This window comes from Convolutriloba macropyga, chromosome 2 (assembly GCF_964194025.1).
Source record: "Convolutriloba macropyga chromosome 2, txConMacr16.3, whole genome shotgun sequence".
Classification (NCBI taxonomy): domain Eukaryota; kingdom Metazoa; phylum Xenacoelomorpha; order Acoela; family Convolutidae; genus Convolutriloba; species Convolutriloba macropyga.
The window spans coordinates 61,103,684-61,175,772 of record NC_134469.1 but is presented as its reverse complement, the minus strand read 5'-3'; the positions used below and the strand labels follow the sequence as shown (position 1 = coordinate 61,175,772).

Genomic DNA, 72,089 nt, shown 5'->3' with positions numbered 1-72,089 from the left:
TTTTTAAAAGTGAAAAAGACCATAAGTTTTCAAACAATAAACTAGATAAATTAATTTGGAGCTAACTAGAAAGCCATTTGGAGCTATCACTGGTGAGTTTTGATTCGAAATGAGTTTTTAAATTACACTTATTTTTTCTAGTGTCATATAAATAGTTATTTTATTAGTTCAAAAATCAAAAATAAATGCTGCGTTTTTTTGATAATCAACGAATAAAGTGTGCAAAAACGGCAGTTTTGATTACAGAGCACTCGCAACGGAAGTTGAAGGAAAAATAGTCTCCTTTTTGAGTCTGCTGATATTGTGTTAGTGATGTTTGGGTGTACACTTCCTGCAAATTTAATCAAAGTAAACGAAAGAAACATATTTCGTGCTGCTTTTGATGCTGTTGATTATTAAGTTCGTGCTTATTCTTCTGTAATTTTTTGAAAAATGAAATATTGGCGGACGTTCTGGAAATGGCCATTGAGCGCCTAAGTCTCGCTTATGTTGATGAATATCAAATCTCAATTGAGCATCTCCAACAAAGGGAGCCAAGAAAAAGTTTATGTGCATCGATGTTTTGACTTTGCTATGCTATAAAGTTCTTAATTTCTAGTTGAATTTTAGTTCTTGAGAAACAGGAAATGTCGCTGAGAACGAGGTGTTTAAACAAGGTGTATATTTTTGAACGCTTTTGAATGAATTATTGTGTTAAGTACAGAAAAATTATTGCGCAGTTCAATATTGCTTTGCATGCATTAAATATGATTTTTTATTGTTCCGTCACGAAAATTTTGTTTTTCTCCAGTTCGGTATCACTAATCAAGTAATTACATAGAACGCCTGGAGGAAAAATGAAACCCAAATAAACATTACTACTTCGATTATTAAGCTGACTTGTGAGTTTTCCAATTGCTGTTTGCGAAATGTTCTAACTCAGTGCACTGTTTTGATCTCATTGTAAAAGAAGATAGAATTTACGTAAATCTCAAGTCTTCATTTTTTTCTGTTTGCTTATAAATTTCATTTAAACTGTCAGATGTTCTTACACCTTCTACCGATGTGCCTTCTGAAAGTGCCGAGGTGAAAATATCTATTTTTCAGTTACACCGATCTCTTGCGCAGGAAATGAACCGTTACTTAAAAGAATTTTGGGGCTGAGATTTCTATCAAATTTCTTAATTGGAGCTGAATTGCTCAATAATTAATAGCTTTCGTGCTGTTTTTGATGAAAAAGTCTGTCTGAACTTTGCGAAATATTTTGCCAGACAAAAAATTAATTAAAAATAGCCGACAACATTTTTTGTCTTTAAAATAAAATCAACAAGAGTTTCTTGAAAAATTTAAACAAATTGTAGCAAAATTGGCAAAATTTTATTCAAAAATTCCAAAAATGTGAATAAAATCAACGGAATTTACTCTATTTTCTCAAAAGCTTAAACCTCGATAACTCCCTGCAAAAAACGAAAATAAAAAAAATCGATTCTAAATCCATATTCTACACTGGACAAGCTTTCTAATGATACCAGTCTCGACTCTCTACGATGAATATATCGAAAAAGTATATCTAAAATTGTCTGAACATAAAAAACTCTTTTGAGTATATAGTTCCTCCCCCCTCAAGAGGGGTCGAAACCATTAAGAGAAAAATATACACAACATGGTCAATAACAACATGGTCATGAACATGGTGAACACGCGCTGAAAATATACACAACATGGTCAATATGATTAACGTATAGTTAGCAAACTAATATACGGTTACATGACAATATACCCAATGCCATTCTACGCAATGCCAAAATACGCACTTCATTATACCCAATATGCCAATATACCCAATTGTAATGATAACAATCATCACTTTGATGCTAACTTTGATAAAGAACGCTCATTTTATGTTCAAATGCGAATTGGTAAAGCCTAATTGTTCTTATAAAGAAACAAGCAAGACGACTGACGTCAAATTTTTGCACGTTTGCACAGAAAAGCTTAAAAGAGAACAAACAATATTGACAATTGAAAAGCCGCTTTTAGGACAAACCGCCCGTTAGGTCAAACATTCTTTTAGGTCAAACCGCCTTTTAAGTCAAATCGCCTCTTAGGTCAAAGCGCTTTTTGTGTTCCATTTTTTAAACGTAGCACATGAAAGATAGCTCAAAATATCACTGTAATCATCAAATGACGTTCAAAGCGGAATTGACGCAACGAAAAACACGACAGTGGTTCGAATTCCGGTGATTAAAAAGGTTTCGGGAAAATATTAAGTTAAGTTAAAACGATCGGAAAGAAAAAGCTGGGAAAAAGTAGTTGAATTTTCTTTTACGGAGCCAAAGCGCCTTGTTGGTTTTCAGGATTCCAGATTTTCTTGTGTTCCAAAAATCCGCTTTCTCTCGTCAGGTGTTCGTTTCATAAATGCACAATTCTTTAAACTTGGCGAGCACTTCAAATGTCTCTCTGTAATTGGCGGCTGCTGTAAGTTCTCGGATGCTTTTTGGTGGTTTAGTGTCCGATTTATAGCAGATCTGGTTGGTAAAGACAGCTGCGTAGCAGCATCGCACCCGATTGGTAAAAAAACTGCTGGCATTTATCATATTTACTGGATTTTGTTCCGTTCTCGCGGTCTCCTTGATTTGACCAAGAATCTGTTTCGCTTGTACCTGTCCGGGTACAAATTCGTGATTGTGGTCGTTTTTCTTTGATAGTAATTGTCTTCCCGTGGTAATGGCCGTAACTTTACATTTATAGGAGCTCCATATTGAGCATTTCCAATTCGTAGTAGTCTTTGTTTCTAACTTCTTTTGAAACTCATGTCCATCAAGGATTAAAGTTAATCGGTTCTGCTGGGACGTACCTCAAGTAATTTCGCTCATGTTTAGCGTCTTTTTTGGCCAAGTTTAAAGAATAGAATGACGCGTCAAGTTATTTCGAACATTTCAATATCAGTGATATTTTTGCGTCTTGTTTACTTAAATTGAGTCTAATTAGTTAATTTATACTTAATGGTAGACTGGTACCTTAATTGTGGGATTTTACGTTAATTTCAAGATTACAACACTAAATTATAAATAGTGTAGTTTGGCATTGGGTAAAATGGAATTGGGTATTATGGCATTGGGCAATTTGGCATTGGTTTTTTTGGAATTGGGTATTATGGCATTGAGTATTATGCTATTGGGTATATTGTCCTGACACCTAATATATATACACCTCATGATACCTAAATATATATACACCTCCACCAATAGTTGTTTTTGCCACATTTTACCCGTATCTGCCTGGCGCGCAGAACAGGGCACTACTCTCCTTTCTAAGCTGCCTGCGTCAGTTTTGTAAAATGTTGGGAAGCCGCTGTCTAAAAAATGAACATGAACTTCATGGTGTGAACCACTTCTTCAATTGCGTTCAAAATTTACTGATAGGAATGATCATTAGAGAAAAATTATTGGGCTCGATATCATCATTATCACACAACCGTAGACCAAATACTATTCTACCTTCCTTTCCCTTTCTCGAGTATGACGATTTCCTCGATGTTACCATACCTGAGAGAATGGTCACCGCAGAACAAGCAATTAATAAATGGGCAGTCTAATTATTTTTCTGTATTTTTTTTTAAAAATTAAGTATTGACGGACGTTCTGAAAATGGCCATTGAGCGCCTAAGTCTCGCTTATGTTGATGAATATCAAATCTCAATTGAGCTTCTCCAACAAAGGGAGCCAAGAAAAAGTTTATGTACATCGATGTTTTGACTTTTGCTATGCTGTAAAGTTCTTAATTTCTAGTTGAATTTTAGTTCTTGAGAAACAGGAAAAGTCGCTGAGAACGAGGTGTTTAAACAAGGTGTATATTTTTGAACGCTTTTGAATGAATTATTGTGTTAAGTACAGAAAAATTATTGCGCAGATCAATTTTGCTTTGCATGCATTAAATATGAATTTTTATGGTTCCGTCACGAAAATTTTGTTTTTCGCCAGTTCGGTATCACTAATCAAGTAATTACATAGAACGCCTGGACGAAAAATGAAACCCAAATAAACATTACTACTTCGAATATTAAGCTGACTGGTGAGTTTTCCAATTGCTGTTTGCGAAATGTTCTAAACTCAGTGCACTGTTTTGATCTCATTGTAAAAGAAAATAGAGTTTACGTAAATCTAAAGTCTTCATTCTTTTCTGTTTTCTTATAAATTTCATGTAAACTGTCAGATGTTCTTACACCTTCTACCGATGTGCCTTCTGAAAGTGCCGAGTTGAAAATATCTATTTTTCAGTTCACCGATCTCTTGCGAGGGAAATCAACCGTTACTTAAAAGAATTTTGGGGCTGAGATTACTATCAAATTTCTTGATTGAAGTTGAATTGCTCAATAATTGATAGCTGAAGTGACCCTGTCTACGCTCCTTGCGTGTTTCCATATGTCTGAAGTTTGTATATTAAGCTATTCAACAAAAGCTTTAAAAAATTAAATTTTTCTGAAAAGAAAATGCAACAACTGTTTGAGATTACGATAGACGACTCTAAAATTGTCAGTGATCATGATTTCTCATAGAGCGCTTGCTTTTGAAGGATGTTTTTTCTCTGTACAAGCAATATGACCCATGCTTGATTGGACATAGAGGGGATGCTATCAACGCAAAATTCATTACACCGGTTGTCCCTTGCAATTTATTTTGGGAATGATCTAATATTAAAGATTTTTGGACAGTAAAACTCGAAAATTTGAAAATTTCATATATTTTGCTGGAAAAGGTTCACTTGTTTTCCTTCTCAAATAAGTAAACTTGCAAAATTAAAGCCTAAGTTTTTTTAATACTAAAAAGAAGTTAGTACTTTAAGCATTATTTATCAACTGCCCTCAAACGAAGAATGTAGTAATTATTGTAAACGTGTTAGTCTTTTTTATGCAAAATTCTATGCACGCCAGGATTTGTACCCAAAGAGAAAAATTTATCTGGGCTAAAGCCCCCGCTATTGCTATTAAATTAACTTCATGGGTGATAATGTAGAATTGAGTTTTACGGATTTTTTTATATATGGTTAGGCATTTGATTCTATCGTTAGAAAGCAAATTGGAGGTTAATATGCTAATACTATTATTGGTATCATACGTTTTTACGTCTACAAGAGGATTGTTGATTTTGTACAAGTTTTTACGACTCGAGGCGTATTGGATTTTACCAATAGTTTTTATTCTTTTGGTATTCTTACCTAAAATCGAAACAAAGAAAAGCACCGTGATTAACAAACTTGCGCTGAGTTAAGTGAGTTGCTTTTTACTTAAAAACGTTTTTTGAGAAAAAATAATGCATGTAATTGACCAATTTTAGCTTTTTGTATTTGAAATTTGGCGTTTGGTGAAATAATTGGTTGGCCCGTGGCCTTCTCTAGTGTCCCTTTTGGTGTCAAAAGTCTATATCTCTGCTTTATTACATCTTCCATTCTCCCTTAATTCTTTTGAGTTAACACACGGACTTTTGCGTGATCACTCCATATTGAATTTATTTTTTGGGCAGGGCATTGGATCAATAATTTTCTTGTGTTAACTTGTGTTCATATTTTAATGAATTTCGCCCTAATTTAAACCAATTTTATTTGATTATGCTGTTTGTTATGCTTGGATATTTGATAATACGGTGTTTTATTTTACCTCGCGAGGCAGGAATTTTTGGTTTTTGAGTTTTAATTTTTGGTTTTGTTGAGTTTTTTATGAGTTGTTTGCTTTCGGATTTCAAGTCTAAGTTTGTCCGTAAGTGTAATTTTTCAAATTATTGACCGTTTTCGCGATGAACAAAGTTTATGTCTTTTTCTTTTCCAATATAATCAATATATTCAAATTATTGTTCCGAAACACTTTTTTGCGCGAGGAACTGTATGCTCAACTGTGTTTCTTTTTGTTCAGTCAGTTTTCGCCGATGAATGTATTCATCGTAGAGAGGTGTGAAAGCTCGTACTGCGCAGATTGTTAAATTAAAGTTTTTTATTGTTTTTTTTTCAGGGCAGATTTTGAGGTTTAAAATTTGTGAATATTCGAATTGTATCCGTTTTTCAATTTCCTGGGGACGTTTTGCTAAATTTTCCGTCAAAATTGCTTAAATTTGTTGAAAGTTAGCGCGAGTGGTTTTGCCTATGAACACGGAGCAGGGTTGCTGAATTGTGTGAGCCCACATATTTTTCTCAATTTTCGCTAATATTTTCAAAACTGCTTTTTTTTGGCAAAATAGACATCAAATATTCTCTAACGCTTTTTCTCCCAAATTTTTTGAATTAAGAGCCTCTGAATTGCTGCTACGAAATTTCTAATAACTCAAAACAAGGCTAGTTTGTTTCCGTTTCTTATAGTGTTCTGTAAGAAAGTTTTGGGGGTTTTGCCAACTTAAAATCATTATGAGAAATGCATAATTAATTTTTGATATGAAATTTGTTGTCAAAATATCTATTTCGGTAACATTTGGAGAAATTACTTCTGCTTAATAATGAACGCTCAACAACATCAAAACTAGCTCTCATCTTATCGTGTCATTCGGGAATCAAATTTGTTTCTGATTTAAATGGGGCGACGTGTTTTTGAAAGTTGTTATAGGCTGTTTTCCATTTTTCTATATTAATTACATAGAATATATAATTACCAGAATGTTTTCGGTCTTTCAGAGGTCAATTTTTGACACATCCGATTTGCTTGAATTTGATGCCAAATGATCTTATGATTTCAGAGAAAAGCTCATGCTTTTTATGGCTGGGAACATTGTTTTCAGTTTTTGTGCAGTCTCGTGAGTTAGTATCACTAATTTGCGTCGAAATTGGTTTAAATTTTTAAATTTATTTTAAATTTTCAAATTTTCGTGCTGGAAAAAGTTCATAAGTAAACTAGCAAAATTAAAGCCTAAGTTTTTAATACTAAAAGGAAGTTGACCAATTTGTGAAAATACGAAAATGACTTTAAGCTAGCTTATTATGCTTATTATCATTATTATTAAATTTGGAGCAATCAAATGTAAACTTGTCTGTTGGTCGCAATAGGAAAAAAAGGTTTATAATTATTAACTGCCCTCTATCGAAGAATGTAGCAATTATTGTAAACGTGTTGGTCTTTTTTTTATGCAAAATACGTTGCACGCCATGATTTGAACCCAAAGAGAAAAATTTACCTAGGCTAAAGCCCCCGAATTACATTGCCTCGCGTGTCGTTCGAGAGCAATTCAGACATTAGTCGGTTTCTGTTTTGATTAACAATTGTGGATTTCAGATCATTCGAAAAACCACGTTGCTATTAAATTAAATTCATGGGTGATAATGTAGAAATTAGTTTTATGGATTTTTTTTATGGTTAAGCATTTGTTTCTATCGTTAGAAAGCAAATTGGAGGTTAATACTATTATTGGTATCAGACGTTTTTACGTCTACAAGAGGAGTGTTGATTTTCTACAGGTTCTTACGACTCGAAGAGTCGTTTTGGATTTTACCAATGGTGTTTGTTCTTGTGGCATTCTTACCTAAAAGCGAAAGATAGAAATGCGTCGTGATTAACGAATTCGCGATGAGTCGAGTGAATTGCTTTTTTACTTTGAAAAGGTTTTTGAACGAATAATGTGTATAATTGACCAATATTAGCTTTTTGTATTTGAAAATGGGCTATTTTGGTTTTTTGCTGAATTATTTATTGGCCCGTGGCTGAACATCCCTTTTGGACCTTTAGTAGTCTCTGAGTTTACGATTCATTGAATCTGCTGAGTAATCTTTCAAGCCTCTTTTTACATTCTCCGTTTTGAACTTGTTTGTTCTCGTTGCTCTTCTATTGGTATTGTCATCGTGGCATTGTCATCGGAGTTTACGATGCCCCGAGTCGCTAGCTAGTTCTTCTGGATGTTTTGTTGTCATTTTTGAAGCACGCTTAAATTTTTCGTTTGGGCCTCTGGCAAGCTCAAGTAGTGCACCTTTTGCAGATTGTAGTAGGTATTTAGGTTTAGTTTTTTGGAGACCAATAACGAAACCAATGTTCAATAATTTAAAAGTGGATAATCTAGTAGGTTGCTTGAGCATTTCAGCTCACTAGCAATCCACCACAACAAGGCTTAAAAGAGTTAGAATGCATTTAGTTGGCTTTCTACTTGACAACTAGATTAGCAAGTGTTTTAACATATGTGATTTAGTTGAAAGCTAAAGAGAAAATTGGATATTACAAAAGGTTCATTTCCTTAAGATTACCTGATATTAGGTTGCTCTCTTTTGCAGAGTTTATCCAAAACTTTTGCGCCTGAATACAGGATGTTTTGGCTCGGGACCCAAATTGCTGAGGCGAGATAATGTTACTTTTTTTGCAAATACGCATTTAGAGCGCGTCTTCTCGAAGAAACCCACTGATAGATCTAAGAAGACTAATGAGTCTGTAGTTACTGGGTTCTCAGCGATTGCCTGATTGTCTGAATTGGTATTACTCTTGTTCTTTTGAGAATTTTTGTGGAGGCTCCTTTTTCTAGACAGCTTTTGCATTTTTGTTTAGTTGGATTGGCAGAAACCTAGAGACAGTTTTAACACTTAATTGGTTATGCCATCATAACCTGAAGGTAATGTATATATTTTTCAGTTTTATGACGTTTATGACCTCCTGAAGTAAAAAGTTTTCAATCACCATTATTTTGTTTGTTCGCTGTGATCTGCTGACAAATTTAACGTGGACAAATTTTGCTGAAAGGTTTCTACCGAATGTTGAAATAATCTTGTTGAACTAAATTTGGTCAATCATTTGGTCGGTTGATGTATCCGTCCTACAAAAATGCCTGCTTGCATAAAATTTTTAGAACTTTTCTCGGCAAAAACAACTGTCGTTGTGCAATTCGAATAGTTTTTGTTAGAATATTCCCAGCTATGCGTGATTTCTATTTTCCTTATTTGGGGAACTGAGATAGGTTACCCTGGCAGTATCTCACTTTCATTTTGTTCTTACTTTTTGGTCAATCCAGTTTTTCTCAAATTCCGCTTTCTAGTTATTGGAGAAAAGCAGGTCAATGTTTGTTCGGGTCCCTAGCTGCAAAGCTTTTGTCGAAACAGATAGACGAAACAGATTTTTGAAAATGATAGTTTTTTTATTTTTCTGCTATAAAGCTGGTTTTCAATGGTTTTTAGTTGGTGTTTATTAGTAGATAGGGATCAGGAAGGTAAGTTTTTATGATTTGAACTTCGGATCCATTGCTTGAGAAAACGTGATCCATACTGTGGAAAAAGTTGCTGTTATTCGAGTTGGATCTGTACTTTGAACATTGAACCCAAAAGATTGCAAAAAATTGAATGTTTTCTGCCTAAACGTTCTTGTTGGATAAGTTAATGTTAATGTTAAATCAACGCCACGCATATTGAAGCCTTTGGGTTTTTTGACATCAGGCTTTCAATTTTTGCTCAATTTTATCTTGAAAAAGTATGTAATTCATCACTGGTGGTTGATAGACTACAGATAGTCTTGAGTTTTTCGTTGTTCACTATATCAACATCAAAGATCTCGATATGTGTATCGAGCTCTAGTATTTTGAGTTTTAGATCGTTGTGACTATGAATTGCACAACATCCGCCTCGTTTCTACTTGTACATATTATCTCATGATAATTTTTCAGCCTATACATTGAAAAACTGTTGCTCAGCCAGGTCTGACAAACAGATTGCGGCCTTTTCTACATCAAAATATCTATAAACGCCTCTAACTGGTCATGATAGCATCTTTTTGATTGTATTTTTAAAAACAATATTTTAAAGCCCTACTATAATAAGTTCTATTCATCAAAGAGTGCAAATGGAGAAATAAGTTTGATTCAACAAGATGGAGTTTTTTTGTCACAAAGGCCTTTCAGCGCTGCATGACAACTGCTTCCAATTCGTTGACTCAAATCATATATAAAGGACTCCTTAATAAAGTCCGAATTTTATTCGTTATAGTCAATCATTCCTTTCAATAGACCAATAAAGTAAACATCCTGAACCGGACTTCTGATAAACGCTCTGTTTTTGGCTCTTTGTTTTGACAGTTTTAGTAATAGCAACTTTTTCGGGGGCTTATTTGCATGTGCCTCATGATAGTTTGAAATGTTATTTCGGAACGGATTTTTCCAAATATTCTTTGGTAACTCATTTTTTTCTATCATGCTTTTGGCTGCTTATTCTTCAACGTCTTTTGTACTCACAATATTTCGGAGCTGGAATTGGTCATTGTTCATTTTCGAATATATTTGGGATTATGAGTTGAATCCTTGCTCCTTAACGTAATCGTATAACTTTTTCCACCCTACTTAGATATTCATCCATAAAAACCGGTGTTTGGTTCAATGGATTAAATAGAAATTGCAGCAGTTTTTTCATACGAAAATCCTACCCTTGAGATCAAATTTTATGAACTTAGCTATAATGCCCTCCAATCCATGGTATCTAACCAAGTCGTGATGCAAAATAGTATTACCTAACAACCGGTTTATAACGCAAAAAAAACGCGTTCAGTAACAACTTTAATTGGAGACAAGAGGTAAATTTCTGAATATATGAAATCTTCAGGATCTCTCAATTTTTGTTTGTGCTTCAAATGTTGCACTTCGGATTGTAATTTAAGTGTCTGAGTATGTAGCGTAGTCAGGTTCAACGGCCTTTATTTTGATATAAATTGATTATTTTGATGGTAAGGCAACAATATTTTCGTTAGACAGCCCGTGACTATTGGGAATACTTGTTCTTTTGAGGCATCTTAAATACTGGTGTATCTTAGGTATCTTACTTGCTCTCAGTGGGAAGTCTATGTTATTAATTAATCAGAGACAAATTCAGTGTCTTTTTGTTTTTGTTCATCCCGAAATAAAATCAGAAAGTTTCTGTTCAATGTCCGGTATGATTGGCTTGGCAATCAACTCCTTAATATCCAATGCTAAGTCCCCCGAAAATGGGAATGATATGTAGACAAATGCGGGGAAGTGCTTTCGGAATCAATGATTCCCCTTGAGTTGGAAGGGAAATATAGGACGAAACGTTTGTTTCAGAGACTGTTGATGAGTTCCTTGCTTAAAGGCTTTCAGAGCATCCGGATCTTTTTATTATCTTGGCGTGTTTAGTTTGATCGCTCCGTTATAAGCTAAAGCAGCTCTTTGATTTCGCGCGCTAGAGTACGATGTTTGGTTGTGTTGTTGCTGGCAAGCCCCTCATAACTGATGTGACTACTGTCTCGGATACACAGTGTCTATTCACACTTCCCTATCCCCCAGGCGAGGTGAAGCACCTTGTAATGTTTCTCACAAGTCCCCTGCCTAACCCTGGTGGAGTGGAACTGGGAGCTGCTATCTATTTGGGTTATTCGGCCCTTGGAAGTGCGGAAACACACTGGATGTACCTAGGTAGACACCAAATAGTAGCAAAAATCAATTTTGAGAACTTTTGTTTAGAACAAATTATTTGGAGTATTTTGGTCGGGTCCATTCTAAAATAGTCTGTGAAAGCGGTAGCTTCCCCAAAATTTATTGGTTTAGTTATCAGAAATTTTTAACTGTTCTCGAACAAGGTTTGAAGCGATTATTGTAGTCGTGTGTTTTTTACTGCAAAACTTTCGTTCGAGTGACTCTTTGCATTAGTTTTTGCGTATTGTTGAACTCAGTTTGTGGCAGTTCATTTATAAAACTGAAACTGGTTGCGTTTATTTGAAAATTGCACCCATGGAAGATTTCATAAGCTTCAACGAGATTGTTTGACGCCTCTTGGTGATTTTATTGCACCTTCTTTAGTGGATAATTGCTACTGTCAACCTCTTATTGACTCTTAACTATATGACGATTTAATTGAGCACTGCCTGTTGCTGGCGAGCAGTTCGAAAAACGTTGATTGGCTACTTTTACTTGTGATTAGAGGTAATTGATGAGATCAGAATTACGTGAGTTATCAAAAATATCAGTGAGCAACAAGTTTGTTGGAGCAACAGAAGTTTGTTGGTTTGTTTGGAGGTTTTGTTTCAAGACCATTTGTTTTCAAAAAGTATAGCAATTTTTTGTATTTTGCCCTCGTTTGTCTCAATTGTGGTTGCTTTGAATTTTTTACCTCCAATATCAAAGTAGAGAGCAAACGATGATTGAAAAAAATAGCTTTCTCGATTGTGATTTTTTGTCCACATGCAGCAATTTGACTTTGATTTTTGCTAACTGTTTGATGGGATTTTCTAAGTGATTTTTTTTCTAAATAATTTTTCCAATCCTTTTTTGTCCATTCTAGGGATAGTCTTTATTTAGCCAATAAAAATTCTTTCAATTGTGGCTAGAATTGTCCTGCTATTCTTTTTAATTCGTCAAGACTTTTGTGAGCTTATGACGTCACAATTTCTGCTTTGTGTTCATTGGATCTTGCATTTTCAATTGAATTGCGTGCCTGACGTCATTTTTCACTATATGGAACAAGTTTTTTGTTCATTTTGTGTCTGTTTCTTTTACTGCAGATCTTCTTGAAACAGCAGATCTGCGAGGCTATCGCGGCTATTTTCTGACAATCTCCGAGCTCTGTTATTGATTATTTCTGGAAATTTTTGGTTACTGTTCTCATGATGAGACTGAAAGTATTCGCATTCTGATGATGAGAGTGTTCTCTTCGTTTATTAGTTTTGTTTGACGGTTAGTCTATTTAAAAATGAGCTCGACAATTTCGGTCGATTTAGAAAAACTGTTTTTAGATCTCAATAGTCGTCGCTATTCTTTCCTAGTTTTCTAGTATTTCTTTTTTCTTCTGTCAAATTGTATTTTGATTGCTAGTTCATCACTGAAATTAGTTGGATTGTGTCATACGTTTTTTGTGACTTGGTGAGTTTTTAGAGGATTTTTTATCTAAGTGCCAGCTGTTTTTTTGTTTAGTTTTACTAAGTACTGTCAGTTAAAGTGGTTTCTGTCTTCGGTGGTTCGTCTCTTGAGTGCTATTGATGTGATACATGTTCTAATTGATTTTTGCCGCTTGTTATTTCTGCTGTCTGATCCCCAACTATTATTAATGACAGGTCTCCTTGGTGTGACATTTTAAAAGGTACCTTTCCTATGGACTCAGAAATTGGTCAGATCTCGTTGATTGCCAATGTGACGGTAATGAACCTAACTAATTGTTCGAGTTTATAGCTAGTGGTTTTCATGACCTCGACAATACTCAGTCGCCAAAATTTTTAGTCATTTTTGAGTTTTGCGAGTTTTTGTAATTTTTTTTGCCTTATTTTTGTAACTTCTACACCACTTGTTCCCAAAAAGTATTAGCAAGTTTTCGAGAAAATTTGTCGTGTTTTTGAAGTATTATTGACGAGTGGTTTGGTTGGTTGGAAATGAGGAGTAAATTGATATGAGAAGATTTCTGAATTCATTTCAATCGTTTTGAGACTTCTTTAAAACAAATATGAGTCGGTTTTTTAATCTAGCATTTTGTTGTAGCAAATTTTTCATTGACTGAGATACCGTTTATTTTCGGAGTCAATTTATGAGTCTTACTTTTATTTGTTGTTCGTTTATTCCTTTTTCGCTCATTATAACTGCTAAGGTTATTTTTGTATGCTGTGGTTAAGGCTTTTCGATGCAGTTATGTAGTTGTCTTACTTCGAATCCAGTTACGTTCAAAATTTTCTGATCTTTGCCAATTTCTTGTTTTTTGCCTCTTCGTTTGTAGTTTGTCTGACTTTAAGTATCACAAGGTTGTATTTTGAAATTGTTCTAACGATTCGTCGTGTCAAAATTTCTTGACGTGTTGTTTTTTGGCGATTCTTAAAACACTACGTCTTGTGAAAAAAAGTATTGTGTTTATAGTGTTCTTTTTGCGCATTTAGGGTCATGTGCTATGTTGACTGCCAGGTTCATGGTCAGGTCATTAGTTAATTCATTTTTTGATTTGTAATTCAGGACTTGTTCTGTTCGTCTTCGGACGCTATTTTCGTTTTAAACACAGTAAAGCTGAAAAAGTCAATGTTCTGAATGACCTCTTGCTCTCACAAAACGGCGTTTGCACGCGTGACGCCTTTTCTCGTTCTAGCAAGTGTTTTTGGGTAGTATGCTTGATTAGATTTTGATCATGACTTAACCTCTGTCAATAGATTGACTTATGCACTTTAGAATTTAAGTTCATTTCAAAATAGTGTTGCGTCAAAGGAATTGATGTGTGCAATATAGTTCCCTAATAAAGAGTCTTCTATGGAAGGAATTTTTACAAGTCATTAATTTATCGCTTAATGCTTTTTACATAGTTTTCAGTTCGTCCTGGATAACTTTATCAACTTAAATCTATCCGTTTCTATCTATTATGCGGCACACAAGTCTATTTACCAGCTCTTCTTGCAACCTGCAGGCAGAGTTTGCACGATTTGTTTTTGAAGTTATATATTAAATGAAATTTCATTGAGGTTTTTTTGAGGTTTCAGTTTTTTCCGGTAGTAAAGTTTTTGAGTTCATTTAATTTTTTTGTTCTGTTCAATAGAATATTACTGTGACCCTTTGGCTGCTTAATTTTTCTTCTATGACTTTTACCGCTCAGAAAATTTGGTTGTAGAGATAGATAGATTGTGCAGAGCCTGAAATTATAGCTGTCCGATAATATTTATCTGGAACATCTAAGCTTTAACAGTTTTTCCTTCATTTTCCGTTTCCTACTTTCTTATTAGAAATTACTCGTAAAATAACAGATTTTCAGATTATCTTTTCTTTTTCTCTATGCTGATTTCAATCTCAATAAAGGAATGGAGCGCCTCTTTTTCGGTAAATTGCTGTCTATAATAAAAATTTTTCACACTGTTGAAGAAACTAAGGATAATTAAAAAATCATCGCTTTGCAGAACTATGAAAAATTCGAAAATGTGCTCAATTTCATTCTTTTCTCTATTTACAGTCTCTTGCAATTTTGTTGATTTTGAGTTGTTGATGATGAGTTAATGAAGTTCTGAGGTCATGTGCAGAATAACAGTGCTATCTTCAAAACAGTCTTGCCTTCTTCTGAAAGCAAGAAGGCAAGCTGAAAGCAAGCTCTATTTTTTTAGTAGTAGATTTTTTACTGATAGAATTAGATGTAAGGGTTACTTAGTTTTTGTTTTATTGACGATTGGTTCCGTAGATTGGAAATGAGGAGTAAATGAATCTGATTAGTTGCTTGTGTTCATTGCAATAGTTGTTTTTTGTTGACTTTTGAAAAATTAAAAGTTATTTTTTGGTCTTTCATGTTTTGTTGTGGTTATTCAGCTTTGTCTCAAAACTAACAGTTCTCGTCTTGCTTCTTGTAAGGCGTAGATCTGGTCGATTTTTTGTTTCAACGTTTAGCTACCGTTTTCATGAAATACCGTTTGCTTTCGAATTGATTAAGTGCATTTATGAGTCTTACTTTTATTTGTAGTTATGTATCTTTTTCTGCCATTAGAACTGCTAAAAAGATAGCTTCCATTTTCTTTAGTCATTTTCTATGGTGTGGTTGAGATTTCTGGCATGCAGTTATGTCGTTATTTTACTTTGACACTGGTGACGATCAAAAATTATGATTTTTTCCAAATCTTTTGCCTTTTCTGCTTTGACTGTCTATTTAATTGCACTCGAATGAGAAGTATTTTTTGTAAACGTGTCTTTTTTATGCAAATTTTTTGCTCAACCGTTTTGCATTTTTCCTCTAGAATAATCTTGGACTTCTCAAGTGAATTTTTCACGCACTTCTTTATTTTTAGTGGTTTCAATTGCTAACTGAAATAAAGTTTATTGTTCAAACAAAAGCGATGTTAGAGAGCCGATTTTGAGGCCACTGATAGCGCAGTTGTTAATACCTTCATTGAAGTTTCAGGAGGTCGGGGTTCGAATTCAACCCTCGGCTAATGTTTCCGCACCCATAAAGAAAATTGTATCGAGGACAGCCCCTGAATTAATTTGCGCCGCCTGTAATGCGAGAGCAATTTTTCCAACATTAGTTGATTTATGTTTATTATAAGGTTGTTCTATTTTGTATTTGTTCTAAGAATGCGTAGTGTCACATTTTATAGTGTCAAAGAATATTTTAACTTGTAGTTTTTGTTCTTTTTGCGCATATAGGGTCATGTCATTAATCAATTCCATTGTTAGATTTGTAATTCACAACTAGTCTTGCTATGTTTTCTTATTCCTCGTCTGATGCTTTTTATGACAGTTACGAATCGAATTCGGTTGATAATTTTTTGAGGTTGTATTTAAAACAGGATTTAAATATCAGAGAATGTAGTGTAGAGAGAATTCAGAGTGGTTTCCCGTTCATATCGTTTTTTGAGAGAGTGAGAAAAGTATGTGTGAAATAATTTTCGCTAAGCGACTGAAAGTTTTTGACCAGGTGCGGCTTTTTTGCAATTTGTTTTGAAAATCTTTTTTCGGTCAAAGGTATTTTTATTGCAGTAATCTTTACTAACAATAAAGTTTTTGGAAGCTTTTTTGACTATCTGTAGCTAATATTACACCTTGAGTTTCAGTTTTCAGCTTTTTTTTAAACCATTTTGGCTTATTTTACGCTGTTCTAGCAGTTTGTGTATTCTTGATCATTTTTTTGCTGCATATGGGGAGTTTTGTGAATGAAATTATTTGTTCTAGCAGGTTAAGCGCTCTTTCAATTTGATTGATAATTGTTTCGAATCCTTTCTATTCAAGAAAATTGAGTAAATAAGAACAAGGTTTTAACCCTTTTTCTTAAAATGTATTCCTATTTCTTTGAATTTTACGCCTGTCGCTGTAACTTTTCTCTGTTAATTCTTGGATAAGCGGTATTCTATAGATGTTGCTACTATGAGGTTACACTTTAAGACTAGACATGTCGCTTTCGGTGAAATTAATTCTGACTTTTTTCATATTTTTGCTCATTGCGTTGTTTCTCAGCGGAGTATTGGACTAGCGATATATTGTGTAGAAGACATTATCAAACTATTACTGTGAATAATGGTTGGCAAGAAACTTGTAAGCTAAACCGAGTTCTTTTCACTTTCATGAATTATGGTTATTTCTAATTTTTTCAGGTATTTTTGTTCTTTGCCATTTTTATTTATCGTTTATTATTTATCCGCCGTTTATTGGGTTGGTTACTGATATACCTTAAGTTTTCTCAGAATAATGTTTGGAAGTTTTATTTAAGATCTTTTTAGAGAATGTTGTTAGAGAATTTTATGGAAAATATTATTTTTCTGTTTTGTCCATGATCATCTTCTTCCCTGTCTCTTCTTATTCTCTATTTGTTAATATTTTTATTGAGGTTTTATGTCAGGTTTTGTTGGAGACTACCTGTATTACAGATTTTTGGCCAATAGTTATTAGGAAGTTTGATCAGATATTATGCCAATTTTTGTCACATAGTTTTCTTATGTTATTTGTCCTCTTGTTGTTTCAAATTGCTTATTGTCATTTTGTAGAATGTGCATAGGTCAGTGAGGATGGTCAATTTTTTCTTAGAGTCTCCGGAATTCTTCTGGCTATGATATCTTATTTATACACAGCAAAGCTGAACAATTCAAACGGTCTGATTGACTTTTCTCTCCAAAAGGCGTTTGTACGAGTAACGTCATTTCTCATTCTAGCAAATATTATCGGGCAAATTGCCTGATTAAATTTTGATCATACGTGACTTACGCAGTCAATCGAATGACTTTTGCATTTTAAAACATCAGAACTTTAACTTTAATCTGTACTGAATGGTGACTACCTGAGGTCATGTGCAGAACAACAAGCCCAGTGCTATCTTCAAAATAGTGTTGCCTTCTTCTGAAAGCAATAGCTCTACAGCTTCCAATGCATCCGCGGCTCAATTTGGCACTCAACAGCAGTCTATTGCCACTGCCAATATGCAGGTACAACCAAAGAACCATAATCACAAAATTATCCCTCTTTTAATGATATTCATATGATTTTATGATTTAACATTTTCATCGCTTTGCCTTCCTATCTGAGTGGTTCTGATTTCTGGGAAGAAGTTAAGACGGATTTGTTTCTTGTTGAGAATTTGGCACTTAAATGAGTGTGGTTAATCTGATTCTTATTTATCAGACCATTTTTCCATTTGTGCAGGTCGGAGTGTCGATTGAGCCACAAAATGAGATTAATCAACGAAGCGCGGATGTGAACTCTTCAGTATCCACATTGGACTCTTTCTCACAGTTCTGCAGAGCTACTTTAGAAAACCTACAGAATTATGTGATGTCTTTTGCCGTAACACAAGCACAAATGACGCCCAACCCTAACGAGTCATTCATTCCTATGTCATCGTTTGTAAAGTGGGTCACCAATTTCGAGAGAAAGTTGCAGCAGAATCCAAATTTCTGGAAGAAATAGAAAACCAAGTCAATGCCTTATGAAACCTTCGCTTAACTATATCATGCTTAAACTTCATTTAAAATTGATCAGTAGACTGGACGCCATGTTATAGCCGAGCTATTATTAATATCAAATTTTTGAATGTGAAGTTGCAAATAGTGGAGTCTTTTTCACTGTTTTTTAGTTATTGAATTTCTACTGATAGATTGAACCGAAAATGTAAGCGTTACTCAATTTTTGCTGATATTATTCGCCTTGTCTTCGTTTTCAACGATACATATTTAAGGTCCGAGTATGTGAGATTGAATTTTGTTATTAGCATTTGAATTAACTATTATCCGTGATCGGAGATTTTGTAATTTCTGGGAAAACGGCGAAAAAACAGGAATTCTCTTAGTTCCGTGGTTATCGGAGCTAACTTCCACGGCTCAGAAGAAATTAAGTTTTGCGACATTGTTGTCCCTGCCGTCCCCAATCCACAATTACACCGTCAGCGTTCAATGCTAATTCGTTGCTCTCGAACTTAGTATGAAGCAATGATCGTAAGTTTCACGTCTTGAGTTACTTTTCGTCCTTGCCTTTTTTTACATTTCCTGAATATCTTACAATTTAAGTTAAGCCCCCCCCCCCCCCGGAGTGAAACAGGCTGCAATACAGTTCAGTCCCTAGACTACTTCGAGAGCAATTTGTCTGACATTGGTTGTTTCAGATGACAGCCTTTATGTATGTAATTACATTTAACTAAATAATTTATCAAATATTTATCGTTCATATGATATCAGATTCCGAATTCAATTTTGTTTAATTGTTTAGAATCCGGCCAGACTACGCTCATATATACAGAGTTCGTTACATATCGACTGACTCGCTATGTGGCTACTCAAAAAAGGAGAAATTGACTCGAGGAACAATCGAAATGTTTTGAGAAATACCGTGAAATCTTGTGAAAATTATCTCAATATGAAATTGAACGAAAGGACTATAAAAAGTTCAGGGCCGGTATGAAATGGATATCCAATTTCAATGACCTGCAATTTAGTGTTTTTATGATAAAAAATTAGAATGCTCTGAGCCAAAAGAACTGAGTACTCTGAACAATTACAATATATGCATCGAGAACCTCGCTAAATATTTGGCCCAGATACACAGCAAAGCAGAAGGAACTGTGTATGATAACGTCATTAAAAAATTCCCAAAATGAAACCTGTCAGTTCAAACGGTCAACTATGTCAGTGACCTAAATGAAATGCAGAACCCCAATCATTCGCGATAATGGCCGAAAGAAAAAAAATGAATCATATTGTCGAGGATTATACTAGGGAAAATGGACAGAACGTTTCACCGCAAAGATAACAGAAGTACTGAGCAACTTTGAGCTTACTTATCCACGATGCCTTCAACTCAAAATAATTTTTCGTTTGATACTTTGATGCTGTAGGCATAGCAATCTCCCTTAAGTACGGGGGTTGCTAATGCTCTTAAGTAGGAGTACTAGTCCGGTTTTGCAGCTTTATATTTTTTTATATTTGCAGAAGCCAGGTCGCTGAATACTCATTCATTTGGTTTATTTATTTTTCGAAAAATTTGAATGTGGGTCATTCTTACTGCAATATCTGCAGCTCAAAAGATTTGTGACTTATAAAATAATCAGGAAACCTAAAGTCTAATATTGGTCGACAATGGTGTCCTGCAGCTGGCTGCTCGTAAAATCCTTTTATGCGTTGGCTGACATCCAGCTTTGCGATATATACAACTATTGAAGATTGTTAGTTTGGGCTGATGCTATGATAGATGTTTCTTACGTTAAATTGAAACGATTTTCTATGCTTTTTGACTTTAATTCTTCTAATGCGGAGAACCTCAACGGAAAAGTTCCCAGCAACGTCAAAATCCTAAAATGTAAAATGCTGTTATCCTGTTAAATTTCAGACCAATAACACAAATTTAGATAACTTAGAGTTTTAAAACAGCAGGATGCATTACTTTGTCCTTATGCTTTACTGCAACATGGTTTAAAAACAGCTGTGATACATACTGCATCCTGATTGATGGAGTACAATAACGAATAGTGCAAAAATTTAGCAACAAAAGAGAGACCGACGTATAGCCGAATTTTCCACAGCGTTTCAAGTTCAATTAACCACTAAAATCTCGAATTTTAAATTACATTTGTAGTTCGTATTGCTTACCGCGGGATGTATGTCGTGATATGGTTACACTATGGAGACTGTCAAATCCAAAATCAGGATATTTGTACAGTTCCTCAAAAATTAAATTACAAATGTTAAAATCTGCAACCACTGAGCACTGCACTGTTCAAATCGATTTGAGACATATCACTGCAATATCAGAGACGTTTTCTGACTTTTTGGTAGAAATTGGTCAGCACCTCAAAACAATCAACTCTTGGAAAAATAATTTCTCAAGCTGAAGTCTGTTTGGTCACAGATAGAGTATATGAATTGTGATTTGGCTTGAAATCTTAACTGACGAAATACAAAACTACTATTTAACAATGTAAGAAAACTGAAGCGCAATTAACATAAAAAAACTGGATAGACAACAAAATTTAAAATTGAGCTTTAAAAAAGCGTTTGTATCAAAATAACGTACAAGACTAGAATCTAGAGAACAGAAAAAGTACAGCAAAATCAAGTTTAGAAGATAATAAAGTTTTATCAAACGCGAGAACCAACTCAAAGAATTTCTTTGCCATCAATAGGTATTTGAAAGGTGAAAAAGGAAAAGCAGGGGAGATTATGTTTTCAGGGCACAAAAATAAGATTTATTTACTGCTGTTGGGAGAACTCAAGCAGACAAATTCACAGCTTGGAGAAGTTGTAAAATGGAACATTTGAATGGAATTTTTTTGATAAGAACTAATGAAAGAGAGTTTTCTAACAATTGACACCTGGCAAAACAAGGACAGCACTGACTATGACGCACTTAGCATTTTTGTACATAAGAAAATAAAGTTTGCCAATGGTTACAGTACTAGTAATCAAAACGAACGCTATCTCAATGCATCTAGTGATTTAAACGCAGAACAAGTTCTTCGTTCGAGGGTAGACCCAGAAGGCTGACTGATCTGGAATTGCTTAATCGATATTCTTTGGTACTGCAACCAATTTTTTACGCGTATTTTGTCGTCTTTGCAGCAGTGAGTATGCTTCTGAGAACTCTGTATCTGCTAATTTAGTTAGATTCAACTGCTGCACTGCTTTCAGATTTCTGTTTTTTTAATTGAGTGCAGATTTTTCAAGAGTTATCTCCATTTTTTTCATTGTTCGACAAGCCTTTCCGTTGAAATTAGCTGCAAAGATAAGCACTCTGATCCCCACAACTCTTTTTGTCATTAAAGCTTTCGTTCAGTTTTACACGAGCTGAGAGCATAGGTGTCTGTTCGTTCATAAATCTTGTGAACTGATAGTTGTCAACTTTGTAACCCATTCCAGAACTGTTCAGGTTCTGTCGTCTACTAGACAACAGTTTTTTCAAGCAGATCACCAAACCCAGAGTTGATGTAAATACACACACTTACATACATAGACACACATACAATTACAGGCACACGAGCTGACTGACACACTTGCGCAAACATACAAGCAAACACTAAGTTCATAATGGCATCCACCCACACTCACACACACAAATACATACTCAAGCTCACATACAGATACACACACTGACTCAAATACTTGCACAGACTCCGTCAAATGTGCAGACTCACACAAGTTCTTGTTTCTTCGGTCTTCAAGCTCTTGGTCTACGTTTTGCATACCAAAACGATTTGCAACAATATTTCAATATCTGAGAGTCGCACTCATGGTTGTAAATCAAGCTCTATGTTTTCATTACAATTGGCGCCTTGGGCACACAAGAGCTGGTCATAAATTCGATTTCCCTCACTATAAATTTTATTGGAGGTGGAGGTCAATCACTTCTGACTTCTTCATTAAAATGAAAAGCAATCAGGAGATAAAGTTCTGAGTTACAAAATTGAAAGGGTTTGGCGAGGTAAAAGTATAGGGGAACTTGGTTCCTCAAAACTTCGGGCAACAAAAAATCAACAATTGAGATGAACAAGTAAACACAAATAAAATATAGCACAAGTTTTTATTCTGAGTGAGTTTCTTTCAATGAAGTTGTTTCATTGACCCTCGGGAGCACTTGACAATCGTGGGAATACACGTCTAAGAGTTACTGATGGTCTTTGGACTAGTGTTTTTGTTGTTGTTGTTGTTGTTGTTGTCTTCACTCATGAGGGGAACAGAAAGGCTCCACGAGTGAGAGAAATTTTACGACGTCATCAGAGTTTGATTGGAGGATGTCTGGTGTCTGTCTACCCCCAAAGGTCTGTTGTCTTTCTGAGGCCCATTTCGGACACTGAAACAGGAAGTGGTTCGTGTCCTCATCAGATCGGTGAGTCCGCTCTTCAGAACTTATGTTTCGTGTGCTGTAGCCAGGTTGCACGGTTTACTCTCAGCTGTTGAAACTTGACTTCAGATTCTCGGGATTGATAGGAGTTTACGAGCAATGGGTATCCTCCCCGTGATCCGGTGTACTGCCAGAAGTCCTTGCTGACTTTTTCTCGGTATCTGTGAAGCCTGTTGTCTTCTCTGGTCAAGTTGATATCCTCTGATACGTTTTGTCTTAACTGTACGGGCGCCATCCTTTTCTTTGCCGTGCTTCTCCAGTCTACTCTGAAATTTTGTTCTCTGCGCAATTTGAGTCTGGTTCTGGAAGATTTGGATGCTAATTTGCGTTGAGGATGCTTTCTGTCCCTGTTTAGACAGTGCTCGTAGAGCTTGTCTTCACATCTTGTTGTAATGTGGATAGTTGTGCTTCTGCTAACGTTTGCGGAGTTCTATCTCGAGGAAGTCCTGTTATTATTCTCTCTGCAGTATTGTTAGTTCTCTCTAAACTTTTGAACTGGGTTTCTCCGATGAACGGCCCCATCAGCTCCATTGCGGAGGCTCCCCCGGGACGGACGTACGTCTTGTATAACCTCCTTAGGTCAGCTGCTCGTAGTCCCCAGTTCTTTCCTGAAAGCGCCTTGATGATGTTGTTTCGGCTACTCAGCTTTTTCTTTGTTGCCTTAGCATGTTCCTTGAATCTCAGCATGGAATCTATTGTCACTCCTATGATGGTGATACTGGGTTTCCGCTCGTTGTAATGGATTGGCTCGCCCATCAAAAGAAGTCTCGGTTTCAATTTCCCATTACACGAGCTGAGAGCATAGGTGTCTGTTCGTTCATAAATCTTGTGAACTGATAGTTGTCAACTTTGTAACCCATTCCAGAACTGTTCAGGTTCTGTCGTCTACTAGACAACAGTTTTTTCAAGCAGATCACCAAACCCAGGCTTCTGTCTTCTCTAGGCTAAAAGTGACATAGTTCTGTTCTGCCCAATTATTACTAAGGCTTCTGTCTTCTGTAGGCTAAACGTGACATAGTTCTGTTCTGCCCAAGATCCAAGCGCGTCCAAGCCGCCGGATTTTTTGTGCTGCAGGCTCTGGTTTGGTGTCCGAGATGTGCAAGTTTCAAATCGGCCGCAACTTGGTCGACCAGCGCTTCAGGGTAGGCTGCTTTTATCGCTCGACGGGAGGCTGGCTGTAGCTATGCAGTATAGCAAGGGGGACAGACTGCTGCCTTGTAGGACTCCATTTGCGATTTTCCTGCTTTGACCAAACACATTGTTCCATTTCACGCACGCGGATCTGTCGCCAGCCAATTTCTGAGCCATCTCAGCAGCCTTCCTGTTATGCTGTGGTTCGCCGGGTCTAGTCCTTTGGACTAGTCCTCTGGCCGCCTGGATGTTGAAGCTCCTCGCTAGTCCGTCTGACACTCTGTGCCTTCACAGTCTTCCCAAGAGGCCAGATTCCCCGGGGTGTGAAGTCCTTGAGCACCCACACAATTTCACCTTCATCCAGCTCATCATATGATTTTTGCCACTACGTTCTTGTTCCGATCAGGGGCATGTCGCTTTAGCAGCCTGCACCAGTAGTGATCAAGTAGTATCCACTAACTTGAAGTCCTTAGTGGAAAACCGCTGGTTGATGTTCGCATGTGAAAAAGCGGACGTATTGCATCTGAGTGTCTGATCTCTTGTCCTTTGAGTCCTTGTCCTCTGTCCTTGACCTCTTGTCCTTTGAGTCTGGAAATCTGAACTCGGACGGATCGGCCATTGTTGGTCTTACGTCGTCTGTCTTCCATCGTCTACAAATATAAATCAGTTTTGACCCGGACTTGTCAGAAATTTTCGCAATCCAATCATCGTGAAAGCCTGTAGCAGGTGAGCCTTTACGTGTTTCATCTCCCGATGTTCAGAGTCATCGTGTGCCTTTTCAATTGGCATTGTTGTATTTTTGTTCTTGCTGTGAAGAATGAGATGCTTTGCACTGTAGGTTAGTGGTGACTTGTTGAGTTTTCCTCCGACCCTCAGGAGTCCGTCGGCTTCTAGAATGGGCGTGAAAGGCATCAGCTTGTCCTCTTTTTCAAAATTGCTTCCCTTCAACAGAGAAAATTGTTACTCAGAAAACTCCTTTTGGGACATGGTGATGAGGTAGTTTCTTGCCCTGGTCTCATCTAATGCTTGTTAGGAGTTCAATCTTGAAGCGCCTTCCTCCTGGAACACCATTTTTATAGAGTTGAATAGTCGACTACATGCTGACGATTTTCAACCTCAATGACAGTGTTCTGAAGTTGTGTTGTTTGTGTAACGCATGTGGGGATCAGTGTCCTCGGAGAAATTCTACAAATCTTTGTGTGCTCAGAAAATCTGACGGGGTGAGGCCTCGTGGTTAGCGAGGTTCATCTTTCCAGGGATAAGTCGCCACTTGTTCAGGCTTGAATTCTGGTCAATCTATTAGCAATTTACATCTTCTGTCTCTCCTTGGATTAGATCCATCCGGTTGCAGCAGTGCTCTCTCCAAAAATGCTTTGAAATGTTGTCATCTCGCTCTCTCAAAACCCAGATTGCTCTGCTTCAACTGTTTTGGCTTCCAATTCTAGTTTTGGAATGCTCGGCTGCTTGATCAATGCCACTTTCGTTTTGCTGATCACATATCGTGATGTGGGAGATCCATCGGCATTGGTTGTCGTCGCATACATAATGACAGAACCTGCTGTAATCGAGGCCTCAGTGAACTTATGAAGCTGATGGTTCCGTTGTCGGGAATCAAGCATTCAGGAATTTGGGTTGAAGGCATGCTGCCAAAGTCCTCCATCCAGTCTTGCAGTTCCTGTTGGTAGCATTCTGACACTGGTTATCTCAGTTTCTTCCGGCTTTGGTGATTTTCTGGAAAATGCTTAACCTTCTCCGGAGAACTCAGTTTCACTTCTAGGGGCAGATTAAAAATAATTTGGATCTTTTGTTACTGTGATGCTTTTGAATGAAAATTTAAGATGGTATGAAAACAAGGGCTTCTAAGTTATCAAATGTCTAAGTTGCCTCTATATAAAATCAAAAATTCCTGGTCTCAGTCGAAAAAGTTTTAAGGTCCTTGATCCTAGTTTACGCCTGAAATGTTAAAGCTCTTTGGTCCACTTTTGCATACCAAGACGACTTATCAGCAATGTTTTAATATCTGAGTCGCAATCATGGTAGCAATTCCAGCTCTACATACATTACACTTCGCGCTATGGGCGCACAAGTGCTGGTCAAAAACGGGAAGTCTCCTTATTTAAATATTGGAAGTGAAGGTCAATCGCTTCTGATTTAAATAAAATTTACATCAATCAGGAAATAAACGTTCTGAGTTACAAAATTGAAAGAGTTTGGGGGACGGAAAAGTATAAAGGAATTTAGTTCCTTTACAAGCCTGCAAATGCATACACACATATATTTGCATACACACAGGTTAAAATACATGCACACGGAGACGAAACTTTTTGCTCTGATTCAATAAGTTTGGCAAAAAGATGTCGTTTGGCGAAAATTGATTTGAGCAGTCACTTGACTCGGCTAGAAAACATTTTTTCATCGAAGGTTAGTTTTTTCCATACTTTTGAAAGTTGGTTGCAGGTTATAACAATAGCTGCTGATTGGACGTAATCGGTGCCAAAGAATAAAGTTACTCTGAAAAAGAAAGATATAATTTTTGCACAGAATAATTCTGAACGTAGGTTGATAATTTTCTGAATGGTGCTTCGGACTGGTGGAATTTTATCAGAATGTCAGTATAAAAGGCTTCCCAACTTGTAGATATTTTTGGGGAAACCATTAACAGGATAATTTTTCAGACGTCTCGAAGCCCAAACGTCGATCGGAGAATGATTTTAAATGGCAGTTAAGTTCACTTTCTCGAAAGGTAAGCCAGCTAACAAAGCTATCAAGTAATTACCGATAAATTTTGCCCAAATAATACAATGTTTCAACAAGCATCGAAAGTTTCTTAGATCTGAATTTTTTGATAAATGAATATAAAGCTCGGATGAAATTTTTAAGCCGTGGAGTAGTGGAATAAAGACCAAATGATGGAGTAAAAGTTTCGCATCTCCAGCCAAATGTTAGCATTTTTACGCAAACCGTCTGCTCTGTTTTAAAACCGTTGATCTGTTTTTCAGAAACGTTTTAAAGCCCAGGCATCTGTCAGGTGGCCCAATAAAATTCGCGCGTTTTTATATTTACATTCTCAAAGCAAAAAAATTAGGTTTCACGTATTGCCAAGACATAGACAAAGAACTTCATTTTTTCAACGAAAGCGTAACTCCCAATTCTTTACATCTTCCTAAATTATCACAATAATCTCTGCTCCAAGCTTTTACAGATTGCCAAAGAAATTTGGAACTTCATAGTTTTATATGTTTTATTTTGATTAATTTTGAACGAATTTTGAAGCAATTGTTGTAAATGTGTGTATTCTTTTTACTTGAGGGAGATTATTGGTATTCTACCATTTTTTTTAGCTGAAGCATGTTTTTTCATGACTTATCAGCAATGTTTTAATATCTGAGTCGCAATCATGGTAGCAATTCCAGCTCTACATACATTACACTTCGCGCTATGGGCGCACAAGTGCTGGTCAAAAACGGGAAGTCTCCTTATTTAAATATTGGAATTGAAGGTCAATCGCTTCTGATTTAAATAAAATTTACATCAATCAGGAAATAAACGTTCTGAGTTACAAAATTGAAAGAGTTTGGGGGACGGAAAAGTATAAAGGAATTTAGTTCCTTTACAAGCCTGCAAATGCATACACACATATATTTGCATACACACAGGTTAAAATACATGCACACGGAGACGAAACTTTTTGCTCTGATTCAATAAGTTTCATGAAAGATGTCGTTTGGCAAAAATTGATTTGAGCAGTCACTTGACTCGGCTAGAAAACATTTTTCATCGAAGGTTAGTTTTTTCCATACTTTTGAAAGTTGGTTGCAGGTTATAACAATAGCTGCTGATTGGACGTAATCGGTGCCAAAGAATAAAGTTACTCTGAAATAGAAAGATATAATTTTTGCACAGAATAATTCTGAACGTAGGTTGATAATTTTCTGAATGGTGCTTCGGACTGGTGGAATTTTATCAGAATGTCAGTATAAAAGGCTTCCCAACTTGTAGATATTTTTGGGGAAACCATTAACAGGATAATTTTTCAGACGTCTCGAAGCCCAAACGTCGATCGGAGAATGATTTTAAATGGCAGTTAAGTTCACTTTCTCGAAAGGTAAGCCAGCTAACAAAGCTATCAAGTAATTACCGATAAATTTCGCCCAAATAATACAATGTTTCAACAAGCATCGAAAGTTTCTTAGATCTGAATTTTTTGATAAATGAATTTAAAGCTCGGATGAAATTTTTAAGCCGTCGAGTAGTGGAATAAAGACCAAATGATGGAGTAAAAGTTTCGCATCTCCAGCCAAATGTTAGCATTTTTACGCAAACCGTTTGCTCTGTTTTAAAACCGTTGATCTGTTTTTCAGAAACGTTTTAGAGCCCAGGCATCTGTCAGGTGGCCCAATAAAATTCGCGCGTTTTTATATTTACATTCTCAAAGCAAAAAAATTAGGTTTCACGTATTGCCAAGACATAGACAAAGAACTTCATTTTTTCAACGAAAGCGTAACTCCCAATTCTTTACATCTTCCTAAATTATCACAATAATCTCTGTTCCAAGCTTTTATAGATTGCCAAAGAAATTTGGAACTTCATAGTTTTATATGTTTTATTTTGATTAATTTTGAACGAATTTTGAAGCAATTGTTGTAAATGTGTGTATTCTTTTTACTTGAGGGAGATTATTGGTATTCTACCATTTTTTTTAGCTGAAGCATGTTTTTTCATGACTTATCAGCAATGTTTTAATATCTGAGTCGCAATCATGGTAGCAATTCCAGCTCTACATACATTACACTTCGCGCTATGGGCGCACAAGTGCTGGTCAAAAACGGGAAGTCTCCTTATTTAAATATTGGAAGTGAAGGTCAATCGCTTCTGATTTAAATAAAATTTACATCAATCAGGAAATAAACGTTCTGAGTTACAAAATTGAAAGAGTTTGGGGGACGGAAAAGTATAAAGGAATTTAGTTCCTTCACAAGCCTGCAAATGCATACACACATATATTTGCATACACACAGGTTAAAATACATGCACACGGAGACGAATTTTTTTGCTCTGATTCAATAAGTTTCATGAAAGATGTCGTTTGGCAAAAATTGATTTGAGCAGTCACTTGACTCGGCTAGAAAACATTTTTTCATCGAAGGTTAGTTTTTTCCATACTTTTGAAAGTTGGTTGCAGGTTATAACAATAGCTGCTGATTGGACGTAATCGATGCCAAAGAATAAAGTTACTCTGAAATAGAAAGATATAATTTTTGCACAGAATAATTCTGAACGTAGGTTGATAATTTTCTGAATGGTGCTTCGGACTGGTGGAATTTTATCAGAATGTCAGTATAAAAGGCTTCCCAACTTGTAGATATTTTTGGGGAAACCATTAACAGGATAATTTTTCAGACGTCTCGAAGCCCAAACGTCGATCGGAGAATGATTTTAAATGGCAGTTAAGTTCACTTTCTCGAAAGGTAAGCCAGCTAACAAAGCTATCAAGTAATTACCGATAAATTTTGCCCAAATAATACAATGTTTCAACAAGCATCGAAAGTTTCTTAGATCTGAATTTTTTGATAAATGAATTTAAAGCTCGGATGAAATTTTTAAGCCGTGGAGTAGTGGAATAAAGACCAAATGATGGAGTAAAAGTTTCGCATCTCCAGCCAAATGTTAGCATTTTTACGCAAACCGTTTGCTCTGTTTTAAAACCGTTGATCTGTTTTTCAGAAACGTTTTAAAGCCCAGGCATCTGTCAGGTGGCCCAATAAAATTCGCGCGTTTTTATATTTACATTCTCAAAGCAAAAAAATTAGGTTTCACGTATTGCCAAGACATAGACAAAGAACTTCATTTTTTCAACGAAATCGTAACTCCCAATTCTTTACATCTTCCTAAATTATCACAATAATCTCTGCTCCAAGCTTTTACAGATTGCCAAAGAAATTTGGAACTTCATAGTTTTATATGTTTTATTTTGATTAATTTTGAACGAATTTTGAAGCAATTGTTGTAAATGTGTGTATTCTTTTTACTTGAGGGAGATTATTGGTATTCTACCATTTTTTTTAGCTGAAGCATGTTTTTTCATGACTTGAACTTTGACTTTTGTTTTCAAACATGAGAACGTTGACTTCTGTTGGTGATCATTGGACTTTCACAGTAGCTTAGTAACTGCTACATAGAAATTGGGAACTGCTGATAATACTCTAGGTGAAAAGGTCATTATGATGTTTTGTTCCCATAATAGACCCTCTTCGTCCCTCTCCAGATTACTAAAAACATTGCCCCACTTACCAACACTCCCAAATACCTACTTACACCCTTCATACCTACCCTCCTCCCGCACATACGTAACCCCCAAATTACATACCTACCCCGCCTCAACCTACCAAACCCCTCACCCCGTCACACTAACCGCCCCCACACCCCAACATACAACCCCCGCCCCGCACCAACCCACACCCTCAAACTTAAGGTTTTGTCTGCTTTTGTTCTTATAGGTAAACAATTTTTAATTTCTTTGGCTTTCATTTTTCCATTATAGGTAGTACATCGGCTCTTTGTCTTTGATAATTTCGATTTAGGGATTATTTTTTTATTTTGCACGACTCTTTGAGTTGTTTCCGGTATTCCGTCGGCTTTTTTTAAGGAAAATTTTCTCTTGATGATTTTGCGCTTTTGTTACAGAACATTCTTTGACTTTAGCACACTTCAGTTCTTCATTTTTGAGTGATACGTTTTTTTTAGCTCTGCAATAAAGTTCGTTGTTAAAAGTGATCGTGAGCGAAAGGAAAGCAAAGGCATTGTGGCTGAGTCATTAAGATGTCAGACTGTCAACCTAGAGGTCAGGGGTTGGAACCCCTGTGGTCTCTTTTTTTTGCACCCATGAAACAGTTCTAAATTGCTTTTCCTCTAAATTAAAATGCACCCGACTGACTGTCGTTCCAGAGCAATTCATCCGATGTTATTCCGATGGTTTATGAAATTTTAAACGGATTGTGTTAACGTGTTATGTAATCAGTTTCGTAGATAGACACTAGAAAATAGTTTCCGGTAATGTCTGCGAAAATATATATGATTTTCTGAATGTTCAAATTTGATTTTGAAGGATTTCCGGTGTGAGAAATCAAAAATCTAAATCTAATATATATTTCTAATGTTTTTTCAGTTTTTTTGTGTTTTCTTCTAACAAACGAGAATTCCTCATACTGCTTGAATACCGTTGGATATAGTTGAGCCATCTTTGAAAAGTGATTAAAATTGTCATTTTTCGAGTTTGTCAGAAAACTTATTAACCGATCCATGTAATGGTTAACCGAGATGATGCTCTCAGCTTGTATCCCAAAATCTAGAGCTTTCATTACATTTCATGTGCTTTTTTAGTCTAATATGTTAAAATACATACCCGTTCTGGGTTGATCCAGCTGTGTTTTAGGTTTCATAGTTTTGCGGGTCCTGTCTTAATTTTTCATACATCTTAATAATTTTCAAAGTCATGAGTTCTTAAGTTTTTTGTAATTTGTTTTCAAAGTTAACTCCTGGGAATTTTAATGCTTAGTTGTTCGTTTTGCAATGAATCTTTGAATTGTAGTGTAGGACTTGTCCGGCTATCTGTTTCCTTTCGTTGTCAAAATTTAAGTTACTATCAGTATATATTGTTGCCTTTAATTGCCTTGGCTAACGTGGCATCTTACTTGAATATGTAAATAGAGCTTGCAGAGCTCATGGTTTAGTTTTTCGAGACCGTGCATCTTTTTAGCCAGCTCTATATAAGTTCTAATTATATTAGGTTGGTGACATCAGACTGAAGTGCTTTTAGGATTTCCAGCGATTTGTTCTGGAATCAATTATGCTATTGTGGTAACTTAGATGTCTATCAAATATTTTACTCATTATTTTATACAGATTTTTCTCTGAAATGTGGCCATCCTGATGCTAGTATAAGCTGGATATTACTACCCCCGTCGTTGAATAGCAATTCATCCGACGCCTGTTGGTTATGTTTGAAACATTTTGAGAGTTTGTTTTTATTCACGTTGGTTTTCAGAGTGCGAATGCGGATTTTGCTAAAGCGAGTTTTGTTTAGCAGAATATGGGCGTCTGCATTCATTATTAACCTTGGAATAATTGCATATTTCAAGACCAAATACCCGCTTCTAAATTTGCCTCTTTTTATGTATCCCATTGCTGTCACACTACATGTATGGTGTCCTCTCCGTTATTATCTTGTTCCCGAATTCCTCAGTCATGGGTCAAGCTCTATCGCTTCTTCTCTCTATTACATGCCGACGATTGGAACCGAGTACAAGACGGCACATGAAGGCAGAATCATAACAATAGATGCAGCCAGGCAGACTAAGGTGAGCTTGATATCTATTGCTTTGAGGAACATAGCCTATATTTAACTCATTCTAACATGTCTTGTCTTAATTGTGAGCCATTTTAAAGTGTTTTTATTGGACTGGCTTGAATTTTTTGCTCATTAAGCGTTTTGAATCATTACTAAAGTCTCAGAATTGCGACTGCAAATTTTGCAACGATACTCATGATAAGCCATATCTTGTGCCATTCAGACTTGTTTCTCATTTTCATACATTTTTCCTTAATGTTTTGAAATCAACAACTCTTTTGAAGCAGAGATGTAATGATCAGCTGCCTCTCTAAACAACAACTCATGTGTACTTTCTTAAGCCAGTAGTGTTGAGATGACTCAAAGCAACTAGAGAGTTTTTGGCATAGAGGACCATTTGATTTCGCAATAATCCTTATAACTGGAAAATAACGTCCCCCAACATTGCAACCGAAGACGCTTGGGCCATTGCGAAATAAGAATAGCTGCAAACAATTGTGGCTGTTCACCAAAATTTTTGTTCAAGGTGATTGAAGTTGCTAATGTGGGCCTGAGATTCAGGACTGCCTAATGCAATGCAAAAAGTTGTGGCTTTTGAAATGAAAAGATTCGTTATACCGTTCGTCAAGCCCACCTACAGGTTCTCCACTGAATATGTGAATTACTGAGCTATTTGCCGCAGGGCACTGACGCTTTAACCAGTGGGATGCGAAATCTAATTTTATGGTTGAAAGTAACAATGCATGCCCATAGCAATGTTTGGGTGCACAACTGATAATTGTTCGCTTTAATAAGAAAAATGATCTCGTTTTTGTCGACAAAAAAGTGTTTGTTGATATGTCTTAGTAAACAGTGAGGTACTCTCACACCACTTTCGCTCAAAGGAAAGAAAAAACAATAAATTAATTTGTGCAGTACTTTCAGTTCTCTGTTGTATTCTAATCGGGGGCCTGCAAACGCACTCACGTGCAGAAATTTTTCTTATTGGATTTTTTTACATATCAGACTCTCCCTCTGTTGTAACGTTTTAATTAAAGAAGCATTTAATAACCATTTTCAAGCTTTTCATATCAGGGATATCAATTTCAATTTTCACAAATCAGTTCAAACAAACAATTATAACAAACTGAATGAAATGAATGTCAGTGTCCTTGTTGTAAACCTCCAAGTTCTGTATTTTTTCTTCTTTCAAAGTTCATCCGCGAGCCAAAATTTAGAACTTTCGAGAACTGATATGATATATCGATCATTAGAAAGTAAGAAGGTCCCTGATCATCTCTTCCGCCTGTCAAAGTGTAAAAACATCGGGTTTATCAAAATAACTCTCCTATCAGAATGCTTCTCTGTTCATCCATTGCAACTGTGGATCCTTTCCGTTTGTACCCTCCAGCTTAGTTGGAGCATATTATTTGCACTCAGACGCACGTTCTTTAAATTATGATTATACTATGTAACGGCACGTGATCCTTAACGGGAGGGTGCTTAACGTACTAGGGCATAAACGGAAAAGATCCGAAACTGTTTGCATATTCTTCTTTAAACGCTGAGATGTTCAATAAATTGGGTTTCTACGGCAACTCATACTGTGTTTAAAGTGTCCATAACTGGTTATGTTGCGGAGGCTGTGGCCATCTTTTGTAAATGTAGAAACGCGGCACTTTTAGCTTTGATATTTCGAGCAATTTCAAGCTGTGGTAAACTGATTGAATCTTTTAATACAAAAACCATTACCTTTACAGCGAATATTTCTTCGTTTTTGGTAGAAATTGTGAAGTCGAAGTCGGCAGTTATCACGCTGAATTCAAGATAAAGTAAAACAAGAAATGTTATAGCGTGCGATCCACTTTTCACTTAACTTTAATTGATCTGTCAGGGACTAAATTAGATAACTAATTCGCTATTGATAATAATTTTGCTTTAAACATTACGCCATAAACATTAAAAATTATGCATATCTTCCTAATTGTAACAATGGATCTATCTGGGATCAGAGTGAATGTTTCATTAATGAGAAGACTATTCAAAATTTTCATTCGACTTGCTTAGATTTTGCTTGGTGAATGTGATTGTGAGTTAAAGGAATTTTTAAAATCGATAATGTGGAAAATAGTAAATTATTAGTTGCGTTGAGTTTTTGACAATAATAATTTTGAAAGATTGTGTTGCAAAAGTTTTCCTGGTGTTAAGAAAAATCACACGGTGTTGTGGATTGCTGGAGGTGGGTTTACTTCGTGCGATTCTCGAGACTACATTCCAATGGCCAGTCGACTGGTGCAAGGTAGCAGAGGTCCAGTTTCAGTTTCCGTACTCTGCTGCACTCCGCCCAACATGTTCTCACCCTCTGATCTTGTGTATCCAAATATACACGAATCTTGTGCCGATTCGCTGGTTACATTTAGTGTGTCAGTAAAAACGAGACACAAGTCCTTTCTAACCATTGTTGCAGATGACACTGGTGCTTCTTTGTTAATTTCAATGCTGCAGTACTTGAAATCACTCAGAAGAAAGGTTTACTTTCACAATGTCTTATTTATATCTCCAATATCCCATTTTCATCATATGGATTTTCCGTCATCGCCGCAGAAGAAATTTACAGAGCCTGTTCCTTATTTCTGTTATAAAGACCACGTTCATTCTTGGATTGAATATTTAGTGGGCGAAACAAATGAGAAGTTATACAAACTGCTGAAACCCTCTGAGCATATCTCGCCATCAATCAGGAACAGCACGCCTCCATATTTGGTATATTGGACTTCGACGTACACATTCCTTCGGAAGAAAGAGTTTCGCGAGTCCTACTATTACAACCCAAAAGCTATCAGAACATTCAATCACTTTGTAGATGACCCCCTCTTGAACCCGTTGTTAAAGCCTCAACTGCTGGTTGAATCGTTTCGCCACACCAAGAAAATTCTTACAATTACTCTCATGAATTCGGCGAATCGTGATGATGGGTTATTTTTGACAGATTTTCTGGAGACAATCTTGCCACAGAAAAACCCACGCGTTCAAATCGATAATTTTTTCATGCACGGTGGGTTCACGGGCTGTCTGAGATTCTCATCATGGTTCGACTCTTGTCCTGATTTAGTTGACCAGGTGCATCGAGTTATATATAATTGGACAAGTCAAACTGTTGTTCGGTAGATGTCAATTGTTTAAGTTGGAAAGATTTATTTTCCTCCGTTGTAATAAATTTTTGCAGCAGTAGTTAACTATTAGTTCTCCCAGTAGTCTGTCATATCAAATGAGTTTTATATAATTCTTGTACATATTCGTTTTATTATACATTATTTTTCCTAAGTTGCGTTTAAATTTAATTGAATTGCTAAATCAGTGTTTTCTGTTCAGTGACCTTGCTCATGGGCGTTCGAAGTAGTCCTGTATTTTTGTCGATACCTACTTCTGGTTTGCTAGTGTAGCGTATCTCCGCGAGGTTATTGATGGGTCTGTTGTCCATCTCGATGTGTTTTTAACTGTGCGAAGGGTATGGGTTTTCTGCAGGTTTTTAAACTGGAAGTTTTTTTGTTCCGGTGGCTTTTTGACCTTCATGCAGAAATGAGAATGGTTACCGATGATTAACAATTTCATTTTGAGCAAGAATTTTTTTGATTCATGCTGCGCATTTAGTCCTGGACATTTTTTGCCTGAATGGTGCAAAAATTAATGGCTGAATTGTCCTCAATTTTTTTGACTGAATGGTGCATATAGTTAAACGCTGCATGTACAATTATTAATACATTGTTTTTGAGAGCCCGAAAACTGGGTTGATTACAATATTGACTCAGAGCTCTAACATTTCTAATTATTTGTAGCTTTTAAGTTCTGTATTAGGGAAGTCCGTCATTGTATCCACTAAGATTGTTTTGCATTCCCTCGAGAGTTTGTTCTGACAATTCGTAAATACGCTGATAGAATTTAGGCAGTTTTTAAACAATCTTGAAGTGCTTGAATTTTGTTCTAAGCGTCTTTGCCTCAGAACGTTTTGCAAAGAAACATGCATTGCTAAGACTAAATTAACAAATTGGCTGGTCGTTATTTTCTGCTTCCTTAAGCTACAAGTCTTCTTTTTGTTTCTGTGGTCTATCAAATGATCTTTTTCATATCTTCAGCACATAATTCCGTTATTTTTTTTTGATAAAGTCGTTGACCGTAAGTTGATATGATACGGTCAACGAAAACTGCATATGAAACAATATGAAACAATTGCTGGTCTTTTTCCAACAATTTTTTTGATATCGAAGGCTACGAGTTATTTTCCTTTTGATAGCAAAGATAAACGAGTTATTTTACTTCTCTTGGTTTTTTGTAAATGCTCTGCTACGACATTGGCGTCACGCTCACCTCAAATAAAAGGGTTCGTGCGAGATTCTGCGTAATATAGAATTTGCAAACCTCAAATTGAAGCAATTTTTTGGAGCAACCTTGATTACAACTTTCATTAATTTGAAAACTGAAAAAAAATCAAAAAAACTTTTTGATTTGAATTTAAGAGATATTGATACACGTGAATCGTCAATTATTTCGCAAAAAAGGCAGATCCTCAGAAAACTGAATGTCAGCAAGAGCAATCGGTCGCAAAGAAAATTTATCTTAAACAAACGCAGACCGGAATTTGCAAAAAGTGAACTCACCGGTTTCCTAGTAATTGACTAATTATTTAAAATCTTTTTTATCTCCCTGAAAATATACACCACTGATGAAATTTCTACCGACAAGATCCATTTTAATTTTTTTCTCAAAAAATGTGAACAATTTTCAAAGTAAACAGTTTCGGCGAAGTTTTGTTTTTTTTTGGTAAGAGCTCTGTTTGAAGTTATTTGTTTGTTCACATATAAAGAAAAAAATTCTACCGCAGTAAAATAAACTTTACCTGTTTTTAGTATTTGAAGTGAAAACATATAAAGGCCTCTTGTAAAACTTCAAATCGGATTGTTAATGGAAAGAAAAACATTTGAGTAGCACAAACATCAAAGTCAATTTAAGTCAGAAGTAAGGAAGTTGAAGAAGAAAATTTTTTTCGCTCTTTCCAGACATCTTGACTTTTCTGTTATTATATTTTTGAATGTCCCTTGCAGAATCATTCCTTTATTTGATCACTTTAACGCATAAAATGACGGAGGGATTTGTACCATGCAGTTTGTACCGAAGTTATACCATGCAATTTGAAGCCAAATGTGTACAATGCATAGCATCAATTTGAGCAATTGTTGCATGAAAAATATTTTATACTTTTCCGAAAGGTTTTTCGTGATTTGTGATCCTAATTTTTAAAGTGAAATTGTAGTGGTCATCTTTTCACGTTTTTGCACAATTTCTGTGTGTTGACTGAATTGAGCCAGCGGACGGCTAAAATTTAAAGTCTGCTGAAGCATCACGATCAATCAACAGTATATAGAAATGAAAAAATTCTGTCTCACCACATAGCTTTATGGCGTTCTCGTCTCAAATGTCCCGTATTTGGTCAATTCTGTGACAATCGAATAAATTTCAAACGAAATATAAAATGTGTGTTTGGGCTAAGCGTACGTGGTCACAGTAGTTATAAAATAAATTTTGGCCGATCGATATATTCATCGTACAGAAATGTGAGTGGTATCATTAAAAAGCTGTTCCAGCGTAGAATTCAAAGTTAAAAACATTTTTTAGAATTAAGCTTTTCCAGCGTAGATTTCAAAGTTGAAAACATTTTTTTGAATTTCGTTTTTTTTTCGAGGAGTTATCGAAGATTGAAGTTTTGTGTGAACACGTGATATTTGGCATGGTTTTGCTCACTTTTAGTGTAACTTTTCTCCAAATTAAAAGATTTTCTTAAAAAAACGTATTTCAAATTTACATTTCATGCCATAAAATGAATCACTTGTGTGTTCCTAATAGACTGAAGGCGATAAAAAAACTAGTTATCGTCTCATAGGGAAATTCACTATCAAAATATTGAATTCTGTTTCAGAGCTTTTTTTAGAAAACTTTTCAGTTTTTTTAAGTCACCTAGAGACTAGTCGCTACTTTTCATATCGAGGTTCCGTTAACGACAAACCTCATTTACAGTTAAATGAAGCCCAATGAACGAAAAAACTCGTTTTCAAGGAATTGCTCATGTTTTTTTTTGGCTTCGACACTGAGTTTTCGTAATTTTGAATGAAAATTTGATTTTCTGTTTGAGGATTTAGTAATTTTTTGGAGTCCTATGGCATGAACTCATTGACTAATTTTCATATCGAGGTTCCGTTAACGACAAACCTCATTTACAGTTAAATGAAGCCCAATGAACGAAAAAACTCGTTTTCAAGGAATTGCTCGTGTTTTTTTTGGCTTCGACACTGAGTTTTCGTAATTTTAAATGAAAATTTGATTTTCTGTTTGAGGATTTAGTAATTTTTTGGAGTCCTATGATATGAACTCATTGTCTAAAGATGCAATATGTTCCCTAATGACCATTAAGTGAACATATCTAATCCTTTGAGTGAACAGCTATTGGCTGTTAAGAATAAGAATAGTTTTTGAAATTTTTTTTGAACATTAACCAATCAACTTATGAACAACTTATTTTCGTGAACTGTAAGTCAGTCTCAGTAATGACAGTACACTCTTCCTTCCTACTGCAACCAAATTTTACCTGGTTAGCGGTTTTATCTACTAACTATTGGATATATGACTTCAATGACAAAAGATCTCAATTTTTTTTAATTTTTGTGGTTATTTTCGTATTATTGGTTATTTTTGAACTACTAACGCCTTATCCAAATATTGATAGTTCCCATTGGCTTAGAAAATACTCTTAGTGGATCACTGATAAAGTTTTCAGAGAAAAACTTATGGTTTAAATGGCTTCGACACTTTCTTCTGGCACTTTTCTACTGAATTTTTGGTTTTTGCCTGTTTTTGTTGTTGTTTTCATAGTCATAAGACCTATTTTGATGTCTTATTGATTACCTATGAATGACAAACGTTATTGTCCTCACATTGTGTTACTTTTGAGCGTATTTTTTGACTTCCATTGAAAGCTAGTGATTTTAATGGCTGTTAAGACTTTGAAAATAGTTTTTCGAAAAAATTTTCTGAACATTAACCAATCTTATTTTTTTTCGTAAGCTGTTAGTCAGTCTCAGTAGTAACAGGACCCCCTTTCTACTGCAACCAGAAATAATCTGGTTAGCTGTTTTATCTTCTAACTATTAGTTCTATGACTTCAATGACAAGATTTCAAATATTTCTTTCAGATTTTTGGATATTTTCATATTATTGGTTACTTTTGAACTCTTATCACATTATTCAATGATTGATAGCTCCCATTGGCTTGAAAAAAACGTTCAGTGGATCACAGATGAAGTTTTCAGAGAAAAGCTTATGTTTAAAATGGCTCCGACACTTTCTTGCATTTTCCTTCTGAATTTTGGGTTTTTGCCTGTTTTTGTTGTTGTTTTCATAATTATAAGACTTACTGTGATGCTTTAGTGCTTAACTAAGCATGACAAATATCCTTATCCAATCGGGGCATATTGGAGTGTATTTATTGACTTTCGTTGAAAGCAATTGAAATTAATGGCTGTTAAGTCCTTAAAAATAGTTTTTCGAAAAAATTTTGTAAACATTAACCAATCTTAAAACGTTTTTCGTGAACTGTTAGTCAGTCTCAGTATTGGACTGTTACTCAGTTATCAGTATTGATAGTTTTAAGACTTCAGTGACACGGGTTTTCATAATTTTTTAATTTTTCGACACTCTTATTTTTGGTTCCCTTTGAAATCTTATCACATTATCCTAATACTGATAGTTCCCATTGGTTTAGGGAAGACGTTCAATGGATCATAGTTAAAGTTTTCAGAGTAGAGCTTATGATTTGAATTGCTTCGACACTTTCTTCAGGCACTTTTCAACCAATTCTTTCGTTTTTGCCTGTATTTGTTGTTGTTTTCATAGTCATTGACGCGTTGTAATGGTTTATTGATAAAATATGAAAGGCAAACAACCTTGTCGTCCCATCAATTACTCGTATTTACTGGCTTCTGTTGAAAGGTATTGAAATTTATGGCGTTGATACTTCGAGTTTTCTCAAAGATTTCGTGGTTCTATTATATTTGTTCAAATTTGGTGCTCATTGCTGTTAAAAAAATTATTTGAAACTAGGAAAGTTTTCATTGAAAAGTTCACTTTTTATTGCCTTAGACACTTTTCTCGCTCATTTTTTTTCTTTAATTTACTGTTTTCCTGTTTTTTGTTCTTTAGGTAGCTGTTAAATACTGACTGGTCGCATAAAATGTAATTGAAGACTGAATGATTGATGTTACCTAAAGCACTTAATTTATAGTGAATAGTTTTAAAGTTTGTGATATACATTTTCAATTTTTTTCAAACTTTTCAGTTTTTGTTGTTCTTTCCGTCAACTTGTAACTTATTTTCGTCATTGAGAGGTCCCGTCCAAGTTCTTGTATTTCAAAAAATAACATATTTCTTATTTCATTTGTCACGTTTTTTTTTGTTTTTTTTTGGACAATATGCTTTTTAAACGTTTTTTGAGTGATCAGTTTTTTGTTTTTTTCTCTTCTTTCAACACAATCGCGTAATAACATATCCCAATTGTTTTTCAAATGTGGCCCAGGCAAGCCATAGAAACGGACTAAAGATGCAGAAAAACTCAATAAATTGCAAACGATTTCCGAGAACACAAATTATTGTTACCATTAATATCAATAGCTATTATCGAAATATTATGTACTTTTAATTCAATTGTTATTTCTACTATTTCAGCTAAAGTATTTATACTGAGATATTAACTAATTTTAGTCTAACCAAAGACAGGTCATTTGGTTTCGTAATAACTTTTTAGTAATTTGTCAGGGTTTATTTGGTTAAAAGCTAATGCTTCTTAAGACTTTTTGAAACTGCTTGTTTTAAAAAATAATGATTAGTTTTTGAATTTCGCCCCATTATTCGTTCTCTTTGTCGACTTGTTACCTAGTTTCATTAGGAAAAATTTCCATCTGCTGTATAAACAGGAAAAAGAAAATTTGTATAGTTAAGGTTTTATCTGATTGCATTTTGACGTTGTTACTAGGTGCCTTTAAATTTTGATATTCAGTTTTTGCCGTGAAATTTTTGTTTTTGCTGATTTTGTTGTTTTGGTTTTTTTTCTCGTAGTCTCTTTTACGGCAGATCTCGTTGGCGCTGTAATGAGGCATGGCATTATTTAATTCAATTAGTGGTTAGATTGTGCAACGATTAAATTCAAATATCTTTTTTTTTGTTATATCGTCATTTGGTTGACAATTAAGTAAAGAATGTTGATAAGCTCGGGTCGGAACATCATGTGCGAACGCACATTAACGAGCCTCCTTGTTTGAAATAAATTTGTCTCAACATCTTTCTCGTTCTTTACTCGAAAATTTTATGCTTCAATACAGCTGTATATTACCTTGTTCTGCATGTGTTAATTAATTCTCGGTCCCTTTTCCGTTCCACTTTATTGCGAATGGCAATGGTACTTTATTTGGGTTTCTCGCCCGTTTGTGTGATTTACTTGTTTTGATCACGGAAGTGTCAACACATTGAGTCGCTTTTGAGTTTTTCCTGTTGCTTTTTGCTGGATCACTTATTTTTTCATGAGCATCTCAGACTGAAAGTAAGTAAAACTGCTGCTGAACCAATTGTTGCTGTTTAAGATAGTCTTTCTTGCTATTTTTTTGGTAACATTAGCTGTGCATGAGGAATTATAAAATTTAATTTTCGATTAATACATGGTATCAAAATTCACTGTGGTTCTCTGTTGAAAATTGCGGAACTATTTCATAAAAGTTCTTTACTTTGCAGCTTGATCTTATTTTCTGGAGGTTATTATTATTATTTTTGGAGGTTTCTTGTTACTATACTTGTTGTAAGTCTGGAAGTATTCGCAATCTGATAATGGAAGTATTTTCTTCGTTTAACAATTTTGTTTGATGCTTAGCTGATACATAAAAGGGCTCGACGATTTTGGTTGGTCAAATTAGAACTGTTTTTGGCGTTCAAAAGTCGTCGTCTTTTTCCTTCTAGTTTCAACTATTTCTTTATTTCTGTCAAATTGTATTTTGATTGCTAATTCATCACTAAAATCATTTTAGTCGTATGCGGTTTTTTGTGATTTTGTGATATTTATAACGGAAGGGAATGTTTTTGTTATTTTATCACGCCTCGAAGTTGTTGTTTTTTTCAGGAACTTGTTCCATAGTGCCTGACGTCATTTTTTACTCGATTTCTTTATTGGGCTCTATTGCCCACGATATAATATTTTCTGTAATTTGATAGGAAAATTACGATATTTTTTAGTCAAATTGATGATTTTTGCCAAATAAGGCTTTTGTATTTCGTCGCAGTGGTGTACTTCGCGGTGGTTGTCCGATAATCCATCGGCTATAATCAACTGTTAGATGACTTGATTAGTTTGCGTAATTATTAAGAATGAGAGTGAGAACGAGGTTTAAGTTGGCAATGTCTTCCAACGATTTCTGGAATTTAAACAATGAGAGTAAGCCTGATGTGCAGAAGATATCAACCACTGTCAACTCGTTTTCGCACTGGTCTTCCAAAGCGCCCAAGCCCAGGCCTAAAGTGCCACATGGAGTTTCGAAGCCCAAGCCAAAAACTGCAAAGGGTAATGTGAGTTCAGCCAAAGCTGCGAAAGTGAGTGGCAAAGCAAAAATGAGTGGTGCAACTGCAGTGCAAAAAATAGCAGCTGCTAAAATAAAGCAGTTGAAAGGCATTAGTGCTGTTCCCGTTCAAAAGAAAAGGAAGAAGGCCAAAAAGTAAGTGACACTTGAAATTTTTGCTTACATCTCAAATTTATTTGTATTCTTCTCTTTTTTCGAATGTGGCGTATTGAAGGATCAGTGGAAAAACAATATGCTGTAAAAGAAATCAGCTATGCCCTAATTACCTTCATTGACTGCTTTGATGAATTCCTAATATATTATTTGTCCTACCGGTTGTACTTGAACTTAAGGAAGGCGAAATAAACATTGTTATGGAACCGGAGTCTTTTCAAGTGTTCTGTTGATTTTCGGTAAAACATGGTTCAAAAATAGATTGGTGCTATTTCTGTTTTGTCGAAACTTTATGGATGATCTTTTTCGAATAAAATCCTAGCTAATTTTGATAGTTTTTATAACTGTTTGCAAACCGTGCTTTTTTGTGAGGCCAAGTTTGGGCGTTCTAAATTATTTGCAATCGTTTACTTTGTTCCTCTATATAGAGTGTTGCCATTGTGCTATATGATGGTTCCATGTCTCTTATGTTACATTTTTGCTTTATTTGTTTAAGCATAATTTCAATTCACATTTTATCAATGCTAAAGGCTTGTTTTCGTTCGCTATTTGTTATTGTTCAAATTTTAAATAGTTAACGTTTTTGTTATCAGAATGGTTTTTTGGATTTAAACAAAGTTGTTTATTGTTTTCCATCCACCTTTTTTGTAATGGCATTCTTTGTGATGTCATTAAAATTTTGTTTTCTAGCATCAGATCTTTCGTAGCAGTGCTTTAGAGGTAAGAAATTTTATAGCATGGATTTAAGCTATTTTTGGAAGAAGTTCTAATTCTTAGCGAAACTCTAACCCGTTATTCGGGATTTTCATCGTGAAATTTTGGACATGACCTTTCAGGTTATGCTTTGCTGAGTATGAATCTCTTTATAAGAGGGTTGGCACATGATAAAGCGCGGCGTTCCAGGATCTTTCAGGATCGAATTTTGAGCCGACAAAATATTCATTGTATAAGATCGGATAAGGCTAACCGTGCTGACTACACTGTAATAGTTCCGAAAAAGGAGAAAAGTTTTGCTTAATCTGCAGCAGAAGCCTTAGCAAGCTACTACCTGCAGCACATAGCTATAAACGAGTTAAAGCCGATCAAGTTTTTTCGTTGCTTCAAATGAAAATTAATCGGGACATCTTTTTGAAGATTTAGTTAAGAAAATGGGACCCAATGACTACGTAATGAGCAACTCATTTGAAATTGTTGCCCTAAATTCTATGTATGCTCATGTCATACTCTGATTGATTTTTCTCAGCATTTAATGTAATATGTAACAGATGGAAAATTCCTATAATCTTTTAAGATATTGTAAAACAGGCATTTAAAAATTGGACTATTAGCTGCTGAGTAGATACTTAAAAGATCTTACACGATAATAAGCCATGCGTGAATAATTATCATGTAGGATCTTATGGAATCCTAATCAAAATTTTAAGCGTTTGATAGGTGGTAATATCTGATAAGATAATTTTGTTGATCAGCGTTATTCATCTCGAGCAAACACAATAGCAGAACCACAATCACTTGAGAATTTCAGCTGCTTATGGTGTGCCTGATTTTTGTTCCGACCCTCTTGAGGGGGGAGGAACTATATACTCAACTGGGTTTTTTTTTGTTCCGTGAATTTTCGCCGCTCGATATATTCATCGTAGAGAGTTGAGACTGGTATCATTAGAAAGCTCGTCCAGCGTAGAATATGGAATTAAAAAGATTTTTTTAATTTTCGTTTTCTACAGGGAGTTATCGAGGCTTAAACTTCTGAGAAAAGAAGAGTGAATTCACGTTGTTTTTATTCACATTTTCCGGAATTTTTGCCTAAATTTTCGTCAATTTTGCTAAAATTTGTTATAATTTTTAAGGATAGTGTCGTTGATTTTATTTTTGAAGACCAACAAGCATTTTTGATTGTTTTGATTTAATTTTTTGGTCATAAAATCTGGATAAACATTTCAAAATTTAGCCTTTTTCATCAACAACAGCACGAAATAAGCTACTTTAGTCCACTTTGATTAAATTTGCCTACAGTACACCCCCAAACAACACTCATACAATATTTGTAGACTCAGAGGGGGGCTATTTCTACTTCAGAGTCCGCAGAGAGTGCCTTGTAGTTAAAACTTTGCCGTTTTTTGCTAACTTTACTCGTTGATTATCAAAAATGCAAAATTTATTTTGAGTTTCAACTCAGAAATTATCTATATCTACAACATTCGAAAAATCTATTGTTCTTAACGGACAATAAGTATTAACAGGGGTAGTTTTGGGCCATTCTTGGACTGTTACAATTCAAAAAAAATCGGGTTGTAATCAGTCGGTCTTTTTTTTAAAAAAAAAAAAGATTTTTTTTTAATAATAAAGAACAGAACATATCAAATCAAAGCTCAGGAGTGATAGGTCCAACCAAATCGCTTGCTAAACAGCTCCAGGCTAATGCATTTAGTTTTTTAATTGAAAGTTTATGGTCGTTTCTTTTAAAATAATTGACTTTTCAATAAATAATGGCTTAATTAACTTTTCCTCTACTTTTTTCTTAATTTGTTCAACTTCCAGCTTAGTGTCAGCAAAAAAAGACTGCTTCTTCTTTCTACTGAATTAACATTTATTCTCGGTTGCAGTTTTAAGCCTGAAATTATTGTTTTCTGGCTTTGATACTACAAGATTTTAGATTTTTGTTTGTTTTGATATTTGCCAGTTTTTCACGTTTTCTAATTTTGTCACATTATCACATTATTGACAGTTCTCATGTCAGCTTATTAGCATTCAAATTAAAGCACAATTGAACATATTAAAATCCTGAAAGATATAAATCATCGTTTTAATGGCCTCGACGCCTCTTTCTTGAAGAAATCAATTGAATTTTTTAATTTTGTCTTAACTGTCATTTATACTTTGTCGTTTCGGTCGTATGAAATTTCCTGTATAGTGATAGCTTTAATTGGCTTTTCATGGAAGAATAGAAAAACCGATATTCTGATATTAGCAGATAGCTGATGGCTTTTATGACTTTCAAACCCATCGTTTTCCAAAATTAAAAAAAAAACTTTTAACTTCGCAATTTTGTTCTTTTTATGTTTCTTTTTGTTACCTAATCTCGTTAGTTGATTACAGGTCAAATATGACATTATGGGTGTCAAGGGAATAAAAGGGATTGGTGTCCCAAAATCTTTTTTTTAAAGATTTTGTTATGACCTTACTGGCTTCGACACCGCTTTTTCACATTAATTTGATTTTTGTCATATTTGACGTTCTTTTTGTAGATGCAAGAAATATTCTGGATAATTACAGGTCTCGAGGGTTTCCTTTTCATGAAAAAACGACGATATTTAAATAGCTCTTTTTGTAATTAATGCCTTTCATGACATTGAATGTAATTTTGTTTCGAAAAAAAATTAAAAGTATTACATACTTTAGCACTTCGCTTTTTTGTCTACTTGTTACCTAGTCTTACTAATGAATGGCCACGTACTACAATATAGCTGTTTGAAGAAGGCGCAATCAAATATATTTTGAGTGCCAAAATTTGGCTTGACGGTTTTGACAGCGTTTTCTGGCAAGTTTCAATTGAAATTTTGTTTGTTCTTTGTTGTTCTTTTTAGCCGCTCTAAAAAATGAATAAGGTCAGATCCTAATGCCCTTTTATAGAAGCAGTGGTAATCGCAAATTTGTGGTAATATTAATTTATTCCTAATGGTATTTATTACTTTGAAGTTAATTGTTTCAAAAAAATAAGTTAATTTTTTTTTACTTTTCTGTTTTTGTTCTTTTTTGTATAATTGTTACCGAACCTTTTTATGGACTGGTCGCATATGTTTTCTGGTGATTTATAAGTTATTTTTGTTTAGTTTCAGGTTTATCTGACGGTATGTTGACTTTGTTATTAAATTTAGTTTTTAAGAGGGACATAAATTTTTTGATGTAATTAATGTTTGTTGTTGTTGTTGTTGTTTGATTTTGCTGTTCGTTTTGACTCGCTTTCTTAATATTGACATATTACAGCAATCTAATGCATCAATTTTTACTCCACTGAGTTATTTGTTTTGGAGGTTATCTTATCGTTCATACAGAATTTTTTGAAAAAGACTTGGGCTTTTTTGGGATTCGCAAAAAATAATTTTTGGGTTTTTCTATCTCTTCCTCATTTGGTAGACAATTATACCAAAATTGTGGATGGGCGGGGTCGGAACCTTATGTGCCATTGCACATTACCGAGCCGCCTTGTTAAGTTCTAATATACCCGAAATTTACTTCTAATCGGATATATCCAAAAAAAATTGTGTGGCCACTTTCCGTTTCTTAGGTTTTTTTAATTCGAATAATATGTAATCTTTCTTGTAGAAAGAAAATAACCAATTTTTGTCACCAAGTAAAGAAACTCTTTTTTAGTAAATAATTTTGAACTAACAAGGTTTATATTTGAATAAAATCGGCCATCATAGATATTTGAAAATCAAGTATCTACTTCGACTACAAAATGATGATTATTCAATCTCAGGATCATCTTAAAAGTAATAATCTTTTTCCTTCGCTGGTCTCACTCAGCATTATTTTCTTTGGAAGTCCTTGTGTTTAATTTTACTCCAATTGTTTGTTAGCTCAAGATGCACTGAATTTGTTATAAATGATGCTTGGTATATTATCCATTATCTATGTTGAGTGATTATTGTTAATTTGTAATTAGGGGCAGATTGAAATAGGAGATCCGAATGATCTCGTTATATGTCGTCTTTTATTGCTGATTTGTATGACGAAACCAAAAAGTTATTTCTTTCAGGTGACATTTCAGTCGTTTCAAAAACTGTTAAAAACGTGAGTTTAGCCGATCAATTTTTTTTTCTTTTGATGCCTGAGGTTCAAAGCTGGAATCACTGGCGATTTTTTTAAAAAAATTTGACTAAAGAATCAAATTTACTTGTTAGAGTTTCTCATTTAGAGTATCGTTGATACCGGAAACATTTTTAAACACTTTAAATTCTCGGGCGTTCTTATTGGAGTGATATTTATGCGAGATAGGTCATTCGATACGTCGGAGGAGGACGAGTCAGTAATCTCTGGGATGGTGACATCAGCAAATGAAGAGGGGAATAACAGCACGCACTGTGAAGAGAAACTGATACGTATAGGAGCCATAGGAGGTGGACTAGAAGATGCTTTATTGGACGAGACGGCCCTCGATGATCTGATACACATGCAACAGCAGGAGGTTTGTGTAACGTTAGCTATTTTTTTTAATTTAAATAATTTTGACCTGTCAGTTTCTAATTTATGCAATCTATGACTATGAGTTTATGTAAAAAAAAGACGCTGAGCGCCATTAAGCCTGTCAGAATTTGAGAAGCAAATTTACGGTGGAGCCCAGATAGACTGAATTAGTGTATTCTTGCATTTAAACTCAGTTTCGAAAACATTCCTTTCAACATAAAATGATTGTAAAAGTGGTTACGCGCTCGGAGTTTTGATTGTTAGAGATCTATTTTGCAGAACTTCAGATATTCTCAAGAACTTATGAAGTGAAGGATTCAAATTACAGCCAGGCTGCGAGTCATGCGAAACCCGGGACCATACTCTTGGGCATATTACCATTTTTCATAGACTCGCTGCCAGTTTGGCTACTTGAAAAACAAAAATTCATTTGAGCCCTGTCCATAAGTACATATTTACATTTGAAGAAAAATTGCCTAAAACCATTAACGTGAATATTAACAAGAAGGCTCGCTTGATTCTGTATGCAGCACAGAATGTTCCCACATTTGTATGTCACTGCAATGGGAAAATCAATGCAGCTCAGTTTTCTTTCTCGCAAAATATTTTTTTTTCAACAAGAGGCTGAAATGGAACGTTTTACTTTTATTTGGAAAAAAATTGATTTCGAATGAGAAATAATCTTTTTAGTACTTCAGCCCAATAATATCAATCTGTGTTAGCACGAGTAAGATTGGTTAGTAGTTGATGTCTTAAATTTAACATAACTAGCAGATTGCTAAGAAAATAACTGCGATAGCTTTGTACAACAGCAGTCTCAAAAAATAATTTAAAAAGGTCGACCAAGAAAAATTTCAGTTTTTAACGGCTGAGATATCATATTTAATTTAGGAGAAACTGCATGCCCTATTTGCTGTTTCTTTTAGCTGCCATCAATGACTTTTCAATTGGAGTGACATGTACTCACTTGATCTAATTAATTTCAATAGAGCAGAAGTAAGCAAAGGTCATTTTGAAAAGGAGATAAGCCAATTTTGAGTGTGAGGTAATTCACGTGTGAGCATAAATTTAATAACGCGTTTGAACAAGAAATTTCGCTAAGAGTGAAAACTGATGTCAGGTACGCAATTCAGAATAAATTCCATGAATGAATTAACAAAAGCAGATTTGAAGCGAGCTGGATGTGATAAGGTGAAAAACCATCTGATCTACGAATTTCAATAAAACAATAGAAGGCTTGCTATCACCGCTATCATTAACATACTGAATTTTTCCGATTTTTTTGAACAGATTTAAAGGTGTTTCGATCTGATAGTCTGGCAACTCTTAGTTAAATATCGAAGAAGACGAATAGAAAATATAGACGTTTCCTATCTTTTCAAAACGGCTAAAACGTGTCGTGTGGAAAATTTTTGTGTTTGCTAAGTGCAGTGCGTTTTTGCTCAAAACAAGCTTTTGTAGACCTACGTAATAGATAAATCTTTTCAAAGAGAAGCGCAAAACAATTTTTTTGACAACGAATCAAGTTTTTTAGTCGTTGTATACAAGTTTGATCCCAAAACAAGTTTGAAATTGATTTTGCGGGCTTCATTTCGCTTGATGCATTGCCTGATGAAATTGAATTGTCAGTTTTTGGTTATTATAGTTGGCAATTAAAACTAGGCTACAAAACCTCAAAATGAAGAATTAAAGAAAAGATGCTTAAGTTTGAAAGAAAAGCTGCAATTGACACAAAGAAAGTCAAATTATTCAGAAATTTAACACTGTCAGTTTGAAAAGAGTTCTAAAGTATATTTATGTCTTCTCTCTGATTTCAGTCTTATTCTTAATTTTAGTTTCGTTAATCCGAAGAACTTCGACACACTTCCATGAACTCTGCTGGTAGATGCACACTATTTTTGATGCGAAACAATTGTGAACATCTAGATGCTGTCTCTGAAATAATAGGGAAACTTCATGTTGCTTGGTCAAATTGCTTCTACATTGAAAAGCTCAAAATTTCGGGAAATGGAAAAGCTGCGATTTTTCAGAAGAGTCAGAACTACTCTAATAAACATTTTAAAAAAAGATATGGCTAAATCCACGTATTTATCGCAGCAAGGGGAGAGGATTGGTATCACCACAATAATCACGTTCAGTTTCTAAAGTTATTGCTCTGTCACTCAACTAACACAAACTTCTTGAAACATACAAACAGAAGAGATGGTTACGTAACTTAAATTAATTGTAAACGTTTTTCGGTTATACAAACAATTTTTCAAATTTTCATCTAGGAAAAAAATATAGCATTAGAGCATTTAAGATTAATACAGGCTATGTATTGCCCAAAAATAGCTTTGATACTATGGAAAAACGATAGACGTGAAAGTTGACTGCTTTTCTATGTTATAGTTAGTTTTTTCTAATTTGAAGGCCAGATTGAGTTACCGCACAAAATATTGCGATTCTGAAGTAGTTTTAATAGTTTGAACCAGTTCCTTGTTCCGCGACCCACTTTAGTAGGAGAGGAACTATAGCTTTTGATCAAAAATGGCACGAAATAAGCTTCTTTAGTCCACCCAAGTGTGTCAGATTAACAAACCAAAAAATTGTTGAAACAATCTTTGTGAACGCCAGAGGGGCTAGTTGTACTTGCGATTACTCTGAGATTTTTTGAATTAAGTTTTTGCCAGTTTTGCTAGTTGAACTCGATATTAATCCAAACTGCAGCATTGATATCTGATGATATATTGACTTTGTTGACAAATTATCCATATCCGTATTATTCGGAAAAATTACGTGTTCCTAATCGACGAACTGCAATTGAAAATTAGTTTTTTTAATGGTTGTGTATTACAGTCCAAAAATAATTTAAAAAATATGTACATAATTTTTCACAAAATAATTGATCTTTTTTAAATTTTGCTTTTTTTCTTTAAGTTCATTACAGAACAGAACAATTTAAATCAAGGCTTAATAATGGCAGGTCCAATTGGGTTGAGTATGCAGGAAACTTATCTAGTTTTTTGTCGGAAAATGATAGTCGTCTTGACTTTTAAACGTACTTGTATTCAAAATAAGCATTGGACTTTGCGCTTTGTCACTTTCCTCTCTTTTTGTTCAGTTGTAGCTTACGGTCAGCCAAGACAGGTCACATCGTCTTTCTAATGGATTGAAGTTTTAAATATTTATTGCGGCTTGCGTTTCAAGTAATGGCTTATCGGCGTTGATTCTGCGAGTTTATACAAAAAAATGATATCTGGACATTTTTCCCCATCTTTGACGTTCTTCTTCTTGTCTTGTCACATTATGTTCAAAATCAGGCAAAATTGAACATATTATTTCAGTGAATAGATAATGATACCAACGGCTTCGACGCCGTCTTCTAGCAGAATTTAATGTGTTTTTATTTTTGTGTTTGTTCGTCTTTCTTTTTGTAGTTTAACGAATACTTCGGGATAGCAGCTCTTTGTTGCTTTCTCTGTATAAATAAATGAATCGTTTTACTGATTTCAGTTGAAGGCTTAATTTTTTCATGATTTAGAAATCAAACGTTTGAAAAAAAATTGAGACGTGTTTAGCTTTTCACTCTGCTGTTCTTTTTTGTCTGCTTTTCACCTAGTCTCATTGATTACGGGCCGGATTTCACATTATTGGTGTTGAAAAAAGGTATAATTGAACCCATCTAATTTTTTTTTGTGCATTGCTTACTGTTTTAGAGGCTGCGACACCGTTTTTTTTGCAAAAATTTTTATTAATTTTCTGTTTGTTCTTTTTGGAGTTGCTTTGGAAATGTAAATGAACATATTCAATGCCTTTAGTTGATAATGTTTTTATGACCTTGAAATTAATTGGTTTTGAAAAATTCAGGCATATTTTTTAACTTCGCCCCTTTTTGTTCTCTTTTTGTCTACTGGTTACCTAGTCTTTTTTCAGAATCACATCTATTTATTGTTCGATTAATTGTATCTCTTTTTCACGGAATAGATTACAGTTTTAAGGGCTTCGACGTCTTTTTCTCCTAAAGTTTAATTGAATTTGAAATTATTTGTTTTCAAAAATTTTGAACGTAATGTTTAACTTTGCCGTTTTTGTTTTTTTGTCAACTACTTGTTACCACATCTCATTAAGGTCTGGTCCCATGTTTTTTCTAGTGAAGCACAAATTAATTTTGTTTGTTATTGCTACCTTGTTTTATTCCATCTCTTAGGATTTTACTCGAAAAACCTTCACAGTATTCAATTTATAGCTCTAATTTGTTGAATAAATATTCTGCTGAAACACTGACTGGAGTATTTTTGTTGTCAAAGGTGAATGCCCGACTTCTGTCAACCAAGGAGATGCAAGAAATGTGCTCGAACACTAAGCCACTACATTTTTGGATCTTTTCTTTTTTGTGTGCACCCGATGTCATAATAGAGCAAGGGAATGAATTTTGGAACGCGTTACCTCCAATACCTTATGGCTATTCAAATTGTAAAGCCCATAATAATAACCTTATGAGTGGTTGACGAGGTTATAAAAAACACCAACCGAAAGTTGAAGCTTTACGGAATATTAAAACAAGATATGTGACGGCAATTCTGTTATTAATTGCTCTCAAACGAAGTCCTCAAAATCGGGATGAACAGGTAGCGCTCGGAGAACATTAAGTGGCCGAGCAGCTCTCTTGGAGCCTACTAGTCTAAGTGTGCTATTCACCGAAACTGTTTTGAGGAGAAATTTTGAAGTTGTGAATGGCGGTTATTCTCCTTAAAAGTTTAACCCCCTTTATCATCCCCTCGCCAAACCCCCCGTCCACCCTCCTCCTAACCGGCGATTTGGACCCCCTCTCGTCCAGCTCTCCCATAACCCTGCCCCGCATCCTTTGACCCCCCCATCGATTGACCCATCGCTTTTATTGTTGTGGCCGAAATTATTAACGAGAAACATTAAAGTAAAAGCATAAGAAGCCCTTTAGTAAGAAGTTATGAGACCATTTTCCGAAAGATGTAAAACTTTCTTTTCAAGTCTTTCACAAGCGCTTAATCTCAACAACACAAAAGCGTTTTCCTTTTTCGACCGTTTTCAGGCGTTCCCGACAATCTAATCAATTTTTTTAATTGAGATACACATTAAAAATTTTTTAGTTCATTGCCTACTGTTTTAGAGGCTGCGACACCGTTTTTTTCAAAAATTTTCATCAATTTTCTTCTTCTGTATGTTCTTTTTGGAGTTTCTTTGGAAAAGTAAATGAACGTATTCAATTGCCTTAGTTGGTAATGTTTTTTTTGACCTTGAAATTAATTGTTTTTGAAAAATTCAAGTATATTTTTTAACTTCGCCCCTTTTTGTTCTCTTTTTGTCTGCTGGTTGCCTAGTCTTTCTTCAGAATCACATCTAAATATTGTTTTATTAATTGTATCTCTTTCTCACGGAATAGATTACAGTTTTAAGGGCTTCGACGTGTTTTTCTCCTAAAGTTTAATTGAATTTGAAATTATTTGTTTTCAGAAATTATGAACGTAATTTTTAACTTTGCCGTTTTTGTTTTTTTTTGTCAACTACTTGTTACCACATCTCATTAAGAACTGGTCCCATGTTTTTTCTAGTGAAGCATAAATAATTTTGTTGTTGCTACCTTGTTTTATTCCTTCTCTTAGGATTTTACTCGAAAAACCTTCACAGTATTCAATTTGTAGCTCTAATTTGTTGAATAAATATTCTGCTGAAACACTGACTGGAGTATTTTTGTTGTCAAAAGTGAAATGCCCGACTTCTGTCAACCAAGGAGATGCAAGAAATGTGCTCGAACACTAAGCCACTACATTTTTGGATTTTTTTCTTTTTTGGGTGCACCGATGTCATATTAGAGAGCAAGGGAATGAATTTTGGAACAGGTTACCTCCAATACCTTATGGCTATTTAAATTGTAAAGCCCATAATTATAACCTTATGAGTGGTTGACGAGGTTATAGAAAACATCTACCGAAAGTTGAAGCTTTACGGAATCTTAAAACAAGATATGTGACGGCCTTTCTGTTATTAATTGCTCTCAAACGAAGTCCTCAAAATCGGGATGAACAGGTAGCGCTCGGAGAACATTAAGTGGCCGAGCAGCTCTCTTGGAGCTCACTAGTCTAAGTGTGCTATTCACCGAAACTGTTTTGAGGAGAAAATTTGAAGTTGTGAATGGCGGTTATTATCCTTAAAAGTTTAACCCCCTTTATCATCCCCTCGCCAAATTCCCCGTCCACCCTCTTCCTAACCGACGATTTGGACCCCCTCTCGTCCAGCTCTCCAACAACCCTGCCCCGCATGCTTTGCCCCCCCCCCCATCGATTGACCCATCGCTTTTATTGTTGTGGCCGAAATTATTAACGAGAAACATTAAAGTAAAAGCATAAGAAGCCCTTTAGTAAGAAGTTGAGACCATTTTCCGAAAGATGTAAAATTTTCTTTTTAAGTCTTTCACAAGCGCTTAATCTCAACAACACAAAAGCGTTTTCCTTTTTCGACCGTTTTCAAGCGTTCCCGACAATCTAATCAAATTTATTAATTGAGATACACATTAAAATTTTTTAGTTCATTGCCTACTGTTTTAGAGGCTGCGACACCCTTTTTTTTGCAAAAATTTTTATTAATTTTCTTCTTCTGTATGTTCTTTTTGGAGTTTCTTTGGAAATGTAGATGAACATATTCAATGCCTTTAGTTGATAATGTTTTTATGACCTTGAAATTAATTGTTTTTGAAAAATTCAAGCATATTTTTTAACTTCGCCCCTTTTTGTTCTCTTTTTGTCTGCTGGTTACCTAGTCTTTTTTCAGAATCACATCTATTTATTGTTCGATTAATTGTATCTCTTTTTCACGGAATAGATTACAGTTTTAAGGGCTTCGACGTCTTTTTCTCCTAAAGTTTAATTGAATTTGAAATTATTTGTTTTCAAAAATTATGAACGTAATGTTTAACTTTGCCGTTTTTGTTTTTTTGTCAACTACTTGTTACCACATCTCATTAAGGTCTGGTCCCTTGTTTTTTCTAGTGAAGCACAAATTAATTTTGTTTGTTGTTGCTACCTTGTTTTATTCCATCTCTTAGGATTTTACGCGAAAAACCTTCACAGTATTCAATTTATAGCTCTAATTTATTGAATAAATATTCTTCTGAAACACTGACTGGAGTATATTTGTTGTCAAAGGTGAAATGCCCGACTTCTGTCAACCAAGGAGATGCAAGAAATGTGCTGGAACACTAAGCCACTACATTTTTGGATCTTTTCTTTTTTGTGTGCACCCGATGTCATAATAGAGCAAGGGAATGAATTTCGGAACGCGTTACCTCCAATACCTTATGGCTATTTAAATTGTAAAGCCCATAATAATAACCTTATGAGTGGTTGACGAGGTTATAGAAAACACCTACCGAAAGTTGAAGCTTTACGGAATATTAAAACAAGATATGTGACGGCAATTCTGTTATTAATTGCTCTCAAACGAAGTCCTCAAAATCGGGATGAACAGGTAGCGCTCGGAGAACATTAAGTGGCCGAGCAGCTCTCTTGGAGCCTACTAGTCTAAGTGTGCTATTCACCGAAACTGTTTTGAGGAGAAATTTTGAAGTTGTGAATGGCGGTTATTCTCCTTAAAAGTTTAACCCCCTTTATCATCCCCTCGCCAAACCCCCCGTCCACCCTCCTCCTAACCGGCGATTTGGACCCCCTCTCGTCCAGCTCTCCCCTAACCCTGCCCCGCATCCTTTGACCCCCCCCCCCCATCGATTGACCCATCGCTTTTATTGTTTGGCCGAAATTATTAACGAGAAACATTAGAGTAAAAGCATAAGAAGCCCTTTAGTAAGAAGTTATGAGACCATTTTCCGAAAGATGTAAAGTTTTCTTTTTAAGTCTTTCACAAGCGCTTAATCTCAACTACACAAAAGCGTTTTCCTTTTTCGACCGTTTTCAAGCGTTCCCGACAATCTAATCAATTTTATTAATTGAGATACACATTAAAATTTTTTAGTTCATTGCCTACTGTTTTAGAGGCTGCGACACCGTTTTTTTTGCAAAAATTTTAATTAATTTTCTTCTTCTGTATGTTCTTTTTGGAGTTTCTCTGGAAAAGTAAATGAACGTATTCAATTGCCTTAGTTGGTAGTGTTTTTTTGACCTTGAAATTAATTGTTTTTGAAAAATTCAAGTATATTTTTTAACTTCGCCCCTTTTTGTTCTCTTTTTGTCTGCTGGTTGCCTAGTCTTTCTTCAGAATCACATCTAAATATTGTTTTATTAATTGTATCTCTTTCTCACGGAATAGATTACAGTTTTAAGGGCCTCGACGTGTTTTTCTCCTAAAGTTTAATTGAATTTGAAATTATTTGTTTTCAAAAATTATGAACGTAATTTTTAACTTTGCCGTTTTTGTTTTTTTGTCAACTACTTGTTACCACATCTCATTAAGAACTGGTGCCATGTTTTGTCTAGTGAAGCATAAATAATTTTGTTTGTTGTTGCTACCTTGTTTTATTCCCTCTCTTAGGATTTTACTCGAAAAACCTTCACAGTATTCAATTTGTAGCTCTAATTTGTTGAATAAATATTCTGCTGAAACACTGACTGGAGTATTTTTGTTGTCAAATGTGAAATGCCCGACTTCTGTCAACCAAGGAGATGCAAGAAATGTGCTCGAACACTAAGCATCTACATTTTTGGATTTTCTTTTTTGGGTGCACCGATGTCATATTAGAGCGCAAGGGAATGAATTTTGGAACAGGTTACCTCCAATACCTTATGGCTATTTAAATTGTAAAGCCCATAATAATAACCTTATGAGTGGTTGACGAGGTTATAGAGAACATCTACCGAAAGTTGAAGCTTTACGGAATCTTAAAACAAGATATGTGACGGCCTTTCTGTTATTAGTTGCTCTCAAACGAAGTCCTCAAAATCGGGATGAACAGGTAGCGCTCGGAGAACATTAAGTGGCCGAGCAGCTCTCTTGGAGCCTACTAGTCTAAGTGTGCTATTCACCGAAACTGTTTTGAGGAGAAAATTTGAAGTTGTGAATGGCGGTTATTATCCTTAAAAGTTTAACCCCCTTTATCATCCCCTCGCCAAATTCCCCGTCCACCCTCTTCCTAACCGACGATTTGGACCCCCTCTCGTCCAGCTCTCCAACAATCCTGCCCCGCATCCTTTGCCCCCCCCATCGATTGACCCATCGCTTTTATTGTTGTGGCCGAAATTGTTAACGAGAAGCATTAAAGTAAAAGTATAAGAAGCCCTTTAGTAAGAAGTTATATGAGACCATTTTTCGAAAGATGTAAAATTTTCTTTTGAAGTCTTTCACAAGCGCTTAATCTCAACAACACAAAAGCGTTTTCCTTTTTCGACCGTTTTCAAGCGTTTCCGACAACCTAATCAATTTTATTAATTGAGATACACATTAAATTTTTTTAGTTTATTGCTTACTGTTTTAGAGGCTGCGACACCGTTTTTTTTTACAAAAATTTTTTTTAATTTTCTTCTTCTGTTTGTTCTTTTTAGAGTTTCTTTGAAAAAGTAAATGAACGTATTCAATTCCCTTAATTGGTAATGTTTTTATGACCTTGAAATTAATTGTTTTTGAAAAATTCAAGTATATTTTTTAACTTCGCCCCTTTTTGTTCTCTTTTTGTCTGCTGGTTGCCTAGTCTTTTTTTCAGAATCACATCTAATTATTGTTCGATTAATTTTATCTCTTTTTCACGGAATAGATTACAGTTTTAAGGGCTTCGACGTCTTTTTCTCCTAAAGTTTAATTGAATTTGAATTTATTTGTTTTCAAAAATTATGAACGTAATTTTTAACTTTGCCGTTTTTGTTTTTTCTGTCAACTACTTGTTACCACATCTCATTAAGTTCTGGTCCCATGTTTTTTCTAGTGAAGCACAATTTAATTTTGTTTGTTGTTGCTACCTTGTTTTATTCCATCTCTTAGGATTTTACTCGAAAAACCTTCACAGTATTCAATTTATAGCTCTAATTTGTTGAATAAATATTCTGCTGAAACACTGACTGGAGTATTTTTGTTGTCAAATGTGAAATGCCCGACTTCTGTCAACCAAGGAAATGCAAGAAATGTGCTCGAAAACTAAGCCACTACATTTTTGGATCTTTTCTTTTTTGTGTGCACCCGATGTCATAATAGAGCAAGGGAATGAATTTCGGAACGCGTTACCTCCAATACCTTATGGCTATTTAAATTGTAAAGCCCATAATAATAACCTTATGAGTGGTTGACGAGGTTATAGAAAACACCTACCGAAAGTTGAAGCTTTACGGAATATTAAAACAAGATATGTGACGGCAATTCTGTTATTAATTGCTCTCAAACGAAGTCCTCAAAATCGGGATGAACAGGTAGCGCTCGGAGAACATTAAGTGGCCGAGCAGCTCTCTTGGAGCCTACTAGTCTAAGTGTGCTATTCACCGAAACTGTTTTGAGGAGAAATTTTGAAGTTGTGAATGGCGGTTATTCTCCTTAAAAGTTTAACCCCCTTTATCATCCCCTCGCCAAACCCCCCGTCCACCCTCCTCCTAACCGGCGATTTGGACCCCCTCTCGTCCAGCTCTCCCCTAACCCTGCCTCGCATCCTTTGACCCCCCCCCCCCCATCGATTGACCCATCGCTTTTATTGTTTTGGCCGAAATTATTAACGAGAAACATTAAAGTAAAAGCATAAGAAGCCCTTTAGTAAGAAGTTATGAGACCATTTTCCGAAAGATGTAAAATTTTCTTTTTCAGTCTTTCACAAGTGCTTAATCTCAACAACACAAAAGCGTTTTCCTTTTTCGACCCTTTTCAAGCGTTCCCGACAATCTAATCAATTTTATTAATTGAGATACACATTAAAATTTTTTAGTTCATTGCCTACTGTTTTAGAGGCTGCGACACCGTTTTTTTTGCAAAAATTTTTATCAATTTTCTTCTTCTGTATGTTCTTTTTGGAGTTTCTCTGGAAAAGTAAATGAACGTATTCAATTGCCTTAGTTGGTAGTGTTTTTTTGACCTTGAAATTAATTGTTTTTGAAAAATTCAAGTATATTTTTTAACTTCGCCCCTTTTTGTTCTCTTTTTGTCTGCTGGTTGCCTAGTCTTTCTTCAGAATCACATCTAAATATTGTTTTATTAATTGTATCTCTTTCTCACGGAATAGATTACAGTTTTAAGGGCCTCGACGTGTTTTTCTCCTAAAGTTTAATTGAATTTGAAATTATTTGTTTTCAAAAATTATGAACGTAATTTTTAACTTTGCCGTTTTTGTTTTTTTGTCAACTACTTGTTACCACATCTCATTAAGGTCTGGTCCCATGTTTTTTCTAGTGAAGCATAAATAATTTTGTTTGTTGTTGCTACCTTGTTTTATTCCCTCTCTTAGGATTTTACTCGAAAAACCTTCACAGTATTCAATTTGTAGCTCTAATTTGTTGAATAAATATTCTGCTGAAACACTGACTGGAGTATTTTTGTTGTCAAATGTGAAATGCCCAACTTCTGTCAACCAAGGAGATGCAAGAAATGTGCTCGAACACTAAGCATCTACATTTTTGGATTTTTTTTCTTTTTTGGGTGCACCGATGTCATATTAGAGCGCAAGGGAATGAATTTTGGAACAGGTTACCTCCAATACCTTATGGCTATTTAAATTGTAAAGCCCATAATAATAACCTTATGAGTGGTTGACGAGGTTATAGAGAACATCTACCGAAAGTTGAAGCTTTACGGAATCTTAAAACAAGATATGTGACGGCCTTTCTGTTATTAGTTGCTCTCAAACGAAGTCCTCAAAATCGGGATGAACAGGTAGCGCTCGGAGAACATTAAGTGGCCGAGCAGCTCTCTTGGAGCCTACTAGTCTAAGTGTGCTATTCACCGAAACTGTTTTGAGGAGAAAATTTGAAGTTGTGAATGGCGGTTATTATCCTTAAAAGTTTAACCCCCTTTATCATCCCCTCGCCAAATTCCCCGTCCACCCTCTTCCTAACCGACGATTTGGACCCCCTCTCGTCCAGCTCTCCAACAATCCTGCCCCGCATCCTTTGCCCCCCCATCGATTGACCCATCGCTTTTATTGTTGTGGCCGAAATTGTTAACGAGAAGCATTAAAGTAAAAGTATAAGAAGCCCTTTAGTAAGAAGTTATATGAGACCATTTTTCGAAAGATGTAAAATTTTCTTTTGAAGTCTTTCACAAGCGCTTAATCTCAACAACACAAAAGCGTTTTCCTTTTTCGACCGTTTTCAAGCGTTTCCGACAACCTGATCAATTTTATTAATTGAGATACACATTAAATTTTTTTAGTTCATTGCTTACTGTTTTAGAGGCTGCGACACCGTTTTTTTTACAAAAATTTTTATTAATTTTCTTCTTCTGTTTGTTCTTTTTAGAGTTTCTTTGAAAAAGTAAATGAACGTATTCAATTCCCTTAATTGGTAATGTTTTTATGACCTTGAAATTAATTGTTTTTGAAAAATTCAAGTATATTTTTTAACTTCGCCCCTTTTTGTTCTCTTTTTGTCTGCTGGTTGCCTAGTCTTTTTTCAGAATCACATCTAATTATTGTTCGATTAATTTTATCTCTTTTTCACGGAATAGATTACAGTTTTAAGGGCTTCGACGTCTTTTTCTCCTAAAGTTTAATTGAATTTGAATTTATTTGTTTTCAAAAATTATGAACGTAATTTTTAACTTTGCCGTTTTTGTTTTTTTTGTCAACTACTTGTTACCACATCTCATTAAGGTCTGGTCCCATGTTTTTTCTAGTGAAGCACAATTTAATTTTGTTTGTTGTTGCTACCTTGTTTTATTCCATCTCTTAGGATTTTACTCGAAAAACCTTCACAGTATTCAATTTATAGCTCTAATTTGTTAAATATTCCGCTGAAACACTGACTGGAGTATTTTTGTTGTCAAATGTGAAATGCCCGACTTCTGTCAACCAAGGAGATTCAAGAAATGTGCTCGAACACTATGCCACTACATTTTTGGATCTTTTTTTCTCTTTTGGGTGCACCCGATGTCATAATAGAGCAAGGGAATGAATTTTTGAACGCGTTACCTCCAATACCTTATGGCTATTTAAATTGGAAAGCCCATAATAATAACCTTATGAGTGGTTGACGAGGTTATAGAAAACACTTACCGAAAGTTGAAGCTTTACGGAATATTAAAACAAGATATGTGACGGCATTTCTGTTATTAATTGCTCTCAAACGAAGTCCTCAAAATCGGGATGAACAGGTAGCGCTCGGAGAACATTAAGTGGCCGAGCAGCTCTCTTGGAGCCTACTAGTCTAAGTGTGCTATTCACCGAAACTGTTTTGAGGAGAAATTTTGAAGTTGTGAATGGCGGTTATTCTCCTTAAAAGTTTAACCCCCTTTATCATCCCCTCGCCAAACCCCCCGTCCACCCTCCTCCTAACCGGCGATTTGGACCCCCTCTCGTTCAGCTCTCCCATAACCCTGCCCCGCATCCTTTGACCCCCCCCCCCCCCCCCCCCCCACATCGATTGACCCATCGCTTTTATTGTTTTGGCCGAAATTATTAACGAGAAACATTAAAGTAAAAGCATAAGAAGCCCTTTAGTAAGAAGTTATGAGACCATTTTCCGAAAGATGTAAAATTTTCTTTTTAAGTCTTTCACAAGCGCTTAATCTCAACAACACAAAAGCGGTTTCCTTTTTCGACCGTTTTCAAGCGTTCCCGACAATCTAATCAATTTTATTAATTGAGATACACATTAAATTTTTTAAAAAAAAAATACGAGTCTGATAGAAAATAAGCAAACAGATTGCAGTCAAGGGGCCTTGAATTGGTAGTTATCAGATGCCGAAAATATATGTACTTAATTTTATACTTAGATATGTACTTAGGTTACTTAATTTGTAACTTCGGGTGATCATAACAAGCCGTTCCTTAATGCAGTAAATTTCAGTATCTACTCATTATTATTTCCACGATAGTTTGCTGAGGAATGAAAGTGAACTGGAAAAGTAGATATTGGTAGGTAGATTTATGACTGGTTATTTGAAACTAACTTTGATTTGTCGTTTACCGAATAAATAGAGCACACACGTGTTAGTTCATGTCATGGTAACTACAAAATTACAAAATCACTCGCTTTCGGTTCCGATTTTTTGGGTGTAATCAGAGTCATCAATCAAGAGCGTTTCCTCGACACTTAAAACGACGTTGCACCGAAAATTAGTTTTTTTAAGTTAGAAATTGTTCGGCTGCATTATTTTTGTCAACTAAAATATACGATGTTTTGTCACTTGTCAATAGTTCACACTTGGCTAGTGTCTTGAACTCACTTGCAATGAACAAAAGTGCCTTTGTTGTCCAATGAAGCGCAATATGCACTAGATTTTGTCTGTGAGGTCGCTTATGCTTTCATTGGAGAAAATTTTCTGTTATTTCTTGCTAAGATTTTAAGACCAAAGCTATTTACTTTCTTAACGAAATTTTTGCTCGCTTTATTCAAGTATTCAAGGTCAACTGATGAAATCGCTTGATCAAAGCATAGTGGAGGACTAGGTCATGAAATCATTAATTGAAATCACTAACATCACAAAACATTAGAAAACTAAAGAAGAAAGTTCCTTTCTTTGTATTGCGAGTTTGCAAAGTTACAGCTGCTATTTTCTGACAACTGTGCGTTAAAAAATGATGCATGAAAATTCCAGGATAAAATGAGAATGTTTTTATTCGCAGATTTTGGAATTAGTTGCGGAGAGGAGGGTCTTTGACATCCATGATGACGTGCAGCCGGGACTTTATACCCAGCAGTTCCAGACCAAAGTCGCCGAGTACCTATTAGATGGAGGTAATTTCATTCTGTCCGGTTAACTTAGTTTGAAATTTGCTTAGAACAACAGAACGGTAATTCCAAGCAGAGTCTTGTGTAGAATAGTGTGATTTAGCCCGGCGCAAATTTGCACGATGTTTTAGAAATATTAAATAATTAACTTAGGACAATTTTTATGCATGCAAAAGTTTCGGCTGTATTTTTTGTTTCGAATTAATTTTTCGTCTCTGAAATTGCTCTCTTGGACAATAGAATCTTTTGTCATGAAATTCTTATTAACTACAAGTTTTAAGTTATGATCTTTTTGGTTTGTTGCGGTTTTTCGTATTTTTGGAGTTTTTCAAACTTCATGTCAAATGATATTGATTATGGCTATTGTCTCTCATAATTTTTTTTACTTGTGTTGTGCCTATTTTTGCTATGTTATTTATGTTGCCCGCTGACAACTGACAAGTAAAATTTTTGTTGGCCGTTTCGTCAAATTAAAAGTTTTCGGCTTTGAGTTCTCTTCAGCCTTTTCATATATCTTTTTTTACTAATTATGAAGAACGTTGTGAGAAAACTTGATTCATTGTTTTCTCTTTTCTCCCGTTTGTTCCAATAAAACGCATTTTGGTTTTAGTATCCGGGAAGCTCTAGATTGACAAATTTGACAAAACTGGGTCTTTTTTAAAACAAGACGTTATTTTTCTGCTTGAAGTGTTACCGAATTTTGACCGTAGATACATTTAAATAGTTACTTTGAAATAACAAAATGAGTTGTACAGGATAATATTTTGATTCAGTTTTCAAAAACAATTGCAGACATGATCAGTGATAAATTGATATCCGCAGACTTGATATCCTCAGTGATAAATTGTGTCCCTTAAACTAATGAAAACTGTAAAGCGTCGGTCATTGTTGCCATTTTTCCTGACATTTTGTCCGAGACGGCTGAGCTAAACTAGTAGCTTAGCTGATTTTGAGCTCCTTTACAAATTTGTGAAGACAAAATTATTGAATTTTAGTCAGTGTGAGAGACAGAGTGCTGTTGTTGAGTTTCTAACTGCTCTATATACAATATGTGCACAAAGAATTCGTTATAAGTTAACAATAACTAGAATGGCATCTCTGACAAATTTATTGCTCTCGAAAGTTGTCAGAAGCGGTTTTCTCAAGCTTATGTTTTGTATTCAAAGGTTTTGCTGGACTGATTTGTTGTAGATTTTTTTTTTATTTCGTTTCTCGAGCGACTTTTCCATTTTTGTCTCCTTAATTGATTTTTAAGTAAACTAAATTGCACATATTAAGAAATCATGTCTGTTGCTAAATGAAAAAACGTTGTGAAATAATTAATCACAAAGAGCTGATAGCAAAATTTTAGTTTTTCTTTTTCTTTCGCTGATCAATAGTCGCACCAAAGGCGACCATCTTTTGTTTGATCTCGGAGACGTCTTCGCAGAGTTTTGGCCTCAACTTGCTATGGCCTGTTATGCTTTCCATGTGTCATCTTCGCTCTTGTTGGTCGTGCAACTTTATCGTTACGAGCAAAAACTGAGTTTTCATTTTTGCTTGAAGCTTCATTCATTCACGGGCTTAGCAATTCTCCTATTTTAATAGTCAGGTGTTTTACAAAAGGTGTTCACGAGTCCATCTCGTCCAGATCATGGCATATGCTGGAGCTAATTTGAACGTTTCTCAGAGATCATGGTCTTCGCTGGACGACATGAATGGCGCAATCGCGTTTTCTTGACCGAAAAGAAATGGTTTAACTTGAGTACTGCCCGATATTCGAGTGTTTTTTAGTCTGCCTTGTGTTTGCTCTACATGGCACATTATTGTACTGAGTACCTCAACAGCTATACTATGGTTGTTTAAGTTTGCAATCAGGTCTAGCTTGCATGTTTGAAGCAGTTTTACCGAGATACCACCATAATCTGGTGCTCCAGTTTGGTCGAATTTCAAAACGATTAGTCGGTGAGTAAACTTTATTTTAGCTTTGAGCCGATCTCAGCTTTGCCCCCTTGTTAGTGATTGCGTTCAATCCGTCGGTTGCTCGAACAAAGTTTATTCTCTTGTTGCTGACTTCGGTACTTTGGGCAGTACGGCGCGCAATGAATCTTGACACAGCGGCTTCGCATGGCTCTGTATCGATTGAGTGTAAAACTTCAATGTATACTGCTCTGGTTATAAGGCAACTGACAAGACAGCACCATCGCTTATGCGGACATGGTTAAGAGCCTACTTCATTCAGTGCAAAAGAATCGACGCCGGTATGGTGTAGGTGCTCCTTTACTGAAATTCGACACATCGCGACTTGTGTTTTTGCTTTCCTATATACGCATTCAACTGATTCAAGACTCATGGATTTTTTCTCACCAATTCCGTACTGTCGTGCAGGTTGTTTCATTGAGCTCTGATAGAAGCTGTAATACTTGAAGCTTTGCACTTAGCAGTATTGGGTGCCTCGCTTTTTATGCTTTAGGTATAAATGTTTAGATTTAGGTATAAATGTTTCAGTCGAACTTTCATTCGAATTAATATCATCTTCTTTTAAGAAAGATGAAAATTTGGTTATTTTCAATCTCGATGACTTTCGGGAAGCTTTGCAAGATTTGTTTCCTTTCGGAACAACGATTGCTCGTCTACATGGTGGATCGTGGTTGCGTTGCGATGTCCCCTCTGTTTTCTTTTTCAATCTCATGCAATTTGGTTTTACTTTTCTTTTGTTTGAAGCTGCTGTAGCACTTCCAGTCGCAGATTTGTCCTTTTGCTATTTGCACTACTGTTTTGGCGATTTTTCCCAAGGAGGCCGTTAAACCACACAGACTGCCTGAGTACCCCATTGGAACTTCCTCTCCTGCTCTGGCAGCGGGATTGTTTTTTTGCGTGTTTCAATTGGTTCATTGATGTGTTTCAGACCTGTCCAATGATAGATCTTTCCAATTCTGAATTTGTCTTTGCTCAGTTTTTTGAAATGAATTCCTTGGACTGTTGCTTGAAACTTTAATCTCGGTATAGTCATGTTACTGTCAGGCTCTTCATGGCATAAGGTTAACACTTAGGTCAGTGCATCATTTGCTGCCTCCATTTTGTGGATCTGATTCAAGACAAGGTTGATTTATTGTGATCTTTCACTAATTAACTGCCAGTAATCTGTTGTCAGCTTTTTCGCTTGGATGTCACATTGGTTTGCAATTGCTTTTCAAACGAATCTGCATTTGTTTGTTGAATGTTTAACAATCGCAAGTGGACCGAACACTGCTAGGACAAAAGATAAAACAATTCTTTCAAGTGCGTTAGTGGGTACTTATTGACACCTCCGTGACAGACAGGAAATTATCATATTAAACAATTCAATATAAAGCGAGGGTTGAAAAATACCGTGTTCGAGCTTCCGAGGTGTTGCAACTATGATCGTTTTTTGTGATCTCTGACTTCTACGTTAGTTGCTACCCACTTTGTCAACAATATTCCCATTTGCGGAGGAAACTCTCGATTTGTACGGTCTCTTGAGTGCTCATGACTGACGTGAAATAGTCAATGTAAAAAATCCTTTGACCTGTTCTGAAGTTCGTTTCATCGCTTTTGACATTTTTCCCCGCTTGGTGCAATTCATAGTTTGCACAAGTGGGAAAGTTTTTCACAAAAAAATGTCACTTGTTTCTATACGTGGAGAATCTCTGATCAGGATGTTCTCTTAGACTCAGGATATTATGTTGGTAATTGTAGGCATCAGTTGTCGCTTGGCACATTTAGTTTTAAAGCGTTGCTTCTATATCAGCCGATAAAGCATTTTTGTGTTATTGGGAGCGTCAAACTATTCCACTCAGGCTCTGAAGCAACTTTGGTATGGATCAAAACTTATTAGGGGCCACACCTGGATAATTTGCTGCCGCGTGGCACTCTTTTGACTTTCTGGTTTTGTGGATTGATAACAGGATGATGTGGAATATACCATTAAAGCATTGCCTCTGTCTAACTCGTTCGCGCACTGATTATTCAAAAGTTAATTCAAAAGACAAAGTAAAACCGACCGTTAACGAAAAAATTAAAAAATTTCGAACAAGTTCTTCGAGAAAATAGTGTCGAAGCCTTTAAAATCATTATCTATATCTTCAGGGATTTTAAGATTATCAATTGTGCCTTATTTTTTGAAAGCCAATAATGTGATATATGAACTGTCAAAATGGTCAAATACCTAATTTTGTTTTTAAATGTGAATTCTAGTAGTATCAAAGCCAGAAAACCATAACTTAAAGCGTAAAACCGCATTAAAGATTGAATTTAATTTCAATAGAAAGAAGAAGCATTCTCTCATTGCTGACAATAAGCTACAAGTTGACCAAATAAAGAGAAAAATAGAGGCAAAGTTCAATAAGTCCTTATTTATTTAAAAATCAAATGCTTTTAAAAGTCAAAAGGACCATAAGCTCTCACGTAATCAACTAGATACAAAAATGTGGAGCTAATGCGGAAGCCAATTGGACCTATCATTAGTGAGCTTTGGTTTGAAATGTTCTTTTATTTAATTAATGTAGAAAAGATTGAATTTTTATAAAAAAGATCAACTGATTACAATCCGAATTATTTTTTGGATTATACCAGTTCAAGATTGCTCCAAAACTAGCCCTGCTAATGCTGTTTGTTCATAAGGAACACTTAACTATTCGAATGTTATAGATATTGGTATTTTGTTAGTTAAAAAATAAAAAATAGATGCTGCGTTTTTGATAATCAACGAATAAATTTAGCAAAAAACGGCAAAGTTTTAATTACAGAGCACTCTCAACGGAAATTGTAGTGGAAAAAGCCCCTTTTGAGTCTGCAAAGATTGTGTTAGTGGTGTTTGGGTCTGTACTGTCTGTAAATTTAATCAAACTGGACTAAAAAAACTTATTGTGCTGTTTTTGATGAAAAAGTCTCAATTTTTGAAATATTTAGCCAGCTTTTCTGACAAAAAATTAATAAAAATGACTTACAATTTTTTTTGTTTACAAATAAAAATCAACAACACTTTCTAAAAAAATAACAAATTTTAGCAAAATGGCGAATTTTTAGTCAAAAATTCCGGAAAATGTGAATAAAATCTCACCGGAATTCACTCTATTTTCTCAAAATTTAAACCTCGATAACTCCCTGTAAAAAACGAAAATTGAAATCTTTTTAATTCCTTATTCTACGCTGGACAAGCTTTCTAATGATACCAGTCTCAACTCTCTATGATGAATATATCGATCGGTCAAAATTGACTGAACAAAAAAACCCATTTGAGTATATAGTTCCTTCCCCCTCAAAAGGGGTCGGAACAATAAAATAGACACAAAGATTCTCAATTATAAACTCATCGTTAATATGAGAGCCACCTGCTTTTGGTATGATTTTGTAATGTTTGTGAATACAAAACTTGGACTTTAAGTAAACAATTCGGTCAAAGTTTCCGACAACTAACATAGCATTTCTCACCCTTGTCTGTATTTCGAGTTCTCAAAGTTTTCATTTGTAGAGTTTGATTTTTTTGTGTAATGTCCCATATTACTGTTCAGTAGTGGCGCCAACAATACTCGCAAATAACACAAATTCGTAGAGAACTTGAATTATTTTTTGTGCAATTTCCATGTGCTCACTGTGGACTCAGCCAGAAGAATCAACCTACTTCATAAAATAGTTTTGGCACATTTTTTCTGCACGTTTTTGAATTCAACTTATGCTCTTTCCTTTTAATGAAAAACAGAGTTGGTTTTTGCACCAAAAACAGGAGTACTTCGAAATTGAGATTTGGTTAGTTACTTTCAAATTTTTGCGAGCCCAATACTTCCCTTCATTTGTACTTCACCACATTAACTTTACCAAGTTCACTAACAGTCTGACTGATCATGTCTGCTATTGTTTTTGAAAACTAAACCAATGTATTGTCTTGTACAACTGATTTGATGTTTTAAAGTACCTTTTTAAATGTATCTACGGTCAATATTCGGTAACACTTCAAGCAGAAAAATGACGTTTGGTTTTAAATTCGTAACTGGCAGCTGTGACTAGTGCAATTTGCGACGAACTCTTGCCCGTGCTAAAACTGGTCCTCAGTATTTCCGCCTAAAGTAAGCCAGATTTTTTACCGGTTGTCGAAAGGCGAACAAAATTGGACACTTCAAAGTTCTGACTCTTGAAAAGTTTGACTGCCCCGACTTCGAAAAAGTTTAATCAACTCTCGTTCTAATAATAAAAGTTTCATAACTTACCGGTGAAATAACACATTAATGCCTAAACCAAAGAAATCTGCTTTTTCTTTAGATCAGGAGTTTATCCACTCTTTTATCACCTCTGTTTCTGTATAAACAGTGGCGATAAAAGTGATAAAACTTGTAGTCTAATTACGGCAAACGTGTGATAAGCTAATGTAACTGTTGAAATCCTCAACGAGAGTTGATTAAAAACGTAACCACCCGGTTATAATCGCCCTCTCGAAGTAATTCAACTACTCGGCCTCTCTTCAGAGTTTGATGACTTGTCGATGGCGATTTTAACCGTATGGTAATATACAACAACAAATAGAATGGAATTCGACAATTAAAATCTCGTAAGGGGGAGATGTGATTTTTAAACTATTTTTTATAAAAAATTTTGGTTAAGTTGTTTCTGAATTATTATATTTTAAGGCTATTTTCATTTTTTTTCTATGTTGTTTTCAGTGTTTTTTCGATCTGAGGGTCGCAATGATTTCTTGTTCCCGAAAGTTTTAAACTGCTTGTCATGCGTTATCATAGGTCATCTTCGTTTGGATGTCTGATTGACGTTTTTAATAGCCGCCCTCATCTTCTCAGCCGGCTATTATAGCGCTCCTATTTTTTTTTTACTTCGTCGAGCTTTTCGCTTTACCCTTTTTGCCGCTTTTTCGACATTTTGCGTGAAATCTTTTCGACTTCTCTAGGCTAGTTTCACTCTTTGTCATTCTGCTCAAAGTCCTTTTAAACAGCAGTTGCTCTGCAAAGCAATTCAAAATGAAGAGAGTCAGTATAAAAAACCAAAGTCAGAAATAGAAACGGGATAAACCCATAAAGCCCATTTTTAGATGCCCGGTACTTGAACTTTGTTCTCATAAGTTTATGCTTATTGGCCTTGATACTAGACTCTTTAGCCTCTCACTGAGAGACAGGAGTATGTTCAATTACGAAATGACATCAAAATAAATTGCACTTAAAAACGTTTTTATGCAAAAACCAATTTTTTTGATATTTTCTTTTCTTTCAATCCCAATAGAGTTATGGGAATCAACGGCGGCTATTTTCCGGCAATCTGCCGGGTATCTTTAATAGCCGCGTCCTCAATTCCAGGCGGCTTTTATAGCGCTCCTTATTTTTTTTACTTCGTCTAACAGATATTTGTTTCGTCTTACCCTGACGTCTTGGAATTGACTTTTTCAATGACTTACCTCACTCAAAAAATGACTTCTAAACTCAATTATGGAACTTTTAGTTTCGTGAACATTTACTTATTAAAGGTCAATAGTGCGCATCTAAGTGGTGCCAAACATATATGCCCTAATTCTTGATTATTGGAGTCTTGAGTTTTTGATTTCGAATATTAATTTTGGGATCTCCGTTTGTGCCCCCAGTACGTTATGCGCCCCCCACCCCAGTTACAGAGCACGTGCCATTACATAGTAAGTCATTATGTAAAAATTATTGCACTTGCATCTGAGGGGTGCAAATAATATGCGCCCACTAAGCTGCGGGGGCACAAACGGAAAAGATCCTAATTTTGAAAAGCCCTATTAGGGCTTTCTCCTTAGAGCTTATGTGTTTCATAAAAATGACAGTCCAAAGCTAACCCAAAAAGTCTAGTGCTAGTGGTCTGTTAAAGGACTGGTGGTTGATCTGTCTATCTAATCTCTTAAGTTGTTTCAATTCATGGAAAGCCCCAAGCGTCTATCGCGGCTATTTTCCGGCAATCTGCCGGCTATATTTTCAGTTTCTTGTGGTTTCATCTGCTAGAGGATTATTTTGTATTTTTGATTTCTTCGATTAAATTTTTTTGGCTTTTTGCAGGAAAAACGTCGACTGCTTCAAAGCGCTTGAATATCCCATTGGAAGCTTTGAAAGCGTGGAAACTTAAACTGATTGAGTCTACTAAGAGGAAGAAAAAGAATGGTAAACCGAAACGAGACAAAGTTGGAGTCCCCACCCAAGTTAACATACGTCATTATGCTGCCGTCGCCGCCCCCCGGTCATCAGTCCCGAAGCCAAAGAAGCCAAAAGTTATTTCCCATGAGAATAAGAAATCTGTGGGTCGCCCAAAATTTTCCCACGGGTCAAAAGAGCCAGCAAATATCGATGCCATGTGCACTCGAGGAAGCAGGAGGCAGAAAAATGCGTCTGGAGGAGCACCGGGAGGCGATATGGCCAAAACAAAACCTACAAAGCCTATGAGTACAAACGGTTCCACACTTGGTGTTGAAAAGTCGATGGACGTTATGGAAGTGATGCCTTTGGGAGGCGAGGGATGCAATGATGAATTCTTTCTCATCTTGGACAAAGGGGCATCTGAGTTGTCATCAGACGAGGCACCGGAACCATACCCGGAGAGTCTGCTAATGGATCGTCGTAATCAAATCGAACAGCAGAAAGCACAGAGCAGAGTGTCTTTATTTGTCTGCAACAAGTGTCGCGAAATTTTTCGTTGTTCTGTATCGCTTTTGAATCATGAAAAGATGTGCAAAATGTTCAGACCTGTACCTTTTGTATAGATTGCAAGAACAATCGCGCATTTAGGAGACCTTGACTGCATTAAAATGGTGTCTTAGGTGTAGGCTACTAGAAATTTACTCTTAGTTTGAGATTTCCACGATCTGATGTTTAGATAAACTTGCTATGATTTGAAGTATGGTCAATTCATGGTGGTTCTTAAATGTTTCTGTTCTCTCAATGATTTCCACGATCTGATTATTGATAACCGCCGTCAGTCTCTCAACGGCTATTATTTAGGTGCTCTCCTTCCTTTTTTACAATTCAAAGAATTTGAATTGTTGGGGCGCTGTCTTTTTTGATCTGTTCACACATTTTCATGATTTTTGAAGTCAAATTGGAGTAGTGATTTTGGTCACGCCAAAACAGGAAGTGGAGCGAAAAAGCGAGTGGTTTTGCGGCGTAAAATTTTT

The 72,089-nt window shown here is 35.4% G+C and overlaps 2 protein-coding genes across 4 annotated transcripts; both read left to right on the top strand.

Annotated features, from left to right (window-relative positions):
• Window positions 1-10,948: 10,948 nt before the first annotated feature.
• On the top strand, window positions 10,949-19,056 carry LOC142335390 (protein Hikeshi-like). The gene is made up of 3 exons (XM_075383855.1): window positions 10,949-11,345; window positions 17,646-17,785; window positions 18,003-19,056. Exons 1-3 carry the CDS (start codon window positions 11,123-11,125, stop codon window positions 18,264-18,266), a joined length of 627 nt encoding a protein of 208 aa, XP_075239970.1. The 5' UTR covers window positions 10,949-11,122; the 3' UTR covers window positions 18,267-19,056.
• A 12,808-nt stretch (window positions 19,057-31,864) lies between these two features.
• On the top strand, window positions 31,865-71,840 carry LOC142334577 (uncharacterized). Of its 3 annotated transcripts, none has more exons than XM_075382713.1 (4): window positions 32,018-32,173; window positions 47,958-48,147; window positions 62,863-62,974; window positions 70,981-71,840. In XM_075382713.1, exons 1-4 carry the CDS (start codon window positions 32,154-32,156, stop codon window positions 71,676-71,678), a joined length of 1,020 nt encoding a protein of 339 aa, XP_075238828.1. In that variant the 5' UTR covers window positions 32,018-32,153; the 3' UTR covers window positions 71,679-71,840. The 3 variants fall into 3 exon arrangements, with proteins under 3 accessions (XP_075238827.1, XP_075238828.1, XP_075238826.1); XM_075382711.1 differs by lacking the exon at window positions 32,018-32,173 and adding an exon at window positions 42,556-42,941; XM_075382712.1 differs by lacking the exons at window positions 47,958-48,147; window positions 62,863-62,974; window positions 70,981-71,840 and adding an exon at window positions 34,351-35,496 and having other exon boundaries at window positions 31,865-32,173.
• The last annotated feature ends 249 nt before the right edge of the window (window positions 71,841-72,089 follow it).

What these genes read in the sequence shown, in the direction of transcription:
- LOC142334577 (XM_075382711.1), top strand. Translation starts at nt 42,598, where the DNA reads ATGAGAGTGAGAACGAGGTTTAAGTTGGCAATGTCTTCCAACGATTTC. An exon ending in AAAAGGAAGAAGGCCAAAAA is followed by an intron (nt 42,942 to 47,957) that starts GTAAGTGACACT and finishes TATGCGAGATAG; the next exon opens with GTCATTCGATACGTCGGAGG. An exon ending in TACACATGCAACAGCAGGAG is followed by an intron (nt 48,148 to 62,862) that starts GTTTGTGTAACG and finishes TTTTATTCGCAG; the next exon opens with ATTTTGGAATTAGTTGCGGA.
- LOC142335390 (XM_075383855.1), top strand. Translation starts at nt 11,123, where the DNA reads ATGTTTGGTTGTGTTGTTGCTGGCAAGCCCCTCATAACTGATGTGACT. An exon ending in AACACACTGGATGTACCTAG is followed by an intron (nt 11,346 to 17,645) that starts GTAGACACCAAA and finishes TGACTACCTGAG; the next exon opens with GTCATGTGCAGAACAACAAG. An exon ending in TTGCCACTGCCAATATGCAG is followed by an intron (nt 17,786 to 18,002) that starts GTACAACCAAAG and finishes CCATTTGTGCAG; the next exon opens with GTCGGAGTGTCGATTGAGCC.